Here is a 71473-nt window from a genome sequence, read left to right as displayed (position 1 = left end):
ATTTAGAATTAAGTTGAAAGGTCTGAAGTGAAACAAAGATAGAAAGGAAAAGAAGGAGGGAGAGATAGAGAGCGAGCGAGAGAGAGAGAGAGAGAGAGAGAGAGAGAGAGAGAGAGAGAGAAGAGGAAGCTGTCTTTTTAAGCGCTATGGTCTAAACGATTACATATTCAAATCAAATATCTCAATCAATGTTTTTTTTAAAAAGATAGAACAAATGTGAGAAAGCGCGATTTTAATCGGTAAAAGATTGATGTTATTTTTTTTTCTGATCCAATCGTGCCTCCTTTTTTGTTCCATTTAGATTTCTTACGTGGTATTCGATTCGTATATTTCAGATTTGATTTTAAATATCTTTAATTCTCGTTGAAACAATCGTCAAAATTCGAGGCACATGCTTTGATCTCAATTGTTCTCGCGAAAGGAACTTTTATTTGTGTTTTATTTCTATACCAAGGAAATTTAGTGGTCATGGAATCATGCAGCGAAATTCGATGCCATTTTCACTCGCTCTTCGATAATCGATTTATAATATTAATATAATAAGTGTCGCTTTGCGTTCGAATCGAATCGTTTCAAATTCGAGGCGACATTCTCTTCAAGATCACTGATAATAACGAAAATAAAAGAAGACCGAAAGTTTGTTTACTGCGTGGTTCTACGATGCACACATTTATATATCGAACGATAAAAAAAAGACATTTTCGAAGGGCTAGACCATTGTTAAGGAAAGTACGATTTTTACCTACGGTAGCAAGGAGAAGTTTCTCGTGATCTATTGATTGTTTACTTGTAAATTCCATAACGCATCTCTGACGAGCCTGTCGATGACAATATTTTTTATTCTTCTTCCTGCTGCTGCTCGTGAAAGTCCAGCCGTACACCAGCGCGATGCGCGACCATAAAAAATTTTTTTTTTTTTTGTTTTCTATTAAATGGGATTAATTTGACGGAAGATTAATCATAGAGCTCGTAAAAATATGGTATAAAAAAAGGAAACAGGGAGATCAAATGAATTGCACAAAAATTTTACACATTATAATAAAACAAGTATCCGTGTCAATCTGATGTGCGGCTAAATTATAAAATGTAGGGGAAATGGATTGACCGCGATTGCGGTACGTAAAAAAAAAAAAAAAAAACGCACTGACTATTTTAGCGAATCGAGATTCGACCATGTACCTTGATATATATCTTGAGAGTGTCTCCAGAAAGTATGTATGCATTGGTGATTGCGAAAGGAAGTAGAATGCGAATATGTATGTATGTATGTACGTATGTGAGTGTGCCAAAAGAAAAGTGTGAGTTAAGCGCTTGCGCGCGTATGTGTATGTGTGAGAGAGAGAGAGAGAGAGAGAGAGAATAAACATAAATATATATATATACATTAAATATATACGGTCGGAGGGAGAATCCAATTCCTTCGTTCTTGAAGAAGAAAGAAAATGGACACGTTTTATCCAGAAGATAATTAAAATGAAGATCGTTTATTTTTGCGATCGTTCGAACAAAATTCGTAAACCAAAAGCAAATTAAATGAAAGATGAATAAACTTGGAAAAAACGTGTCCGTTTGACTTCTCCATTTCTCGCATGTGCAGAGCGGTTTAAGCATCATTGCACGATCAATAATAAAAGAAAAGCAACACACGATCGATGGCGTTTAAAAATGTGTGCGTGCGTGTGTTACTTGGACAAAGAAATTATGAACGAAAAGAGATTGTGTCATCGCTCGCACGTGCGTGACAATAATTTTTCCTACGTGTAATCGTTGTGCGAAATAACTTTAGTTTTTTTTCTTTTCCTTTTTGTTTCAAGGCTCACCGCGGAGAGTAATGTTTGCGCGGTAAATTTGAAATTTTGCAAGATAGAAATTTTCTATTTTTCACGCAAAAATGTGAATGCACGACGCTTGTATTTTGAGTCAATTACTAAATTATCCGCGCTGCCAGATGTTCATTCCACTTTTAATCGGCCAGTAGTGAAAGACGCGGCGCTGCCATCTTGATCCGTAGACCTAGTTTCCATACTATACAGGTCAATAATATAATTAGCAGTAAATTTTAACTATGTAGAAACGAATTAAGTAAATGCGTATTATATATAATTTCATGCTGTTTGATCAATTGACTGTATATTTTTATTTTATAAATTTCATAATTTTATCTATGATAAATATAATTTTAGTATATCATAAAAATCAAATTTAAGTGCAAATTATAATTTAATATAATGAGAACTGCTTTTATATCTGAGTTTTACTCAGCTGTACATATCGTATAATTGTACAAATTATATATATTAGTCTCTCTATTACCTTCCAAATAAAATTTACAAGTGAATAAAAATTTTAAAGGAAGGATGATAGATTGACTATTTTAATTTTTATTTAAAAATTTTGGAGACTAGTACTTCGGATCGGAAAAAATTGTAAATTAGATATATATTTATATCAAAATGGTCTTAAGAAAATGACTTTCCTGTCACGCGCAGATGTTTCTCCTCCGTCTATCTGTTCTATAAACCACGTGGCATTTCTTCTTCGAATGGTTTCTCTTACTTTTATTATTTTTTTTTTTTTTTCATTTTATAAGCTTATATTTTTACATCAAGCATCGCTGTACAGAGCATTGTTCCGCGAAACTTTGGTCTGCTTTAAAACAAACGACGATTTAGAAATAAAAAGATACAAAAACGAATGAGGTAGACTTATAGTGCACCGAAGGGCACTATCCATTCGAAGAAGCTTATACTTCAGAATCAATAGGTCTTTCATTTTATGCATTTATTAAAACATAATTTTCGTATTGCTTTTACTAATATCATCTTCTTTAATAACAACATTGAAAGCTTGTTTCGACTGGATCCAAAAAAAAAAAAAAAAGAAAAAGATCAAGAACTATAAGTGAAGTAAATTATCACAATTCAAAACAATGAAAAAAAGGAAGAAAAAGAAAAATTTAAGACTATCGATAATCAACCTATTGTCTTCGAGAGTATAGGCTTCGCGAATCCGATAAAGTTATACAAAAAACAAAAAAAAATACAGAATGACAGAACTTTTGTTCTGTCCCAACGAAATAGAGGCGACGAGTTTACCGTTAGGCAGTAAATTATATAGATGTAATTAAGGTTTACTAAAACGCGATATTTGCAATGAAAACGGTGAGAGAAACGAGGAGAAAGATAAGAGCTGTGGAATGATTGAAGGATTAAATATTAAAGATGACGATGTGATCCCAGGAAACGATGCGATTATCGTTTTCCATTTTGCGTCTCTTTGATAAAACTCCGTCGCGGACATGATGCAATTTGCTGTCAAGTTTTAGGGTATATAAGAATAGAGTTATATAATGTATATCTATAATTGTACGTAAAAAAACGCAAAAGCAGTACGTTTAAGGTTCGACTCGAGCGCATACATAAGAAATAATGTATTATAAAATATCATATTAAGGGTGCCCGTTTTGAGTGCAACATTTTTTTTTTCTTGAGGAGGATCAATCGATAAAAAGCGGGTCTAAGCGAAAGAAAGAAAAAAAAAAAAAGAAACAAGAATGGATTCGCGAACAATTGTACATAATGCGTGAATCGAAATTCATTTGCACGAGCCCGTGGTGAGCTCGCGAAAGAGAAAAATATTTTGTTATGTAAAAAAAAAAAAAAAAAAAGAATCAATGGACTGATCGATGAGATGAAGAAAAAGAATTCCATTTTGGGATACAGTGTGTGGCTGCTATGCATTTTCAAACGCACGTTTTCGAGTTATCCTATGAAACTGTTCGATCGATATATGGATCTTTCTGCGGCTTCAAGTTTAGAAAGAGAAGTGAAGAAGAGGAAGAAGAATAAATAGGAATGAAGAAGAAGGGTGGCAATGAAAAACAAGATAATGAATGCTGTCGTTACGCGCAAGAACGAGATTTCTTTATCATTCCGAAGAGATAGACTTGGTCACTTTCATATTAAAAAAAAAAATAAAAAAAAAAAATAAAAAAATAAAAAAAAAGAAATATGTATACCGAGAAAACATAAGTATGTACATTCCGGTTCATAACAAAATGATCTTTCGAGATCATATTAAATTGTGCGTGCATTATTCACCAATAAATTATTTTTACTAAAGATATATGTACAGTACATATATCGAAGAGGAGAGAGAATTTCGACTGGACGCAATTCCCGTCGAATTTTAATTTCTTCGAATGGAATCAAAGTATAGAGGAAATGAAGAGAGGACCAAGAAGAAGCGAGGAAGAATAAGAAACCGAGTCAAGGGGATAACGGGAGAGCTAACGATGGCGCGATCGACGAGAATGGATTATGATTATCGATTGGCCACCTTTCAACGCGCATCCCGTTGTTTTCTTGGCGAAACAATCGTCTCGTGTTTGCGCGTTCGACGTGGACTTAGGACTGTGTGTGGGTTCGTAAAGAAAGACGAAATCAAATGGAAGTTATACATAGACGGGACATAATATGTTGTCTCGTGTAAATAAGGAAAAGACTCGAAATTTTTTCGATGATATAATAAATAATTTAATAATCGTCCACACAATACGAAGTTCGACAGAGGAACAATTATTTTTTGCCGTTTTTTCTTCTATTGAAAAAAAAAAAAAAAAGAAACTTCTCGAAGTTTCCATCGCTAGAGCGATGAACAACTGCGGCGTAGCGAGATGATTATCTTGAACGGCGATGATGATGATCCTCCGGAAAAGGAACGTAACTGAGAAAAAGAGCAAGTACTTGGAGAAATAATATGGCGAAGGATAATATATCCAAGTCGTACCTAAAGCGTAATTGTTTATATATCGTAATTTTGGTACTGTTATTCGAGTACATATACACGCGTTTTTTTTCGAAGAAATTATAATAAGCGCGTGACCAATAGAAGAGGAGAAGAGAATGAAGAAACACGAAAAAGATGCAAAGAAGCAATTGTCGGCGATAATAAAATTAAAAGATGAAACAGAGTAAAATGGCAGCACCGCGGAATGGAAGATTTAATACAAGTAAAGGAGGAAATATATAATATGTCTTTCAAAGTGAGAGTGATTGGTAATGAAGAAGTAAGAACCTCTGAGCGAGGTTGGAGCGGATGTGATGAGAGGATTTCTAAAAAACCATCAGAAAAAATGTCTTTTTGAGAACAAAAAGCACCAAAAAAAAATCAATATATAAAACCAGTGGAGTGTGTGTGAGAAAGCACGAGTGGGAAGGATGATTGAAAATAAAAATAAGAAAATATCAACAATGGAGAAGCTTAATAAAGGGATTTAGGAATAGTAAGGAAACATGGTATCGGGAGAGAAAGTAAATATGGCTTTAAAAAATATTGGTGTGCAATAATCGCCGAGGTAGCTCAAAGATGAATCGAGCAGAAAACTTAGATGAAAAGAAAAAGAGAAGATTCTTGGATCTTCTTTCATATATATAAAGACAAGGATTGCGAGGATCTTTTTTTGTAGCATGATAAAAATAAATTTTTGAGGCGATTCGTGAAATAAAAGTCAGACTTGACTTCATTGAAAAATATTTCAGTACAGCACAACTATTACACACGCGCATACACATACATACATACATACATAATTCATATATACACACGTATGTACATAAGGAAAAAAAAACGAAAGAAGCAGACTAAGAGATTTAATCTTAAAAAAAAAATTTGTGAGTCACGTGTGCAAAATTCAAATTGAATAAACACTGGACGCACATGTTTATTACTATCATCGTTGCTATCTGTATGTCACGGCATATATTAATGGAAGTAAACGCAGAAGTGCGAAAACCTTCAAGAAACTGAATGAAAAAGAAATAATATTCAGAAAGTGAAAAAGAAAATTGATGACCAAACGCCTGAAAATTTTTTCAATAATTGTACATCATTTACCATTTTTCAAAAGACATATACATACGTGTATATAAACACGTCATAATTAAAGTTTTTTTCATAATCATCTAGAGTGTAAATGAATCTGCTCCTTTCAAAGAAAAACTAAAAGAAGAAGAAGAAGAAGAAGAAGAAGAAGAAATAGAGCAACGAGAGAAAATTTTTAATGTTTTTTGGCATCCTGTCTTTTTTCTACTTATTCTTTTTTATTTCTTTTTCCTTAATATTACACTTTCACCATCCTTTCCTTTTCATAATAATGAAAACTACTGGCCGAAAATGTATGTCACAAAAAAGCATTCAGCTTTATTCGTAAACATTTTTTGATGATAATATTATCCCTGTTCCTGTCTTATACTATATTTTACATGTTGCTCATATCCCGTCCACATTTTCACTTTACTATCCTTTTTTTTTTCTTTAGGGCCCTTCTCAGGGCCCGCAAATGCCTCATGTATGGAGTAGCAATTTCTCGGATGGACTAAACATGCACAAGAAATCTGTCCTTTTCAGGACAAAAATTTAAAACCGTCCTTTTCAAGGCAAAAATACAAAATTATTCATTTTGGAATTAATTCTAAAAGTTGTTTTCAGGAAAAGATTCTACAAAGTATAATAATCCTTTTCAGGATTGTTATATATGTTGCTGAAATATTGAAAGTACCTGAATTATTAATGTACTGTTCTGCATTTTATTGTGATATTGTTGGATTCTTTTTTTCTGCTGTATTATAGGGTATGTATACTCAACTAGCATAATGTTTGAAGTTAATTGCCCATTTATTATAGTATTTGCTAAAGTATCATTTAACATATTTACAATATTTACAAGTATATCTATATGAAAAGGAAGTCATAAAAGTAAGAAAACATTATAGACGTTCAGAAAGTTTAAATGTGTTTTGTTTCATTAGAAAAGTAAATGAGTTTTACAATTTCTTTATATATTATATATTTTGTATATTTTATAAAATATAACTAAAAAAAAAAGATTATGATTTTTATGAAATTTGATTTTTATATGTATTTTATGAAAAATATTATTGAAATCATTTTTAAACATAATATAATGAAAAGTTTTCTAATTTTTTAAAATTTAAATATTTAATTATAAAATATATCAAATATGATTTTCGAAATGAAATGGTATAAATAAATTTAATAAAATTATAAAATGAATTTAATCAATTTGTTTCATATTATGAACTTACAGGATTAATTATGTATGAATATGATCTCTTTATTATACATAAAAAAAATAGAAATATTAATGAAAAATATTAAAAATGGTAACAATTCATGGTAAATTCAATATAACGATATTTAGATTATATTTGTTTTATTTTTCAGTATGACTTCAGTATGTTTTTTCCACTAAGATGGCGGAAGTATTGTGTTTTCAATGAAGTAAGAAGTTTATTATAAAATCGAAGAAGTATTTATTCAATCAGCTAATTTAATAGTTTTTTAAATACTTTTTAGTAATATATTTTTTTTATAATAAATAGTATTTTTTATATTTTCTTTTTTCTCTTCATATATTTTTACATATTTTGAATTTATATGTAAAAAATAAATCGTTAAATATTGAGAATCATATTTTTAAATAAAAGATGTAAATCATAAAATTTATATATATTTAATTATATGTACATATTGTATCTTATGTTAATTTGTTTTGAATTTTAATATTTGTATAATAGTGATGTCTATGAAATAGACGAATAATCAAAATATAACATTATCCCAAAAGGAAATATCATTATTATTTTAAAAACTTATGATGTTAATAAATTCAAATATATGTATTCAAATATAAATATATAAAATATTTATTTAATCCTTTTTCTATTTTCTATATTAAAATGATTTTTTATTTTTGCAAAATTGTATTATAAAAATATATATATATATATATATGTATACATTAACATTTTTAAAAATTATTTTTATATATAATAAATAAAAATAAAAGTTGATTAGATTAGATTCTTAATGTGATAAATTTAGTATTATATAATAAGTACAACTGAAAGTTGATTAGGTTAGGTTCTTGATGTGATAAATTTAGTATTTTAATTTTATTTTAAATGAATAATATTTTACATATGTCTGAACTATGTGCCAAAATGTGCCAGAATTACAAACAACTATTACTTTCATATATTTTCGCAATGAATTTATCAAGCTATTTTTATACAATGAAATTTATTTTGAAGCATGTTACAATATTTAAATAATGAAATATGATATAATAATCATATGTTAGCTAATATTATGTCTAATTTTGCAAATATTATTACATTTAATAAGAAAAATTAAAAGAATAATTAATATATTTTAAGATTTGTTTTATTTGTTTTATTATATAAAAGTAATATATTTTATTATATAATAAATACATATTTTGAAGCTGATTATAAGATAATAATATTAGTAATATAATATTTAAAAAATGAAAAAAGTTAATGTATACATTATATTTACAATAATTGTCTTGGGATTTTCCAGATCTCTATATTTCCTTGTGTATCTCCAACAGCCACTATATCTCTATGTATAATAAATAAGAGATTAATAAATCTGCTCAAATATATACATTATTAATATTTACTTATTATACTATTACTAATATTTACCTCTTTAAATTCACGCGTAAGCAACTAGTGTTTTCTCTATCAATTGTTTCTAAATTCACATTTGTTACGATTGTACCATCTGTAACATTGTATAATATAATTTTCGAACTAGCGCCATAAGTTGCCAATATATCTTGATTTCCAATCATCCAAGTTAAACCTATGATTGTATTTTCACAAGGAATTGACTGCAGACTTGTATGCTAGATATGCAAATTTTTGTTATAGCATTATATTATTATAGTATTATAGCATTTAATATATAAATAATTATATATATTTTTTATTTTAATTATTATATTATAAAAAAAATATATAAAAAAAAAATTATCACCTCTTCAAAATCATATATACGAATTTCTTTGTCTGTGCTAGCAGAAACGAAAAGATTACGTATTGGCGAACATTTAATACACGTAATGCTACCTTCATGCCTTTCGTATTCATCTATTACAGGATCTATTAAAGTTTCATCATCTAAAATAAAAAAATGATTGATTCCAATATGGATATAGTTTTTAATAATTCATTAAATTCATTTCAGAAAAATTCATACTTTCGATAGGAACGACACGATCTAAACTACATTTATAAATTCCACCACATAAGGTACCCACAATAAAAAATATTGGATCTCTGGATGAAAAATCAAAAGTGGTAATGCATAATCCAGATTCTATTGCGCGTTCGCGTGTTCCACCTGCGCTACGTGGTCTTGAGTTTTCTATTGGATTATGTTCTTTGGCTATTTTTAATCTAAAAAAATAATATCCTTATAAATGCTTTTAAGAATATATTAATACAGAAATTTTAAAGAAATTACCGTTTATAAATGCGAGCAATTGTAAAATTGGCCATCATTTTATGAATAAAAATATATCCATCTTTGCTGGAACTCACCAACAGTGATACATCATTTATAGTTCTTCCTTTCCAATATACTTGAGATACACAATCTCCATGAGTACAAATTGTTGTTGGTGCAATTGATGTATCATCCTTTAAATTCCATACAAGAACATCACCTTTGTATAAATAATATTGACAATAATTTTTTTACTTTATAAATGTATACATTTATTTATATATGAAAATTTTACAAATTACCATTGAATAAACCAATTGCTATAATAGATGGTTCAGTTGGATGATAAACCAATGTTGTTACACAGGCATTAGTTTCTAGTGTTTTATTTGGATTATTTGTGAAATGGCCCTCTTTCATTTGATTATATAATTGTATTTTGGATAAATGATCACACCATGCTTGGTGATAAGGAATACCATAAGATACAGCTAATGTTCCTCCTCCAATACTCCAACTCATATCACTTACTTTCATCTAAAAATATTTTGAAATAGTAACATCAGTATTTTAATGATAATAAGCAAAAATAATAATACTCTTAAAAAATAATGAATACCTGAGAATTTGCTTCAGTGCTATTAATTTTTTGTAAAAGTTGTGTACTTGTGAATGAATCTTCTGAAGTTTTTGGTTCATAATCTTCAAATGCATTGGTTCCATAAGATTCATCTAATGCTTCTAATATACTTGGTGTAACCCGATTTAAAAACTGGGCCAATCTTTCATAGTTTATTTCTGGCTTTTTTTTTTCTTCAGATATAGTTTGAGTCTAAAAAATATAAAATTAAAAAAGTTAAATTTTATTTTTATATACTTATAATTTATTTATAAATGTACCTCAACATTTCTTGTTTCGATTGTTTGTACAGAATTCTGATCATAAACAATTTCTGTTGTTTGAATATTTGTAGATTGTTGTGATCTAAAAGATATTAAATTATATATAATAATAATATTAATGAAAGAATTATGAATTTACTTAAAAATATAAATATATTTATACATACATACTTTGTAGTAGATAATTGTGAATTGAAACTCACGGCTTCAAGAGACCGATTAGTGAACATTATTATTCTCAAGTTTCAAATTTTTAATAAAATTGTTGATTAAAAAATATAAATAGTCGATCAAGTTTCAATAAAATTTCATTCGATGAATTTACATCTAAGAAACAAATTTACAAATATAAATTAGCTAATGGACATTATAGCGCCATCTAAATGTAACTATTGTTATTAAAAATTGATATGGCAAATAAATTTACAATGCAAAATATTAATAAAAATGTTTAAAGTTCATTTTAAATTATTATTGAAAAACTATGTTTTTTTATTGAAATTTATAAAAATTAAAAAATTTAATTTAATAGCGAGACTTTTGGATTTTATTTTGCTAATAGATAATTAATTTGATCTGTTCATCGCTAGATGGTGTTTCAATGTCTATAAATTGTATAATTTTCGAAAATTACTTATAATTAGTAAAACAGGAAATATTTAGTTTAAATTAGTTTTAAATTAGTTTCAAATTATTTTTAAGCCTAAATTTTATGCGTTAAAAATAATAAAAATTGGAAACTTATTCTAGAAATCGAAAAATATTGAATATATTATTGAAATATATGACATTTATTTGTACGTCCTGCTATATTTCAATAATTTTTAATAAATTTAGATTTAAAAAAATTTAAAAGTCTAAAAGTTTAAAAATATATATATANATTAAAATATATGAAAAATGGATATAATTGAAAATAATAAATTAAAAAAAACAGAAACATTAGATGATAATATTAATTATAATTATGCTTAAAATATTTGATATCAATAAAAGATAATTAAATAATTGACAGATTTTAGAAATATATTATAATTATTAAGTAAATTGTATATTTCAATTTCATACATTGCGCACGTACATTTCATGGCGGTGGTATCGTGTCGTAGTCCGTCAGTCAAAGTACTGTCCTCTGTGATTTTTCAAGAAAAATTCAACATTTAGTGATCAGTCGTGTTTTATTCTTTCGTTTTACGTTCGACTAACAAGTCGAAGTTAATTTTCGACAAACCTGTTCTATCAAATCGCCAAGACGAAGCTTAAAATGCCATTGGTAAGTTTATGCATCTTTTACCTCGGTTTTTCTTTCTTTCTTTTACTATTGGTCTATCTGCGGTATATTCTTGTTTCGTCATTTTTTTTGATATTCCATTTGTTTTGAATTCGAATATTGTCATTTCGAATTTTTTTATCATATGATTAATAACAGACGGATTCATGATAAACAATTTTGAATATAATAGTTGGGTGCGGTTTTGTGGTTATATACATGGACCATGTTCGAAATCAGATAAAATAAAAGAAAGAAATGTAAGACAAATAGTTACAATGTTAATTCTAAGTTGATTTGTAGAAAATTTAATAAAATATTTATTGGATTTGTTTTATAGGGCAATCACGCTGCCCTTACACCCCTGGAGGACATGTCAGCTGGTCGAGGACAAGCAGGTGGGGGGCCTCCTCCGAGTTGTCAGAAAATTTTTATACAACGTGACTATAGTGAAGGCACTGTTGTTAAGTTTCAAACGCAATTTCCTCCGGAATTGGAGAGCAGAGTATGTATTCAAAAAATCTATTTATCTTTTTTTTTATTTATAAAACAAATTATTGGAAAATATAAATATATATATATTTTTTGTTTAATTATAATTGTTAATGAAATATTTCTATTTCTAACATTATTTCTGTGGTTAAATATACAGAATTTTCTTATATATCTTATTCTTATTCTTTATTTACATATATTATAGGATCAAGAGTTGCAGAAATAATAATATATTTTATTGATTTAATTTTTTATGAGTGAATTAGGCAATGAATGAATTAATTTATCAATTTATATTTATTGGATATATTTTTGCTATCTTATTTTTCAATTTAGCTGGACAGACAGTCGTTCGAGTATACAATCAATCAGTTGAACAACTACTTCGCAGAAGCTGAACGTGCCAGTTGTTCTACATACTGCGAAGGTTGCCTGGCATGCCTCACTGGTTATCTAATTTATATATGCACAGAGACTCATTATGAAAAGTGTTTAAGAAAAGTGGCAAAGTTTGTTTGTGAACAAAATGACAGAGTCTATAAACCACGTGGTCTGTTATTAACAGATCCAGCAATGCGTGGTCTTAGGCTAATAGAAATTTCAATACTGGATAGACCTGCATCGTGACTGCACATTAGCCGATCCAGGGAATTCTTTATGTGATCCACGCACTTCTGCCACTTTGCTAGGATTGCAAAACCTATATGAGCTGATGAGTGTCTCTGGACATAAATTTTGTTCAATCTCTGATCCTATTTTACAATTTAGTTTGTGTAATATGAATTTTATAGAGATTCACAGAGTAAAACAAGAAAACGGTTTACAGTGAATAGCTGTGTAAACATACATGCAATGGTCTCTTTATTAAATATTAAGAATAAAAATTGACTTATTTGATATAATATATTTGGGAAAGGATCAGCGAATTTTCTTCTTAATAATCTTTTTTATTCCATATGGTGGAATCATAAGAAATTTCATTTACAATTTTTAATCGTGAAATAATGATATAAAAAAAAATGTACACTTTCACAAAATTTGCCTGCAAATAAGAACACGATTATTTTTTCTTTGCATGTATGTTTTTTGATCAATTAAAACTATATTGTATCTATATTGTCCACGTACTGAGTTCGGACAAATCGTGGACGCGTACCAACGCCATGTTTTATATAAGTTCAATTTTCTAATGCATATAAGTATACCAGTGTAAACGATCGATAAGAAGAATCTGAGCGCGTATTATTATCGAGAACAACTACACGTTTTATCCATTAAAAATGGAAATTAGAAACTTTATATATATATATATATAAATTTTATACAAACTCAGGTTCTTTTGTACATCGAGTAAACGTTTAAAAAAGTTTTTTACCGTTCGTTTAAAGACTTTATCGTCATCTGCATTTAATAGACGACATATGTGAGTCAAATTGGAGTTCCATTTCCGATTAAATATTATCGGAATTTTTAATTTGGTCTCGAATTTGATTCATCATCATCGTCAAGTACTGAAAAACATTTATTCGCGTCAATATAAGTTTCGAACGCTTCGTTGAACTTCGTTAAGCTTAAACTATTCTCCGCGTTGTATCTTCCACGATGCTTCTGTTCCACAACCATATCTCATGAATTTGATTCATATTATACCTATGAATACACATCGTCACGATCCCCAGGGAGATTTACTTGCCGTGTTGGAACACCTCATTGGAACAATTGATCAATCGAATTAATTAAATGGAAATTTACTGGCACAAAGTATTTACGTTGAGAAATCTCCGTTGGATTGGCTAAAGGAAAAAAATTATACAAAAAAAAAAAAACGGAAAGAAAAGGAAAAAAGAGGAAGAGAAAAAAAAAAGAAGAAGAGAATAAGGATTTAAAGAATTATTAAAGAGGTGATTATTAAAATGTAGATTATATTGTATTATGAATCAATGTGACGGTGCGAGAACATTGTGATCAAGGATGAAACGTGTGTGTTCATGCACCTTTTCGATGTATAGGTGCTAGTTTTGTACATAATTATATTACATCGTATGCGTGATCCTTTTTATTTTATATTTTTCTACGAACCGCGTGAGACTTAAAGAATTTTCTTCTCAAATATATTCTTTGCAACCGTGTGCTTGATTTTCTCATGGATCATTTTCCATTTGTATATTCGTTTTAAGGGAACGATATTGATCTCAATCGACAAGCCACGAAACTTTTCTTCTTTACGACGTTGATTACGAATGATATCTTTCTTTCTCTTTTCTTTTCTTTTCTTTTCTTTTTTTTTTTTTTTTTTTCACGTCAGATGTTTCAACAATTGTGTATGAATGCCAAGATATATTTATCTGCGTGACAAAGAGAGGAAAGATTCATTTTTTACTACGTCTAAGGTAATTCGGTTTTGTCCTTGATCACGATGATCATAAATGGAGCCTGCTCTACATTATTGTACGACAAAGTGAAAGAGTCTTGCCAAATAGCCGCGCCACTGCCTCGACATTTACTTTTGTTTGTGTTTTATTAAGTGAACGAATGGAGATTGAAAATTTCAATTTCAACACATTTTCCTCTCTTGAAAAAAAAAAAAAAATAAATAAAAAAGAAAAAGATAATTGTCGAACAGTGTCGTAGTGTTACGTGTGTCAGGCTCCTCTTTCTTTCTTTTTTCTTATGCAATCGAATATTGCATAATATTGTAAATAGAGAATTAATCGTCAACACACGGAATATCGAAAGAAGAACGATGAAGAGATAAAAGAAACCGTTTATTATACTTAATTTAATTGTAGGACCAAAAAACGTTTGATGATTCGTTACTGTGTAAAGGACACCGTCGTTCGAGTGTAATTTCTAAATGTTTTAATAATAAAAAGCTGCGTAAAAAATCACGGAGCTAAAGGACTACTCTTCGAAATTGAATAAAGGTGATTTTAATCTAATTTTATGTTGTTGTGGGTCATCAGTGAATCGAAATAATATAATTGAAAATAAAATTTTTCAACTACTGTTGGCCCACAATAATCGTTGATTCAAAGATGAAAATTCTTTTGTGAATCATTGATGATCTATTACAATTGCAGTCTTCGAAGATGAAATTTTCTTCATGGATCATTAGTGAACCATAATAGTGAACGAAAATGCAAATTATTTCATGGATTATCGGTAATCTATGATATGAAATTCATCAAAGGAAAATGAAAATTGGATCACTAGTGAATCGTTTATGAAAATGGACATTTTTTTGTGAGTGTTATTGACGATCTATGATAGTCACCGAAGATTAAAAATGCAAATTGAAATTGAAAAAAAAAAAAAAAAAAGTGAAATTTTTATTCATCAGAAAGTGTGAATGTTAAGTATGAATGTTATAAATTTAATAATACTCCTATTTTATTAGAATTTAATATATTTGTTTTGTAATTTAATTTTTTAATTTAATCCTTAAAATATTTAAAAAAATTTCTGTTTTTCTCAGGATATAGGAATATAGAAAAAAATAGAAAAAAAGGGAAAAGAGAAAAAGAAAAGAAGAAAAAAATAGTTCAATTATTTAACGTTTTGAGCACATTCAGATTTTATTTAGTCGTGTGCGATAGTCTTTGACAGGCATATTTTTCATACATAGTAGCTATATCAAAAGACTAGAAACCAGTTTCACTCTTGTTACAATGGATTCTCATGTTCTCATGTTTTTTTTTTTTAAACACAGCACTCTCGAATTATCTTGAATATTAATTGATTCTTGTACATACTATTTATTTATATCACGTATCTCGCTTGCGTCTTCTTGTTTCACCAAGAAAATACCTGTTTTTGTAAAATGCTATTCATGGCAAAATTTTATCTATTATTACTTCATCATGAATAAGTTAAAAATTAGTAATCAAACAGAAGATTCTTTGGATTTTTTAATGTATTTTTTTTTCTCATCTTTTCCTTCTATGGATATTAATCAAATAACAGAAAAATAGAAAAAAAAAAAAAAGAATACGTCAATTTCTGTAAAGATCCGTGTAAAGAAAGAAGAAGAGAAAAAGAGGAAAAAAAAAAAAAAAAAAGAAAAAAAAGATAGAGAAACAAAATAACATCTTTTAATTCCAAGAATGCGAGATCGCGTGATCATTTTCTGCGTCAGAGACGCAATTTTTGGATTGGCTTGAATGATGCAACGAAATCGTTAATTTAATAGGCATTGATTTACCTTGGTTATCATTCGTTAATGTCGTCGATTGATTCCACGCGTCATCTTGGAAACGAGTGGGATAGAAATACGATGTATCATCGAGAGTCCAAGAGTTTTATACTCTTTTTTTTTTTTTTTTCTTTTTTTTTTTTATAAATTTGCATCATATTTTTCTTTATTTTTCTTCTTCCTTTTTTCATTAATATATAAAAATGCCCATCTTTCGGCTGTATTTTTTTTTTCAAAAATTTCGATATCCATTTTATTTTATTTTTCACCAGTTTTATCCATCGGATTATCCTAATTAACGTATCGAGATGTAATACAAAAAAGATTGTCAAAATTGAATCCGTGCAACCATCGCTGACATTACTCTTTCAATTTCTCTTTCTTTTTTCTTCTCTTTCTCTCCTCCACGGTAAAATTCGACAAAGGTCGCCTAACTTATCGCCAGTCTAACTAACTAGCCATTGACTAATCGTCTAACGTGTTTTCTAAAGACTCGACGACAGTCTTGGGATTAAAATCTGCAAAATCTTTCAGCCTTCGATTCGATGACCCTTAAATGTATCTTCGTTTATTCGAACAAACGTTTGATTTCACTTTCTTGACTTTTGATTTTCTAGGCAGATGGACAGCAATCACAGTAGATAAATCACACCTTGTATCATTTCATTATCGACTCATTCCAAGCTGCAACTCGGATGCACTTTCCTCTTCACTGTACAGTCATTGTACTTCCCATGAATTTACATCCTTTGAAATCTTCCTGATGAATCTCACAGTACAGGTAATCCTTCTTTCCAATCCACTTTGATCTTTACTAGTTACAACCTTATAAAGTTAGCTAACCAGTAGGCAATAACATATTTGCATCAGATGCTAATCACACAAATTTCTCCATGAGATCTCTCATCTTCCTTTTCATCATTCAGGTATGCTCTCAAGAGTGGTGGACGTAAGCCGTCAAATGAGCAAACACAATTTATTTCTACTCTTCCTGTCAGGGATCAGGGCCTTGGATTTGGCAGCGTCCTCTGGAGCGTTTCTCGTGTAAAGTGGCCTGCTAAGTTTGTGTCTTACATCTTTGCCTAGAGTAGGACCACCTTTCCTTAGAGAGATAAGTCTGCTCAACGCGGATTTCTCAGGGACTTCTTTTTTGTCCATGCAGTTCAAGGTTGTGACCGTGAATTCGATGTCTTTGCGTTCATAGGAGATGAATTCTTCGACTGGTTCGTCGATGGTGTCACGATCTATCCAGGTCAGACCCATTTCGACTTTTTCAGCTAGATCTTGCCAGTGTTGTCTGTTCTCCATGGTGCCCTCGTAGAGTGGCATGATCCATGGGAAAGTGTCGGAGAGAACTTTGTAGAGAGGCAGACATATGACGTCGATGAAACCGACTTGCATTTGAGGAAGTTCGTCCTTCCTTTCGCGATCCATCATGGCCACTGGTTGTTGGTTCAGTTGGAGACGTTCCAGATCACCCTGATCGAAGAATTCGTCGGCGACTAGCTTGGCCACCCTGTGTTGTACCTCCCAGGGTTTTGCTATGGCGCTCACGTCGCAGGCCGTCATCATCATTCCGCATAATACTGGAAGAAAAGAACATTTTTGGAAAAGATTCGAATTTCTATTTAAGTTATTTTTAAAGGTAAAGTTAAATATTTTCTTAACATTAATGAGTCATTAATGTCTCAGAGACGGCCAATTATTTGATCAAGAATTGATTTTATTATTGGTATAGGAAAATGATTGTGGAAGTAAAATTTATTTAATATAAATTCAACAAACACAAGTGTTAGATTTATATTAATAGATAGATATATATATCAATTATTAGATTTAATAGTGAGATAAGTTATTTATTAGATTTAGTTTAACTGTGAGTGTAGAAAAATAATTAAATGTAGACTAATTAAATGTAGCTATTATATTTCATATGAAATAAAGACAGAATTAGGTTGAAATTTAATTAGATGTAAGATATAGAATAATATGAAAATTTCTTGTATTTATCTTATAGGTGATCATTTATCTTTTAAATTTATAGCTTTTTTTTATATTGACCAATATTAACATTTTAAATCTATTACAAACATAGATATTCCTTTTACTTTTTTCTAGCTTTTATAGTAATTATACATAATTATTTAATCTTACGTTCTTTCTTTTCTTCACTCTGCCAATCAAACTCGCCCTCATCAATCAGTTCCATGAACTTGTTCTTCTTTTTGAAATAAACCGCCAAATCTGTGGAAAGTATAGCACTCTCGACCACCTTCATCACTCTTCTATAGTCCTCCATAGACAAACTCTGGAAGATGTTATTACTATCCGAATTCAGGATCATGACACACTGATCAAAATGATGATGTTCCATAGTGCTGGTCGAATAAAGAATGGCCAATGGTGATTCTGTCTTCATTTGAAACGCGTTATTGGTTCCTCGATGATCTAAATCATGGCACAAACAGGCGACCAAGAGTCCAAGAATTTCAAGATCGGTCATGAACTGCTCCATCTTGCCGGTTTTAAGCATGGCGAACATGGTCTGGGCAACGTTCAGTGCGTGTCTCCAATTGTGGTACTTGACTGGCCTAAAAATAGTCAGGATAACATTTTCATGGTACAGGGCATTTTAAAATATAGACATATAAAATTTATTTTTTACTCTTTTCTAAATTTTTTATTAGGATAAACATAAAACAAATTTACTGTGACAATTAATTATTTTTTAAAAATTAGAAAAGAGACAAGAGAAGTAATTAAATTATTATATTTTTCAAATAAAACTTAAGATTTTTCTTCGCTATTATGAATTATTGTAATAAGAATTTGTTGACAATATTATTTAAAAAATAATTAATAAAAAGTTAACAGAGTAAAGATTTTGTTATGATATAAAACAAGTAGAATAGTACCAAATAGTAATAATTTTTAAACATGAATTCCATGGTTTCACAATTTTTCAAAGCACAACTTTTCTTTTATATCTTCATAAAACAAAATTTTTTTTTTTATCAAATATATATATTTCTATATTTTAAGTTACTTTTTGTATATTAATTTACTTTATTCTAATTTAAATTAATAATGCATTAGATTAATTGTTACATGGCTTTTTTTTACATACTATATAAGGAAAGCTAGATGTATCTGTTTTTGAAACATATCTATTTTCAGTGTATATTTCTCACCTATAATTCTTCTTTACACTGAGAATCCATCTGCATAGAACTTCGTAAGGGATATGAAATTTTTGTATCAGATCGCATTGTTTGAACATCCTAATGGTAGCTCTACAAGTGTCCTCATCGGTCAAATCGAAGTCGATAAATGTGAAACTGTACAGATTGTAGGATTCCGCGGACGGTATCGGTTCTGAGGTTAATTTTAACGTATCGTCGTTGCTTGCCGTCGCGTGATAACTCAGACATTCGAGAGCAACCTTTTGTTTGGCCATCAGCTTGCATGCTGACTCGTACATTTGGGTATTATGAATACCAAGGCCGCAAAAAATGGCGAAAGCTTCGAAAATCGATACGTCGGAATCCGTGAATGATGTTCCATTATCCTGTTGAATGATTCGCACGTGTTAGATGTGTATCAGTATATTAATAATTATTCTGTGAATTATCGAGTTTTGAAATATCAAAGGGCTCTGTTCTGGATAATCCAGTTTCTAATGTGTAATGAGAACATTTTTGAAATTTTTAATATTGTAGATAAGTTTCTTTTGATTCTTATATCATCTTATCTCATCAAAATTAATAAATTAATGTAATGTAGAGTTTTAAGATTTTGAATATTAAAATGATCTATTTTGGATTGCCTATTATATTCTTCAAATTATTGTGTATAATATTTGTGATTTTATATCATGAAAAATGAATTACTATGATGAATATCAAAATTTGATTGATAATATAGAATATAATTAATCTAAAAATCTTGAATTTTTGGAATATTGAACATGTTTTTATCATAAGAAGTAAATCTTAACCTTGTTGATTAATTGAGCAACACCGATCACGTTTCTCTGTCCATTAACTATAGGCATGCAGAGAATGCTCTTGATAGGGTCGCTTCCGGCCTGAACGACGTCCTTCTTCAGCCACGTGGTCACGTCACCGATGTTCAAAATTTGACCCGTAGCTGCGACGTACCTCGCAATTTGGCTCAATGGATTCGATAAATCACTTGCACTGGGTCTGTACACTTTGGCTTTCTGTGTTTCGTTGTCCATCTCGAAGATCGTGGTGAATTTATTTCCATCGTTCGTCGCCTGGGAAATATTCATACAAAATAGAGGGATTTCGATGTAAAATGAAAAAATTAAAAATCATACTATTATAGGAAATTAAAATTTAAGATGCCAATAAAATTCTTTTTTGTGGACTATCTAAATTCTACTTATATACAGTAGAACTCTGTTTATACAAATTCCATTTATATAGGGAGAAAAATTTTAATAATTAATATATAAGTATATAAAATAATCAATTAATTAATTCATTAATATTCTAAAATTAAATAAATTCATTATTAATACTTAAATTAAAAATTACTTTATTAAGCTACTAGTAAAATTATTTTTTGTAATATTGTTTTCAAAATTTGTAATGCTTGATTATAGGTTTAGACAAAATATTTCTTTCTCCACAGAATTCATAATGGAGAGAATTAAGTAAACTCAAATTATATAAATCTATTTATAACTTTATATAAACAGAATTCAATTTTCTATACTCATTTTTGTAGTTAAGATATTTCTAATTCAATATTGGCATGTAGGATTATGTATATGTATAGTAATCAATTTGATTTTTTCAGAAATGTACTTACATGCTGTTGGAAAATATCCTCCATCTCGATGTTGTTACTCTGAGCCGCCAGGAAAGAAGAAAAAGATCATCAGACTTACGAACTTGAGTAACACGTGCCGGTGTCACTCACCTCTCTCCTCGAAAGCGGTTTCCGGCTCTCTTGCATCGATTTTCCCGGCCGTTCGACGATTTTTTCGAGGTGTCCCTGAAATGAAACTTAGAATCTCTTATTACGTCCCTCGCCGACCCTTCAAAGGGCTCGAGAAATCCTCCACAGCTTTATTATTCTATTGCTATTTAACACCAGTTTAAGTACAGATCAAATTAGAAACACTGATAAATTTCTTCTTTAATTTTAGTTGTTATCTGAGGTTGTTGATCGAAATGAACTTACTGCCTCGCCGCAGTCAAGATCCAGAAGATACACGGCGCATCTTTCGCATTTTAGAAGTTCCTTCGCTTCAGTCATGATCTTCGTGACCAGACACTCGAGATTGTTCTGCTCTTCGAATATGTTTCTGGCTAAGTTTAGAAGAATCTGGTTCCTGCGATATTCTTGCACGGAGAGCTCGAATAATTGCGCATTTTGTATCCCAATCCCGCAAAATGTTAAGTACCTGGAATTAGTTTTACATATATATTTTTGATTTTTCCACTTCTAATTCCTAATTTACAATAGATTTCTTTAAGCTTATGATCTTCGATATATAGATTCTATTTATAAACTATGATAGAAAATGTTTACCGTTCTTCAAATGGTTAGTTGTCTACTAACCTCTGGAACACCTCGACGTCTCTATCAGTAAACTCATTGCTACCATTAGTCTTATTTATAATTTGAGCAACTCCAATCACGTCTCCTTCGTAATTACATATAGGCATGGATAAAATTAACGTAGTTTTATAGCCAGTTCTCATGTCAATAGAGCTATTGAACCTTGGATCCTAAAAAAAAAAAAAGAAACATTCAAATATCCACTTATTTCATCTCTTTCATAATTTTATCTATTTTTATATTTGGTCCAAAATTAATAAATTGAGCCAATCTAATAGTTTATATTTATTGGTTAACAAATCAATTAATTTTGTACAAATAAACCCAATGTCTTTTATTTTTTAATTTGTTTTTTCAAACCTTGTATGCATCTTTGATGTTGATAATTTCTTTAGTTTGAGCCACGTAGCCAGCTATTCCAACTCCAAAAGGAATCTTGATCTCTTCGTTCTTCGCTTTTTGAATGGCTTCCTCCAATTCAGTGTCTTGTGTAACATCGAACAGTTTTGCAACCAAATATCTATCTTCCAAAGGCCCTTTAGCCAAAAAAAGACTTCCACGATCGGCGTGTGTAAGCAGGCCGACGTTTACCAAAATTTTGTGACAGAGAACATTGATATCCAATTCATTTGCCACGTCTCTGATCAACTCCATGAACAAATCACTTTCATCCAACCTGTTGAGCTCTTCTCTTCGTCCTACCAACGAGGTATACATCCTAGAATATATAGAATGATCATTTTTTGAGATATATTCATATATAATTTTTCATTTCAAAATTTGTTATTCATTTTTATTCATTTTCCAGTTAATTTGATTTTAATTTTTTTTTTTTATAAATACTGACGTGATGTCGATATATGTATTTTAAATTTGAAAAATATATTCCATTTAATTATTTTTTGCTTATATTATATGATCATATATAAAATATAAACTAATTTATTGGAAATAAATTATTTTTTTATTTTTTTTAATGCTTAAAAAAAATATTATATCAGAACATATCATGTGTAATTATTTCAACAATTTATAGAAATATTAGTATACATAAATATTAGATTTTAATGAAAAATAAAAAAAATATTAAATAAAAAGAAAAATAATTCCTCAATATATAACAATATATATATATATGTATATATTGTAGATTTTCTTCAGCAACTTAGAAATTCATGCACGATAGAAGCAATAGCTTTATTCTTCTTAACAATGTTCACTCAAAATTAGAGAAAATATTTATCTTGATGTCACGTCATTAATTGAAAATTCATTTCTTGTCAATTAAATTATAATCAAATGAACAAAATATCGTTGTTTATCTTTATAAAATATTTATAGTCCATGTGAATACAATTTTACCAAGATTTTTAAAAGTAATTTACCTGCTGGGACTTTTACTGCGCTTGGCTGGTGAACTGGAAGCCAGCCAGCTTTGGAACAGATCAGATGTCACGCTGTTACGTTTGCTTCTGCTCAGGAGATTCTCCTCCTGATGTATATTTTTCAACGGTGATTTCGCTTGAACCACGGCCATACCTTGAAGCCTTTGACGAAGGTCGAGGCTCGCGTTTTCACGGAACCAGGCCTCTGCAGCGTCCGGATGCGCTTCGAGGTATCTTTTTCGAAAAATTGTGATTGATAGAGGATAACAATGTTGTTTATTAAGCAAGGAATTGAAATTGTTTCATATGTCTGATCATTGTTCAAGCCTGTTCTTTTTTTTCATGTGGAAAATTGCACATATCAAAATAAGGGGATCTTGTTTAATATAATTTTAATTTTGGAACGTGTTTATTGATATTTCTTTTGTCCGGGATTATATAATGTTATTTTTTAAGTAACTTTTTCTTTTTGAGAATATTTCTATACTGCTCGACATTTTTATAGCCAATATATTTCTATTTGTATATAAATTGAAAAAAAAGGAACTATTTTTTTATACTAAAAAGATTTGAATATGTTTTCCAACTTTTAAAATATTACAGCTTGTAGTGGCTGCAAACTTGTTTCATGTTACATCCTTAAAATATTTAATATATTTAAAATATTTCTAACTTTTAAAATAATCTTTATCAAAGATTATGTAACAAGGATTATGTAGACACTGTTACAATTACAAAAACTGTTACAATTACTATTTTTTACATAACGTGATTATATTGAAAAATTATATTTCAAACAATTATTCAAGGCATGTACAATAAAAGGCCAAATAACGGTACAATGATGATTGATTTAATTTTAATATTAGTAGTAACAAGAAATTACAGAAGAAGAATAAAATATTTTTATTTACCTTCCAACTTTTTCCATAGTGAGTCCATCATCCTCGTCGTACTCGTGTATGGTATCCTGACAAGTGATCCTCTTGCTTCTACATAACTTCACTATTTCACTGTCCTTCGTGTCAGTCTTGATGCTGATGCTTAAAGGTAATTTTGATTCTTCTTGCGTTTTCGTTTTGCCAGGATTCGTGTACGGAACGACGAGTTCCGGTTCCTCTGGATTCGGTGAGCGCACCAGCTGGCACTCACTTCGCTCTACCGTCTTCGAGGACATTGGTTTCGTTGAAATTTTCATCGTCTCGAGCCTCTTTATATTATCGTTCCGGTTCACCTGTGTTTTTATAATTTTTTTATCTTTCAATTTATTCACTGCTAATCAATTAATATTATTATTATGCTTTATATGTCTATCCTCATTTTGATTCCTTTATTTTTTGTCATTGTTTTAGATACAAAACTGATGTTTGGTAATCGAGTTAAAAAATGTAAATATATATTTTTTCATTATTAATTAATATAATTAAGTTATTAATTAAATAATAAATTAAATAATATAATTAAGTTAAGTATGTTAGTTATTATATCGTATGAGAAGAAATTGTTTTCAAAGATTTTTTTAAATATTTTTTTTTTCAATCATAATTTCTTCTACCCAGATCTTTTTCATGTCCCTGATACAATACAGTAATGAAATGAAAGTCAAAAGTGAGCATATATCTTGAAGGCAATTAATTTAATTTTGATAAATCTTATATTTGTACATTGATGTTAATATATTATATTATAAGAGGGTTGATTATAAAGATCAAAACAAAAAAAGTTGATATACAAAAATCTTATTTGAGAAATGAAATAAGATAGAATGGGATCTTCCTCTGTCACATTCTCTCATTTCATTTCAAATTTAAATTACGTTTTTTAATTTAATAATCCTCGTCTGACATTTTAATCTTATCTTTTGCATTTTGTTTCGACAACAATCCACAATTCTCTAACTGTATCTCACTAACCTTCCACATGAATATAGATTAACATCGAGAAAAAAAAAATCATTATTATTATTTCTTTATTCAATATAAAAACTTAAAAAGTTCACTTTCCATATTTCTCATTAATAAATTATTTTATATTTTATATTCAACAATCAATATCTCGCTTCTTAACGAATTACTAACAGATTGATCTCCAATAATTAAAAAAATATCTCCTTCGTCCCTCGTATTTATTTCCCTTTCTTTCCGTTTCTTTTCTTTTCTTCTTTTTTTTTTTTTTTTAGAGGGATTATCGTACCTCCGTGCGTTTCACCCCCGGCAGCTCTTCGTCCACTTCGTCTTCAGTCTCCATATCATCTTACGTCTGAATTAATTAACATTGAGCACGACGGTGTGCAAGTTGCTCTAACACGCGGTGCCCTCGGGAGAACGAGGTGAGAGGACACTTCGCATTGTGACCCCTTCGCTTTTGTTAAAACTTTACGGCCTCTCGAGTCCAAAATACACGGAGAGCCTTTCTCGCCGATTCTCTGCGCACACTGACAACAGAAATCAACCTTTCACCGTTTCTGTATTTCGTGAAATTCGCTTGTGAAATTCACGTAGAGAAGGGGAGGGGGAGAGAGAGAGAGAGAGAGAGAGAGAGAGAGAGAGAGAGAGAGAGAGAGAGAGAGAGAGAGAGAGAGGAAAGGCGATTGTAAACGGTGATCAACCATTTTTTTTTTTTTTGCTAGAGAGAAGTTTATTTAGAAAGACTTGTTGCTGTTTGAAAGAATTTCTTTCTCTTGTTAATCTCTTTAACGTGTGAATTTTAATTCATTTCAAGAAGAAGAATTTCGTCGGGGAGAGAAAAAAATAGTCGTGATTTTGCAAAGTATCTTTTTAATAGACTTGTTGTCATCCAAAAGAGAAATATTTCTTTTTTTTATTATCAAGCATATGCAACTCTTCAATAAGTTTTTTCTTTCAATTTCAATGGAACTCACTGAAATTTATGGAGAGAGGGAAAGTGATTGTAAATTAACTGTATAATTATTGTATCTCTTTGAAACGAGGGTGAAGAGAATACTACTATGGTAAACATGAAATATTCTTTTTTGTACACAATTTTATCGACAGAGTATCTTTCCATGTGTTATAATTAGATGGATGTAAATCATGTTAATCGTTCAATTTAGATTTAAAATAATTTAATTAAAAAATCAGCTCACTGTCAGGAAAGATTCATTCGCGCGTTTACACATTACAATCAATGTAATAAGATCAATTTATCCAACTGCACGACTATTAATATTATATATTAATTCGACGAGTAAAATGTGAATCATTACAATTTCATTTAATTTAAAATTTTCCAAGAAACAAAATTATTTATCATTTATTTTTTTCTTTCCAAAGGGTTTCATTCCTTTCGACGAAAAGTTAAATGTTCACCTCCTCCCTCCTCCCTCCTCTTACTTACTGCAAGAATATTTCATCTCGCGTCTTGTGTAACTCCCAACCCCCTCCCTCCATTCTCTTCTCTCCAGGGATCGAAGAGAAGTACTCCCACGGGAAATCCATCCGTCTAAAATCGTTGAATTATGAAATTGCGCGATCTCGATATTCAACAACGTTTGTTTTACCCGAAAATAACCGGGTTGCAACGAAGCGGCGATCCGTTAAATCGACGTCCACTTTGGTCCACTACCCTTTTCCAATTAATCCCCCCGATCAACCGTGAAAGCAACACGGTTGCCCCACCAGAATAGAATCCCTTTCATTTTTTAACTTTCCAATTCCAATACGCCCTACCGATACCCAACGATACCCTCGAAGAAACTTAATTTTTTTTTCTTTCTCAGTCAAACGATTCGATTTCAAATTTTTTTGCCTTCTCTCTCTCTCTCTCTCTCTCTGATTCTCGCGTATTATAGATAGATTGGTGCGTGTGAAATTTTCTTATCTTTTTACTTCGATTGTTTTGTCGTTCGGAAATCAATTCTCTGGCCAGAGTAAAAAGGGGATTTTTTTTTTAATTATTAAAAAAAATCACATTTTGAATGAAAATTTTGACGAAAATTTCTTTCGTTGGAAGAAGGGCCACGTGCGCGTTTGGGGAGGGGGAGGAAACGATACATTTCGCATGCACCAAGCTAATGTTGTATTATGGAAGAGGGCACGCTGACTCGCTCTTCGACCGAGTTCGTCCTCTTCAATGGCGTCCTTTAAATGCGCACCGTAGCTTTTGCTGCATCCCTGGATCTCCACTCGACCGAGAGTTAATCGTTTGTGCATCCACCCATCCACTATCCTTAATAATAACTTGTCGAAGAATCAGCCGCAACGCATCTTCCAAAGTCTCTCAAAGTTATTCGGTTCTCGCGATATTCACGGGATATCGATATGTCCAACAAACAATGGAGAACAGTGGATTTTTTTATTTTTGATTCGAGGGAAGGGGGAAAAAAACTCCCTCCTTTTATTTATTTATTTATCTCTTTTAGCTCCGTTTATTTATTTATCTCTTTTATCTCATCATTAGAAAGGGGAAAATTTTCAAAATTTCATTAATTTTTATCTTTTAATCTTTTCCAGGTGGAGGGTACCGTTTTTGGATTTAGACCAATGGAAATATTTTCGGCAAATGAACGATCAAATTACAAGAAAACTCTCTACTTTAATCTCTGAGTTTCGTAACTTCGTAATTTCCCCAACACGTCCTCCTCCCCCCCACGCGAATATTCAAATTAAAATTTTCTTTCTAACGTTTCCCAGATCGTCTCGTTGTAATATCTACCTCCCGTATAGTTTTGCCTTCGAATATATAGCTCGAACCTCGTGGTCGGTGAAACGCTAGCCAACCTTCCCCTCGAACGTATTGAAACTTAAGTAGAGAGTATCGTGTTTGGTCAGACTTTGATCGACCGCCGTCTCAATAAAAGTGGTCGGGTCGTGGCTCGATAAAATCTTGGTCTCTTGGTCTTTAATGGATTACACGTCTCTAAAAACGCGTCTTAAAAACGGTCAAACATCTTCCTTTTCCAAATTGATGGAAAGTTGGACAACGAGATAGGAAAAGTCGTTTCTCAATCGGGACAGTTGCTTTTAAAACTCGATGAAACTCGAGGAAACCCGAGTTCGAATCATTTATTATTTTTAATCTCAATTTAAATTCGTCCTCTTCCCTAATTCTTTAACACGTTCTTAAATACTTCTCGATCATTCCTCTTCTTTCTCTCTCGCAACACCACTTTCCCTTTCACTTCAAAAATTTCACTGAGAACACATCCACGTCCCCCTTCAAAATCAATCTTATCTCTCCTCCTTACAACTCTACCTAATTTTCGTTAATCTTTCTTCCGAATCACGATCGATCGATTCGCAAAACGATTCGAGATCGAGAAAAAAAAAAAGAAGAAGAAAAAAAAAGAAATGGAAATCAAGCTCGATCAGACCTCCGCTTGGCTATCCTTCCGTTATAAGAATCGAGCTGATCGCACAGCCTTCGAATCGATCTCGAGGCGGTCCTCGTTCCACCGTGCACGCTGCTCGTCCTGCTGCTCCTCATGATCCCGCCGCCGGTGCTCCCGGAACAGTGCCACCAGCCCGACACTAAGCTCGTCCAATGCGACAATCTATCCAAGCCACGCTCCCTCTCACCGTCCTCCCTTTCATCCAACTAAACTTCACCAATTAACTTTTCACCCGATTTAAAAACATCGCTCCACGCGATAATTTATTTATCCATTCATATATATGTATATATACATATGTATCGAATCCTGGATATAAAAAAGCCGCGCACAAGTCGCGTCCGTCTATTTATATTGCTTGGCAAGCACGGTTAAAATCGAACCAAGAAATCGACCTCCTCCTCTTTCCTCAATTCTCGATAATCGAAATAGCCGAGTCGGTTAACGCATAGGTTAAAAGAGGTTACACGGGAAGAGGTTGCACGGTCGTCGGTCAACCTGATCCATCCGTTCCCGATCTTATCCATTGGCGATAACTCGATAAAAACTCCAAGTTTTTCACTCGAATGTTTAAAAATTATATTATTTTATGCCAATATATTAGGATACGTCCCGATCTTCCGCGAGAACGCGTGCTACAACGCGAATACAGCGAGCGAACGACGAATCGGGATTGGCTGGATGTTCGTCACGCACATGTCGATAGTACGTACGTACGTACGTACGATTGGATGACAAAAGGAGGCGAGGAGGTACGGAGCGCGGGGAAGGCGACTGGACCGTTCGAAAGCTCCGAGCTTACTGAAGCCAGCCTGGTGAGACACGGGTCTCGCTCGTGTTCGTGGTTACGTGCGCGTATGTGTGTGTGTATGTATGTGTGTGCGAGCCGTGGCGCGCTTGTGCGCCGCTGGAACGCGGAAACTGGTGCGCCAGGCCCTCCTCCCTCTCCCCTCCCTCCGATCTTCTTCCATCGTGTGCAAGTCTCTGTCTCTCCGTGACGAGTCGGCATTTCTCTCGCCCCTTTGCTCTGCCAACGTACACGTGCAACGCTTGTGTGTGCGCGTATACGTGTACGTGCCGTACATACACGCTTGTTCGTGGATCGTCTTTTCACTGGCTTCCGAGTGTAATCGTGTAGGGGAGGGGGAACCGTTAGCTCGTGTCCCCGTGTTGGTATTATGTAGGTCTCGTGGAAGGATATTGTCTCGTGTTGTTCTGGCCTACACGATTTTTACGTGTGGATGAAAATTATTATATGTGTGTGTGTGTGTGTGTGTGTGTGTATGAGGGAGGGAGGAAAGGGGGGAGGATAGTTGATACTTTTTTTTTTTTTTTGGATGGATTTGAGGGAAAGGATTATTACGGGTAAAGGTATTATCGTGGAGGGATAATGGGATGTATGTAGCTGGTATGACTTTTTCTCGTTTTTTGGAAATCGGTATGATCGTGGGATGATGATTATCGTTGGTAGATATGGTGTTATGTTATTTGAAATTGATTTTGCGTTTTTAAGGAAAAATTTTTTCTAAACAATTAATATTTGATTTTTTGGTTATTTGTTCATTCGAATGGAATAAGGGAGGAATGAATTTTTGATATTTGATTCGATAAAAATTTAAGAATTCAGAAATTTCGATTTCGATCTTTTCTTCGTAAAAGAGCAACAAATGTACAAGTGAAGCGCCCCAGGAAATCTGTGGATGCTCTCGTAAACGATACCGAATGGTACAGCACGTCACTGTAACTGCATTGGTTAAGTAGAATATACTGTGCTTAGGTCGGACAAAACACAATACCGTTTGGTTTTATCAACGACTTATCAACTTATCAATGCAATATTGTTCACACAACACTTTGAACAAAAATATTTTATAAAATAATATTATTCTGAAGGAAATATTCTTTTTCATCAATGATAAACGAAATAACTGGCGGATTCCAATTCTTGGAATTAATTCCCGATAAATGAAATATTTATTTATGAAAATAAATAAAAAGAATATTTTTTCAAAAGAATTCTTTCTTTTTACAAATTTAAATGAAAAAAATTACACAATAATATTTAGGATAGTGATTATTGAAGCATGCTTTTATAAATTTAAAATATTAACAAAAGAGATTAAATATAATTCCTTTGATATATACGTAATTGTAAATATTTACTGATTTAATTCAGTTTCGTTTTATAATCGTGTAAAATATATTCTTTTATGTTTTAACAAATTGATTCGATAAAAAATATGGAAAGAATTATATAACGAAATAAACGAACGACTTCGAATAAAATATATTTGCCAAATCCACACGTACTTTCCAATCATCGAGATTGCAATTTTTATATATTTTACGTTGTCGTCGCGTTCTATTTTTCAATAAAAGTTCGCTCTCCCTCGTAATCCCTAAATTTAATCCCTATTACTGCAATGTTATCAACATAAAACACGTTTCTCGATAAAAATAAATCGCGACGCCTCTTTCCTTCATCTAATTCCACTACCAGCACGAAAGGAACAAATATCAACGACACTTAACTCAGCCGTTTTCATCCCTCGAACTTCTAATCCCTTAACCCAAACACCCCCATTCAATCGAAGCCAAACACAAATCATCCCCCCATAAACGCCATCCTCGTGTCTCTCTTCCACGTGTGAACGCCCACACGGTCATGGTCGGTCCCCTATACGTGACGAAATTCGCGTACAGTTAGTGGAATAGTGAACAATAGTGCATCGATTCGAGCCTTTGTTTTGTTAATTACGATGCAGCAGATCGTTTATGCAGAATCAAATTTATGAACAAACTTTCTTTGATTCGAAGATTCTCGTTCGCGATCATTTAAATGTTAATTATTCGTTATGTAGTGTTTAAATAATCATAGTTGGATAACATGATAGTATTATATCGAGAAAAAGTCTTACTGGTCACTAGAAATTGAAAAATCTGTATTTCTGTACGTAATTAAAGAAAGGTGCAAGATTCTTTGCTCATCAATCAAATTGTATGGCATGATAAAGAAAAGAAAGGGCCGATGTATCATCAATAACATTTCCATATCAGCTTGACTGAGATATATGCACGAAGTCATTGATGTATCTTAGCCTGACAAATGTATAAGCTGTCCACTTTTCACTAACGCTTGATGTTAAATCCAACACCTAAAAGTTCTCTATTATTTATATATGTTTTTGTGCAACTCTGCATATAACTCCAACGTGACATCTCGTGATTCAAAACAATCTTAAATAAGAGTAAAAATCAAATTTCACATAATACATTACAGGAGAACAATCTTTCTCTTATGGACAATACAAAAATTCTTCGATTCTACTATTCTACTAAGTTTAAATCCCAAATCTACTTTTCAATCGTTGTTTTAAACTAGCATCATCTTCATCTTACTGCAAAGTATAATATTCCAAAATTATTATACAAATTTACAAAACTTTTATATGTCAATTTAATCGACTAGAAGGTAGAATTAAAACGTGCATAACTCCAACGCGACATCTGGCGGTCGATCCGAAAAACACGAAAAAAAGTATATGATCATTTGATAAATCTAATCTAATACAACAGAACCGAAGAGTGCATAACTCCAACGCGACATCTGGCGGTCGATCCGAAAAATATGAAAAAAGATACTCGACGCAAATCTAATCTAATACAATAGAACCGAAGAGTGCATAACTCCAATGCGACATCTGGCGGTTGATCCGAAAAACACGAAAAAAGTATGTGACCACTCGACAAATCTAATCTAATACAACAGAACCGAAAAGTGCATAACTCCAACGCGACATCTGGCGGTCGATCCGAAAAATATGAAAAAAGGTACTCGACGCAAATCTAATACAATTCGCGAAACAATAAATCCATTCGACATAAAACCAAAGAATGCATAACTACAATGCGACATCTAGCGGTCGATCTGAAAAACACGAAAAAAGGTACATGACCACTCGGTGGAAGTCTAATACGACAGAATCGAAGAATGCATAACTCCAATGCGACATCTGGTAGTTGATTTATTACGATTCGAAAAATATGAAAAATACGCACACGATCTCAACCGCTGCCAAGCAATATAACCATTCGACGCAAATCTAATACAACTCGTGAAACAAGAAATCCATTTGACATAGAATCGAAGAGTGCATAACTCCAAGGCGACATCTGGCGATCGATCTATTACGATTCGAAAAATACAAAAAGAGGATACACGATCTCAACCGCTGCCAAGTAACATGACCATTCGACGCAAATCTAATACAACTCGTGAAACAAGAAATCCATTTGACACAGAACCGAAGAGTGCATAACTCCAAGGCGACATCTGGCGGTCGATTTATTACGACTGGGAAAAATGGGAAAAGAGGTTCAACGACACGATACACCTTCGCGATCGCTACCAGTGCATCGTTCCCACCGACTGTACACACATCGCCCTATCGCCAACCAACGTGGTCGTCGCGAGTACACAAGCAGCCGCGTACTTTCCACGGGGGTTGGAGTTGTGCGTGCGCCCGTGGCCGAGGCACACGGACGTCGGGCGCGTCTGTGTGGCCGCCTCGGGAACGGGTGGAAGATCGATAACGGAGTACCGGGTCCCGGACGCAGCATCCCCCGTGTCTGCTCGCGCGATTTTCCACCGAAAATTTCTCAGAGCGCCGATAGCCGGCGTGCTCCATCGATTCGGCGCCGTTCTCAGCCGGCCAACCAGACGCTTTGTTTCCTTCGATGACATTTATCGCTGGTTAATGTTTTTCTTCTTTCTTTTTTCTCTCCTTTCCCTGTCTGTCTTTGCTTCCTCTCAGCTTGCCGATTTTTAAATGGCGGTATCGAGGAGGTTTGGAGAGGGATTTGAAAAATTGAGATTCTTAGGAAAGTTTGGAAAAAGGTGTGTCTTTATGGAAAAAGTTGTTTTAACATTAAGGTAAATGTATTTTTTTGAAAAGGTTTGTTCATTCCGCTCGTTTGAAATTATACTTTGATATTTCGTGTTATAAAATAAATATATAATAAATATAATATAATATAATAATATAATATATTATATAATAAATATAATATAATATAATAAATAAATATATAATAAATATAATAAATATTTCGGTGCGACGGTATGTATCGATGGAGGACAAATCTTGAGCAAATATTAACTGGTTTCATTTCTGGGATCATAGTTGGGATCTAAATATAGAAACTGTTCAAATGGCACGGTACTTGTGCGTTACACGAAGATTCGTACGAGATAATCTAAATCTTGTATACTACAGAATTTCTCCTGTATACAGTTTGTAGAAACAATAATACGATCAGTATAAACTGGGGCACAATCACATTTGTATGAATTCTGAGTAAAGCCCTCCCTCCTTCCGTACCACGATTTCGTATAAAGCGGAATACTAATTAAACTGCATTATACTGTTTATGAAAGACACGTGACAGAGATATTCCTTCGTGACCTTCTTTCTTTTAATAAGGATTTTACGACGCACGTGAAAAATAGAATAGATTTTTTTTTTTTTTTCTTAAGATTATTTCCTTCCTTCACACACGTTCTTCTTTCGGATGTATGTTTACAGAGATATGATTAAGCACCACTTTATATGTATGACACGTTTCTCGAATCGAAGGTTTATAGTCGAACTTGATCGATCAAAGTTTCGAAATTTATCATTGTTAGAACGTGCAAATGTGTCCAACTTTCCTCTTCTTTATCCATCTATCTATCCAGAGTGAGATGAGTTTTAAAATTTTTGTCGAACTTTTGTTTATTGATGGAGATAGATTTGCATAAACGACTTTCACGAGTCTTTCCAGTTTCCAACAGTTTTATATTGTAAAAAAATTATTTCTACGTTAAAAGTTCACTATTTAAAAGTATTATTTTCGGTTACTTGAAATCGATTATTGAAATATTGTCGTTTCGTTCAAAATTCATTGTTCAAATTTTTAGAATCATCTTTTTTTAAACGGCTACGATATTAAGAAAAATATACAATTTAATTACGCAAATTCCGGGAAAAAGTATCGCGGAGTCGAATATTCCATAGACGCAAAAAATTAAATTAATTTAATAAAAAAGAATTGCCAAAGAGCCTCGATCAATCTCCCACGTTTCATATTACACGTTTCATACAGCTTTATATTAAAAAAAGGATAACTAAAAATTTTAATAAAGGAGGAGAAATAAAAAGAAACAACCCCTAATATCATAATCCCAATCTCTCTCTCTCTCTCTCTTCAATCAAAAATTCACCACTCATATCATTCAATTTACCAAGAAATAAATAAATAATTCTAACAAACAAAACAAAAAGAAAAAAAAAATTTTCAAACAAATCAATCCATTTATTAACCGTGACTAAAAGTTCCAAAAAAAAAAAAAAAAAAACAAAATCAAAATAGGAGAGATCGATTTTGGATAACGGAGGATGAGCAGCATAATAGAGACGGTGTATCGTTTTTCAATAAATTATTCGCCCGCATGCGTGTCTGGCTCACGCTGCGCCGTTTAAGGGGTGTTTCGTATCTCGCCCCATAAGGCGAGCTACAAATTATATCTCGAGGACACACACACACACGCACAGGTGAGCCATCGATTCTGGCCACTCACGGCATCGTCCTTCCTCCTCCTCCTCCTCCTCCTCCTCCTCCTCCTCCTCGTTTGTCTTGCCGAGAGTTTACGTACGTGCTGAACGTGCTCGTGAATTAAAAATCGATGCCGCCTCGTAAATCCTGATCCTGACTTGATTGTCACTCTTCGCCTTTCGATCGGAGAGAAAAAGTGGGAATCATAGTCGGATATCGATCGGTGAACAATTTTGGCCAGTTTCCATCTCCATCACGGTGAAATCTGAAATTCCTCTCGTAATTGTTTTATTTCCAAAGAAACTGAAAACTAGTTAAAAGTAAATGAAATCGAGAGTTGTATTTAAATTCTTATCCGGCTGGCAATAATAAAGGTGTAAGCCTTTCTCTGGTTTGAAAGAGGGCTATGGGCGTTTTGAGCATCCTTTGAGAGGATAGTTTAGAAATTATATATATATATATTAAATTAAATTTTAATTTTTAGATTAAAATTATTGAGTTAATTTTTATTAATATTTATTTATAAGTGTAGCTTATTATTCATTTAAATAATTATAAAATTTAAAAAATTAGTATAAATATGAGTATATATAGATTTTAATTTTATAAAATGATCAATTAATGTTAAAAAATGATAAATAATTTTAAAATTATAATAAAAAATTTTATTATTTTTAATTTATATAAATATTTATATATTAATAAATAATTATATTATATATATATATTTAAATATATATATATATATAATATCCTCCCTTCTAGGGGATTTTTTAAGGGGTTTTATACGCGATTTGGTTTGATATATCACGTGAAATCGTGTAAGGTTTGAAAGGTTTTGGATATTGTTGTATCGTTTCATTCTTCTTGCTTCTTTTTCTTTTTTTTTTTTTTTCTTAGTTTGGAATATATTGAAAAATTGTATCGAGGAATTGCAAAGGTTTTTCTATACAGTAGGTAGGTTGGATATGTATTCTTCGAGTTGGCCTTTTTAGAAATGCATAAAACCGATGCGAGATTCGAATTCTAATTATTTCTTTCCGGTTTTTCATTCGCAAGAAGCAAGAAGGATATTCTTGAAAAGTTCTCCAATTGGATTTTTCTCCAATTTGCCATTAATTGTACATTAATTTTTCCATTGCGCGTTTCGTAAGACGATATTCATCGATCCTTGAATTAAATCATTATTATAATTAAATTCTGTGTTGTATTCGTAATCGTGAGATAAAAGGGAAGAACGAAGAGACGAGGTAATTTTTTTTTTTTTCAATTTAAAATCGTTTCTTTTTTCTTTTTTCTTTTTTTTTTTTCAGAGACGAAATAAGAAATATTCCTCTTCTATTATTATATCAGAACAAGGAATACCCAGCTGTTTTATTAATATACCTCGGTCACTTGTTATGCACGAGCCTTTTTTATTACTCTTGACGTGATGCAAAATTTACAGGCAAACAACGAATACAATGGAATGTAAATAAGAATGGGATAAACTGGTTTTCAATATTCAATAATTCAATTCAAATTTCAATACAAAACCAAAACTTATCTTAACTTATCTTAAAATGGTAATTTTGTAATTATATTTACGATTTCACATCCAGTCAATGAAATTAAAAATTCCCTATATATGTAACTGAAAAATCACTAGGAACGAATACTCCATATTTCCTTCAAACAATATACAACAAAGTATTTTATATTTTCATTTTACAACAAATACAATTTAGGAAATGACTCTGAGGCAAATGAAAAATATTTTCGAGAATATCCATCTGCACCCCTATCAATAAATATTACTTTTAAGATAAAATTTCTCATTCGAGCCTCGTCTCCCTGTATGAAATGTGTAACGAGATAAAAATTTCGGTGGTGGCGCGCGAAAACTGGATTCTCTCGTAAATATTTAACGAGCAGGATGTCCCTCTTAGAGTGGATAGATAGATACTCTTCAACCCTCTGTTTAAAGGGGAATAAGTTATTCGTCGCGAGATGTACGAACCTTTCTTTTCTCTTCTTTTCTTTTTCTTTAAATTCAACAATTTTTCAAACGACGAATCTCTCTTGAAAGAAGAGATTCGCAGAGAAAGGAATGGTTGTTTTCAATTGGCGAGTTGCAAAATTAAATTTTTCCTTTTTTATTATAGAAGGGTCTCGATTAGCAATCTCGTTTTAAATAGCATACCGTAAATATATATATATATATATATATATAAAATACGCGAACCGAATTAACCATGGTCGGGGAATTAACATAAATAGGCGATCTCCACTTGGTTTATATCAAAAGGTCATCCTCGACGAGGATGGAATTAAAGGATATTTGGATATACCGATAGGATCGATTATATCTATACTCTCTCTCTCTCTCTCATTTTGCCTCTTAATCGTAAACAAAGTTGTTGAGAGTACGAGTGGAAAATTTGTTGAATTGGACATTATCGAAACGAATTTTTTTTTAAAATAAAAAAATTCCTTCGAAGATTGACATTAATTGATCATTTTGAGTCATGCTTTCAAGGTCGTTAAAGGAATATTTTTTTTTTTTTTTTTTAGAGATCGAGTGTTAAGATTGTTACGCATTTGGAAGTTATCTCAGGATCGTTTGTAGGCGTTTCCTAGAGATGGCCTCAAGCTCGTTTAAAGGTACTTTAGATCTTATCGCATTCTCTTAATCGCTTGTAGATCATTCGAGAACGTTTAGAACATTCGTTTCAAGGCAACTTGGATAATATTTTAAAGTTGTCTGAAAATATTTATATAGATGTTATTTAAAGATCATAGTTATTTCCTTTACAGAGATTTGGATCAAATTTCTCCGATATTTTTCTTAAACGATCATCGAAATTATTATTTTGTATTTATTAAAATTATTATTTTAAAATTATTATTATAAAATTATTATTTTATATTTATAAAAATCAAGATTGTTCGAAAGAATTTCACTTCGGTATAGGATATATAAACGCATCTTCGCTCCATCATTTTTCATCTTATTTAAACCCTTACCAGCGAAGGGCCGTGTTCCAAGGGGATGATCTCGGACACTAGAGGAGAAGAAGCGTTAAGCAAGGGCGTAAAGTGACTCGTTAACCGATCGAACAAGGGAAAAGAAGAAGAAGAAGAAGAAGAAGAAGAAGAAGAAAAGAGGGTCCCTCGAATTATGATCGAAATCCTGAATACCCGCTGATTTTATCCGATCTTCCAGATCTTCCCTCTCCCTCACGTTCACCAGCGTAATACGTAGTTCTTTCAGCTGTGTCTTTCTCGAATCTTTCCAACGTACGACAAGGAAACCGAATCAACTCGTAATACGAATCGTAACGAAGGTCTCCTGCGGTATATTTCCATTTTTCATTTAATTCTCCCCCTGATGATATAGAAGAGGAGGAGAGAACCCAGCGGAATACACGATGAACCAACCCTTTAACCGAATTTTCTTCGAAGAAATTTCTTTCCTTTTTTTTTTCTTTCATCATCATATATTACAACGTGTAATTTGAACGCAAAGTTGTTCACATTTTAATAAAAATCTAGTCAGATCATTCCCAAAAATTCACAAACTGAACTTTATCATCAAAAACTTCATTCGAATTAATCTTTTTTATCGGATTACACCACGATTTACACAATCTTGATTTTTATAACGATATCCTTGGCAAAATAATAATAATTTCGATGATTGTTTAAAAAAGAACGTTTCATTTTTTTTTTTTAAATAAAATTGCGAACCCATCAATTAAACAAGAGGGACGAATATCCGTACGACGATTGTTTCCCCAGGGATGGATTAACAGGGTGAGGGGTTGGAAGGGGTTGGAAGGAAAAACAAGGGTTTCTCTAGAATATCTCCAGAAGGAATTCGAAATCGTCGAAATTTCTGCTGAAAATTCGCACCCACACGCCACTTCTCCATCCCCCTATCCATCCCCCTATCCTGAGTTTTCCATCCATTGAGTTTATTTCGAGCGGGATTGGGCCGGTGCGAACATCGATTTTCTATTTATGGAATATAATTTAACCAACATTATTGCGGTATTACGACGACGTTAACGTCATCCAACCACACGAGCCACCCCTCTCCAGGGAGGATTTAATATTTCTTAAGGGTGGTTAGGATGATCGTTCTCTGTTCGAGTTGGTGGCCGCGTTTAATTGGCTTGCACGCGATTCGTTTGCTAATTCACGAGGATTTAATCTCTCTTCCGTGGGCCGGAAGCGGTATGATAATTAATTTATGGATCTTTGTGAGTTGAAGCGAGTTTTAAAATTTTTTTTTAAAAATCTGTTCGACGAAGAACGAGTGAAATAAAATTGTAAACGAGTATTTTCGAGCAAATTTTGAATTGTTTTTCTCTATTTGATCGATATTGTGACGTTTCTTTCTCTTTTTCACAAAGGTAAAAAAAATGTAATAGGTACTCAAAATTATTTAATTATCACCAATTCGTATAAGAGATAAGTTGAAGGAACAATTGAGATTAATATTTGTCTAGGGAATAATTTAGGGAATTTTAATAAATATCCCACGAACGTACACATATTCATTGGAAATATCATTATTCAACTTTTCATCATTTGAATAAAATCTTGGCTAAGGGTGGTAAAAGTAAAGATAATTGATGGGATAGATCTTGAAGTTAATGGAGTCTCTCTTTTTTTTTTTTTTAATCCCAGTGAACTTAAAACGATGTGATCATAGAAATTGTACATCTCTCTTCTCTTTGAATTCTCTCTTATATCTAAACTTAATTAATAATTGTTTATCATCGGATAGAAAATTTTTTAATTTTTCACAACACTCGTTCTGCTTCGAGAACATGTAATTATTATTCATTTAATGGTATCTTAACGAGATAATTATAAATTGAATTAATTATAGAAAGATCAATTTTTGTATTGTTAATGAATTTTCTATTTTTTCCCTCCCACTTTTATACATCCCGGTATAATACACTTTCTTTTCAATTATTGATTAGCTTTCGCGTTAGTTATATAGGCAACAATGTTATAATTTTAAAAATACTAATTATTATTGACGTCGCTATCATATTCAACGCATTTGACGTCAAAAGGTTGCAATTAAATTTCCACGAAATTGGACTTTTATTTTTTAACCGATAAATTCAATTTTAAATTTCCCTTTGACATTAACTGCGAATTAATTATATATATATATCAGAAATGATAATTATCGCCACTATATATTCGTTACATAAATCGTTCGAAACGATTTTTATTCTCTTGCCTCCATTTTTCTCCCTATGTTCAACTGTCACTTTTGGTTCAGACTAGAGAACGCACGATTACGGTTTATTAAATATCGGTGCTTTGACGTTATTACCATCCACGTAATTGCATCGTTAATTTACTTGTGAGCAATTTAAGGGATAATTAGTCGTTCGATTAGCGCCAAGCACGAGTTCCGTTTATCGAGAGAACCGCGGATGAACCGCGTGCACCCAACGACTTCCGGTTGCGATGCGGTGAAAATAAAAAAAATTTTGGACGAGGACGAAATTTTTATTTTATAAATAGGCTTTTTTTTTTCTAATAAGAAAAAAAAATTATATTTTCTTGAAGGATTGTTTATATCAAAATTATATTAATTGTTTGAAGGTATTCTTCTGTGTGAAGATAATTTTTTTTTTAAGAAATTGATTCTGAGAATTAGTATGAAAGTTGATTAAAAATTTAAAAGATAATTCATCTTTTTCTTAATAAATTAATAATTTCCAATAATTTAATTATTCATCCAGTATTTTAAATTATACAAAATACAATTTTTTGATTGTTGAAAAATTTTACTTAACAAGCCGCAAATATTACGATCACTCGAAATCAGTTTAAAATTCTAGGGAGGAAATTAATAAGCCGGCAGATTCGTTCGAATTTTCGAAATTTCAAAATTAGCTTTCGTTTAGATTGAGAAAGCTGGCCCCTTAGAACGCTGTTGAGCAACATCGCCGGGACGTTACTTAGCAATTTCTGGTAATTTACTTCGTTATAACTTACGATGCCGAGTTTAGTCTCCGTGGTTCCAGTTCAGTGGAAGTACAATGATGGAAGTTAATGTTGTTTCCCAACGTTCCACGGGATGAATTCGGGACAAGGTGTCCATGAAAATCATCGATACAGAGACGAATTAATGGCAAACTTATTATATTCGAATTCGTTGTCGAAGGAAGCCTTTTCAAGGGAATAAAAATTGAAGAGATCGCACCCTTTTCTTTCTTTCTTTTTTCTTTCTTTTTTTTCTTATCAATTTTATAAAATTAGATTATATTATATATATAATAATTATAATTTTTCTTGTGTAACTTGTCAAATTTATTACTCAAAATTATTTAATTATCACCAATTCGTATAAGAGATAAGTTGAAGGAACAATTGAGATTAATATTTGTCTAGGGAATAATTTAGGGAATTTTAATAAATATCCCACGAACATACACATATTTATTGGAAATATCATTATTCAACTTTTCATCATTTGATACTGAAAAATATAATTAAATCTTGATATTACAAAAAAAGAAACTAAAAGATATCTTAAATTCCTAAATATCTCTTGAACACAAACACACACACACACACACACACACATATATATATATACAAGAATTCAACATTTATTTATCGACAAAAACCATTATTTCATTCGTCATATCGATTCTAAAATTCGATTAATTTAGCAAAGAAAAGATAAATCGTGGATTTATTTTCGAATTATATAAAATAAATAAATTATATAAAATCTTGGTAATATTTAAGAGATCGTCGAGTAGGGCGTCAGAGATCGTCGTCAGAATCCTGGAATCGTTCGTATTTCGCCACTGATTTCTGGAACGTCTCGTAATCCCTCTTTTCATCCTGCTGGGTTAACAATTTCCTCCTCTCCAGCGTTAGGTATATGAGCAGAGGGCAATAGGCAACGTTCATTAACCCGATCACTCGCATAACCCATTGGAAACCGATCGTCTTCGCCATCTCTCCACCCACTATGGGCCCTTAAACACGAATACAAATTATCCCTTACTTAAAATATTAATTAATATTTCAATATTTTAAAATTATATAATTATTTATAAAAAAAGAAATTATATATTTTGACACGCGAAAGTGTAATATTTAAACAACGAACTTGTAGAATAGATTGATAGCAATGAATGAAAACTCGGTGTCTCTTTTTTCTTCTTTTTTTTCCTTACTTAAAATATTAATTAATATTTTAACATTTTAAGTAATAAATTACTTTCATAATTATTTATAAAAAAAAAAGTTATATATTTTGATACGCGAAAGTGTAATATTTAAACAACTTGTAGAATAGAAATATTGGTAGCAATGAATGAAAACTCGGTGTCTCTTTTCTTCTTCTTTTTTTGACGAAAAAAAGTCGAATGATTTACCAAGAGAGTAGGCCAGGCTGACAGCCACTTGTTGAATCGAGTACACGGGCCCGTAATTGCCATTTTGGTCCACGAGGCTGGCCAACAGTGGAACCAGTGCGGCGTCCGCCACTCCGATACCCAAACCCATCCCCATATGGGGGACTATCAGTTGCGACATCGTCCGGGAGGATGGTATCAAAATGGCGCTGATCCCGACCAACAGCATAGCCAGAACGGCGATTTTGCTACGCCCGTAGCGATAAGCTATCACGCCGAAGAAATTCGTTCCAACCAGGTAGCCTATGCTGTCCGGGATGAACACCGTTCCCAGTTGCCATTTCTGGAAAAGGGGGAAGAAATTTTTTTCGAAACGGAAGGGATTATTGAAAATTTCATTTCCAATCGGATTAAAAATCGGAAAATGTAAATATACCTTGGGTTTTATGTGAGCTCGTAGCCAGATCGGTAGGCAGGGCTCCAGGATGGCCATCGGCGACGTTGAACACCATATCGCCCCAAAGATGATTAGTATGTACGGGTCGGATAACAGGTGCGTCCAAGAGGTTTCTCGATCCAAGGACTGAAAATTATTATTGTATTATTCGGAGAAGGAAATTTTTATCGAGCAATTGGCGCCTTACCTCGGCACTCGTTTCTACGTCCAACGTGAAAATCTGCAGACCTGGAAGGGGGAAGAAAAAAATGGAAAATAAAATCTAACCTCTCGAAAAATTCTAACGTCTCGAATTACTTGTGAAGAAAAAAGAAAAACTTAGGTCAGGTTAAAAAGATTAAGAAAATGGAGAGATAAGAAGAAAAAGAAGAAGTTCGTACATATGGTGAGGACGATGAAGAAAGAGACGAGGAGGAAGGGGGCCATTTTCCCCTCGAGGTCGTAGAGAACGGAGCCAATCGGATATCCGACAAGTACCCCCAGCGCGATGCTTCCAAGGACGAAGCCCATGATCCTCGACCTCTTGTCCTCTTCCGGGTATTGGGAGGCGACCAGCGACATACCGGAAACGCCGATACAAGCCGAGGAAATGCCCTGGACGCTTCGTGCCAGGAACAGTACTTCGTAAGTTTGGCCGAACGCGAACACTGCAAAGATAGAAGGCTATGCTCTCCCTCCCTCTTTCGCTCTCCTTTTTTAACGCGCCTCTTCGAACGAAGAGGAAGAGTGTTGGAAGAGGGAGAAACTTGTTGCATTTGAATAGTTTCTAAGCTTTTGAAAAATCTATTGCAAAAGATTGTATAAATTATTTTTTCATATAGATCTCGTTTTCCCTTTGGAAATGAAATAATTTTGGCGGAGAATCTTTCGAGATGGAAAGTAAGTGGGATATAAAAGAAAAAAAGCTTACGCGTTGCCGCCAATAAAAGGCTCAGATTTCCAAGGAACAATGGTTTTGTGTAACCGAGAGTGCCTGTAAAAGTGCCCACCGCTGGATTCAATATTAATTGAACCAGCGCCTTCGAGCTTAATAATAAACCCACTCGGCCATTCTCGTCGTCTTCACCGTTCCCCGTCGAATTTCCATCCAGCGTGCAAAGGTAATCGGGTATGATAGGCACTGAAATATTTTTTTTTTTTTTTTTATTTATTCAAACGATTAAATTGTTCCAACTAATTACAACACGTTCCATATCGTTCGAGGAAAAGATCCTCGACAACAAATTTTTGTTTGAATAATTTACCAACAACGGTGAGCAACACGTTGTCCAGGAAAAGGCTGAGATACACGACAGCGACGAGGATCACCCTCGACCTCCCCCCGTTCTCCATCATCTTCCTCACTGTAACGATCCTCACTGCTCGATCCCTTCTCGAAGGACATAGTATCCCTCTCCCTCACCCCCCACTCTTTTCACGCCCCCTCTCACATCGCGAGGCAGGACCCAAGGGTTCTTAGATTTCTCTTGTTTCTCTTCTCTCTTTCTTTTCTTCTTCTTTCTTCGCGCAGAAAGGATTCTTCTTCGATGAGAATCCACCCTTCCTCTCGACACGAGAAACAGGGTTGTGTACGTGACTGGAAACCGTGCCAGTCCCGATCCCGCTTTTATAGCTATCCATCCTCTGCTCCGCTCCTCGCGCCATCCTTGCGCAGAAGCTGCCTTTTCTGGAAAAAACGCGAACGTGGCCGGGGCCCCTCCACGACTTTCACGAGCCGATGCACTTTTCGATTTATTTATCGTTGCGGGACGGCTTATCGAGCCGGGCCAGCCCCAACGGTTTTTCATTATTTTTCACGTGTGCGGTTGGCCACATGATGCGGAATTAATAAAGGGAGAATCGTTCCATCTTTTCGCGCGCGCGTGTGTTTTTCTTTGAGATACGTTTGGAATTTCTTTTTCTTTTTTTTTTTTTTTTTTGATAGAAGCTTGATAATTCGATAATTCTTTAAGAGATTTAAAAATTTGTAAATTTTAAAAGGATACGATGTTTTTCTTGTTGAGGATTCGATTGTCGAAAATTTGCGTCGAAAAGTGATCCTTTTTTCCAGATTTGGGTTCAGGAATTTTTTTATCGTTATATATTTTTTTTTCAATTTAGAAAATTTTAGAAAAGTTTTTCGTTTCTACAATTTTTTTGTGTTTCGAGATTTAATTTTTGTCGATTGGTTAAATTTATTTTTTTTCAGATTTGGATTTAGAAATACTCCATTGAAATTTCTCTTCCAAAAATTTTAGAAAAATTTTTCGTCTCTACAATTTTTTCGAGATTTAATTTTTATCGATTGATTAAATTTATTTTTTTTTAGATTTAGAAATTTCAGATTTTGGAATTTGAAAATTTTCTATTTTTGAAACTCCATTGAAATTTTTCTTTCAAAAATTTTAGAAAAATTTTTCGTCTCTACAATTTTTTCGAAATTTAATTTTTGTCGATTGGTTAAATTTATTTTTTTTTTAGATTTGGATTTAGAAATACTCCATTGAAATTTCTCTTCCAAAAATTTTAGAAAAATTTTTCGTTTCTGTAATTTTTTCGTGTTTTGAGATTTAATTTTTGTCGATTGGTTAAATTTATTTTTTTTCAGATTTGAATTTAGAAATTTCAGATCTTGGAATTTGAAAATTTTCTATTTTTGAAACTCCATTGAGATTTCTCTTCCAAAAATTTCTCGTTTCTACAATTTTTTCATATTCTGAAATTTTAAACGACTGATTAAATTTAGATTCTACAATTTTTTCATATTCTGAAATTTTAAACGACTGATTAAATTTAGAAATTCGTATCGATCCTTTTTCCAAATTTGAAATTCTGTTTTTAATTTAGAAACCCTGAAATCTAGAGATTTGACAATTTTCCATTTTTGAAACTCCATTGAGATTTCGTTTAAATTTTAAAAAAATTTCTCGCTCTCTGAATATCGAGAATAAAATGATAAAGAATGTAAAAAGAAAAAATTAATTTTCTCGGTTTCGAGCAGTTTCTCAATTTTCCATGGGTTGCGTTTCCATCGTCCGCGACCCGCGTTTCCGGTTACAGCATCGATATTCCTGCACCTGTGCCCCCGATTGCGGAATTACGATCGACCATAATGCAATTTCGGCGGGGAACACGCGAAATTGCTTCCCTCGCACGCGCTGATCCTTTCCACGCGCAAAAGGGACTCTGGCTCGCCCTCACCTCGTTTTGTACTTTAATTACGCCCGATAATGGCCGACAGACAGGATTTCCGTTTTATCACGAAAGTCGATTTGAAACGCTTTGAAACGTTTCGTAACGATTTGTATCGTTTTATTCGAGAAAACGAGAGTGAGAGAATATTTATTAAAAAAAAAAAAAAATAAATAAAAATTTCATTTTCATTTACACGTATTACGATATATTTTTTTGGAGAACGGATTTAGAGAGGAAAGAATATTTTCTTTCATCTTATACACTTTATGTATCTTTGTTAATTATAAACGTATTGCTAAATACGCAATAAATATTATAATACTTTTCGTTTAATTATGATATAATTAAAAACCTCGTGGTCCCTTCCTCCATTCCTCGATTCTTTATATATTTTTCATTTTTATACTCACTCACGATTTGTCACTTTTATATAACGTTATCTTATTGACAGTTGAAAAAAACTTTCACACTATTCATTGACTAGATTCACTTAGACGACGGATTTAAAGGCGAAGATCTATCGGCTACGACAATTGTTTCTTACAATTCCTAATAATAAGTACAAACGTGCGTGCAATTAAAAAAAGAAAAAAAATCTCTAATCGATCAGGATCAGTTTCGAAAGACAAGACGCGAGAAAAATTTAAAAAAATTTAAAATCCTTCTCGTCGAGGAAAATAGATATAATAATAAATCACGTTCGATGAGTCTCTCCTCGAAACGTTCAAAATCGCGTGATCCTGCTCGTCTCCTCGTTCCCCTCCTCCTCCTCGCGGATAGTCGCCTCGACTTGGGCCAACCTGGGGCTGTTCGATCTGCTTGGATACGGAGATTCGTTGTTCGATCTGCGGCACGTCGACACGTTGCTCTCCACGTAAACGTCCGTCTCGATGCAATCCTTCTCCCCTTTGCCCCTCCTCTTCCGGTTGCTCTTAGGCCGCGCGTAAGTCGCGCTTTCGTCGATTCTTGACTGGAAAGTGCGATTCCCTTTATTCTTAAATGAATTTGTGAGAGTAAGAAAGAAAAAAAAAACTGGCCAATCTTATTGGACCATCTTTTTGAAAAATCACCCCCCTCCTCTATCATCGTATAATTTACGAGTGATTTGAAAAATTATTCGTTAAAATAACTACAATTTCTCTACAATAATAATAAAGTATTATCGTATTTTAAATTGTTAACTAATTCGATAGGCTAGATAAAAAATATTGTTAAAAAAAAAAAAAATCTCACGTCCGCATCCTCGATGCAGACTTGCGGTATCGAGTAAGAGTTATTCACTTCCCGCATCTCCGAATGGTATCCGTAATTGTTGTATCCGGGAATTCTTCTGCTCGCTGTTCCTAGATACTTTTGGCCTGGACTCGAGCTTCCGTAATAGTTTGGATACATGGTGGGTGTCACGTGCAAATTGGTCGTACTTCCCCCACGCGAGTGCACGTAATCGTAAAACGGGCGACTCTGCTCGAACAAAGTTTTCTTTTCATCCTTCGTACGATAAGGGAAACGATTTTTATCAGAAATTGAAATTAGAAATTATTTTTGATCCTCCAATACTGTATTCACCAGCAGAAAGATTATAATAATTATTAAAAATATTAAAAATATTATCAATATTATAATATTAATATTAAAAATAATAAAGATCATTCTAAAGATTCACTGAAGTTATAACTGAAATATTTTCGAAATATTACAATTATTATCTTATATTACATGAATTATATTATATGTGAATGTGAATTACATTATGAACGAATAAGGTAACAAAATTTTTATATTTATAATGGAAAGTACGGGTGAAGGTATCTTTCCTTGTTTCCATTTAGTTGGAACGAGATAGAGAGAGAGAGAGAGAGAGAGAAAAGCGATACCGACCTGCCTGCCAATTATGTCGATCCTCGAGTCGGGCGCGAGATCGGTCGACTCGAATCTCTGCCCGAACTTCTTCCCCCTTGCAAGATGCGTTACCATGTAATACGTCCTCGGTATCAGTATCCCTATAATGATGAGATAAGCGGTGGATATGATGCCGAGGGACACCACCGTGTCGCGATATTCCGGCTCCACGAGAATGAAGCAGGTGAGCCATACGGCCCATGCGATTAATAGGCCGATAGATGTGCCGAAGAAACACTTGCCCTCCCGATAATTGCGCGGCAATTGGAAGATGAAGAAGCACACGACGAACAGTGTGATCAGTAGGAATATATCGTATCCTGGAAATACGACAAATAATTCTATCTTATTTGTAAAAGTTGTATCGAATATTTTTATTTTCTTGCTTCTCTTTGGATGAAGAAACAAAAATGAAACGATTCTAATATATATATATATATAGAATAGAAGAGTGTTTGGAAGAAATTTTGCTGGTTAAAATTTACCCAGAAGAGCGATGAATATCAGGCTTCTCATAATTACAGCCGAGTCGTGGTTGCTGAGGGCGAAGAACATGACGGATATGGCGACCTGGACGAAGAACATGAAGAACACCATGAGCCCTTGAAGGTGGCCGTTTATGTGGGCGGTGAAGACGCCTCCCTTGGAGAAGACGAGGAAGAAGGCCCTCGTCAACATGAGGGAGAAGTCCAATCCGAAGGCGAGGGTCGTCGCGAGTATCTTCCTCGAGTTCAACCGTTCGCCCCCCAAGTAGTCGTCGTTGATGCAGAACGGAAGCACGGTTTGGAGAGTGAACACGTTGGCGAGTATCAGGACGATCGTCAACACTGGATTCCCGTCGAGGACGTCCTCGACCATGAAACGGTAGATGATGAAGACGGCGATCGCGCCGCAGGCGAACGTGCCGCACACGACCACCGTGAGGAAGATTGGCACCCAGTTGCCCGCCTTTAACACACCCCTGTCGAGCGTGTCTGGGATAAAGAGAGAGGGAGCTGCGTTAGCATCGAGACGCCATTTTGAAAAGGATGATGTCAATTGGAACTTTTTTCGAGATTATACTTATTTTGAAGATGTTTAGAATTATTATAAATTCGAATCTTTTCGTATATATTTTTCTTTTTTTTTTTTNTTTTTTTTTTTTTGAAGTTTCTTTGGTTGATTAAAATACTTCAAAATGTATTATTTTGATTGGAATTTTTGTTGAGAAGAGTCTTTTTTTTGCAGCTATTTCTAGAATCTTTTCAAATATCACATTTTTTTTTGCTTTAAAAGTTTCCTTGATTGATTAGAAGCTTCCAATGTATTATTTTGATTGGAATTTTTGTTGAAGAAAAGAATCCTTTTTTTTTGCTATTTCTAGAATCACATTTTTTTTTATTTTAAAAGTTTCTTTGGCTGATTAAAAACTTTCAATGTATTATTTTTTTTGTTGAACAGAAGAGTTCCTTCATTTTGCAATTATTTCTAGAATCTTCTCAAACATCACATTTTTTTTTTTTACTTTAAAAGTTTCTTTGGTCGATTAAAATACTTCCAATTTATTATTTTAATTAGAATTTTTATTAAGAAGAGTCTTTTTTTTGCAGCTATTTCTAGAATCTTCTCAAACATCATATTTTCTTTTGCTTTAAAAGTTTTTCTTTAGCCGATTAAAATACTTCCAATGTATTATTTTGATTGGAATTTTTGTTAGAGAGAAGAGTTCCTTCATTTTGCAATTATTTATAGAATCTTCTCAAATATCACATTTTTTTTTTTTTTTGTTTTGTAAAAGTTTCTTTGGCTGATTAAAAACTTTCAATGTATTATTTTTTTTTGGTGAAGAGAAGAGTCTCTTCATTTTGCAACTATTTCTAGAATCTTCTCAAACATTACATTTTTTTTTTTTACTTTAAAAATTTCTTTGGTTGATTAGAAACTTCCAATGTATTATTTGTTGAAAAGAAGAATTTCATTTCTGGAATATCTGAATTTTTTATATAATTGGAATTTTTCAAGATCCTAATGAATTTTTGTATATCCCAGTGATTGGAAATCCGTGCATGAGTATTAATATAATTAAAAATATTGAGTATTAATATAATATAAATTGAAATATTTTCATATATATTTTTTCTTAAGTTTCTTTGGCCAATTAAAAATTTCTAATGTATTATTTTGATTGGAATTTTTGTTGAAGAGAAGAGTCCTTTTCTTTTGCAACAATTTCTAGAATTTTTCAATGTATTATTTTTTTTTTTGGTGAAGAGAACAGTCTCTTTATTTTGCAACTATTTCTAGAATCTTCTCAAACATCACATTTTTTTTTTGCTTTAAAAGTTTCTTTAGCTGATTAAAATACTTCCAATGTATTATTTTGATTAGAATTTTTATTCAAAACAAGAGTCTCTTCTCTTTACAACTATTTCTGAATTTTTTATATAATTGAAATTTTTTCAAGATTATATCCTGGAAATCCATGCATGAGTATTAATATAATTAAAAATATTGTAAATTGGAATATTTTCATACATATTTTTTTTTTTTTTAAGTTTTTTAGCTAATTAAAAACTTCCAATGTATTATTTTGATTGAAATTTTTGTTGAAAAGAAGAATCTCTTCTTTTTGCAACTATTTTTGGAATATCTGAATTTTTTATATAATATCTATATTTTTTATATATTTTATATCTATATTTTTTATATATTTTTATATAATTGCAATTTTTACAAGATTATATCCCAGTGATTGGGAATCCATGCATGAGTATTAATATAATTAAAAATATTGTAAATTGGAATATTTTCATACACATTTTTTTTTTTTTAAGTTTTTTGGCCAATTAAAAACTTCCAATGTATTATTTTGATTGAAATTTTTCTTGAAAAGAAGAATCTCTTCTTTTTGCAACTATTTTTGGAATATCTGAATTTTTTATATAATTTCAATTTTTACAAGATTATATCCCAGTGATTGAGAATCCATGCATGAGTATTAATATAATTGAAAATATTGTAAATTGCTATCCTTTCAAACGTCACATTTTTTTTTTTCTTTTTTTTTTGCTTTAAAAGTTTCTCTCTTTCCTAAACGATCAAAAACTTCCAATATATTATCTTGATTGGAATTTTTGTCGAAACTCTCTCCAACAGAGAGTTTCCTTTTCATCTGAATTGAATTCGTTCATAAAAAAGAGAAAAGAAAATACATCATATACATCCTCCCCTCAACCATAGAAACGAAGGTTACCTTTGCTCGCGCCGCGAGGTCCGAATCTTTTCTTGAAATTGGCGCATCCGTCGCAGTTCCTCGCGTACTTCTTCAAGCACAGCCTCGGCATCCTGGGCATCCTCGACTCGGGCGACACTCTGAACTTCATATTAACCGGCTCCACGTTGTACGCTGCCATGTCGACCACGTCTCGTTGACTCTTCATCGCCACCGAGTACCTGATCGAGTGCGATCTCGCACTTATTCGTAGCGTGCTGTACACGTCTGCGTTCCTCATTTCCTGCCTCGAGGCCGGGTTGAAGCGTTGCATCGCGCACAACGCGGCCGTCGCCCGTGGACAGTTCCGCTTACGAATATCTTGCAACAATTGGGCGAGCTCGAGCACCGCTTTACCGACACCCAGCAAATGCGGGGAACGTGTTACGTGATTGGCGGCCGCCTCGAGGAACGCGCTCGGCGACGAGACGTCTTGGAGGAGGTCCGGGTCGAGCGGCGATGTCCTTACCGCGTACGAACCCGAGGGAACCAGATCTGCAAGGATTTTTTTCTTCAGAAATGAAGAATTTAGAAAAGAAAAAGAAATATCGAAAAGCTTTTTCCCTATATATATATATATTTTATATATATTTTTTATATATATATATATATATATATATATATATATAAAGCAAAAAAAAAAAAAAATGTAATGTTTGAGAAGATTCTAGAAATAGATTCATTGCAGAACGAAGGGACTCTTCTCTTGAACAAAAATTCTAATATATATATATTTTCGATCATTCACCGTCCACGTTCGATCCATCGAGGGCCAGTGCTATCCAAGTTTTCCTCGATTCTTCCAGCCTCTCCCCCCTCTCTATCCACTGTCGAATGTCGCTCCTCCGCCCGATCACGGCGATCACCGGCTCGGTCTCATCCCCCTCCAGCTCCAAACTGTCCCCGTAATTTTTCACGCAGATCCCCGCCTCCCTTGCCGTGTCCAGGAATATGTTCAACGCCGAGTCGTGGCCGGCCAATAGCAGATCGATCGTCTCGAACCTGGTGCTCACATAATGGACCATCAGACTGATCAACGGCCTCGTCAAGTTTTCCCCGTCGTACGTGGCGATCGGCGAAACGCTGTAATTGCGCAACGGTTCCATTATCGTTGCGTACTCGGACGGTAATAATATTCCCATGTCGTAGCGGTCCGTCCGGCAATCGGCGTCCACGGTTGTTTGCAACGCTTGTTTGTACACGGTCGTCTCGTCGAAACAAGTGTCCAAGATCTTCAAACCTTTTCGATTAAACGCGGTCCTTTAATTAATCGTAATTTGATGGATATATATATATATATATATATATATATATGTGTGTGTGTGTGTGTGTATTGGCTCACCCAATGAGAATCCAGGAATGAATTCGTACTTGTTCAATAGATGGACCACGTATGAGGCGGTGACCACTTCTTGCAGCCCGGTATCGCTCGTCACGTTGCAATAGGGACCGTGATTGATATTTAAGAACACTGAAAGTGTGTATGATATATGTATAGGAAAAAGTGGATTGGTTGTTTAAAAATGCTTTTTTTAACACGTTGACTGCCTCGTCGTGTTCCCAACGAAATCTTGTTCAGAGAAATTGTTGTTCGTTAATATTCAATATTTATTGTTATATTATGATATTATTCGAGAAAGAAGTTTCCAAGGATTACATACTCTATATGTTATTAATTTTTTAAAATTCAGAATAATTTTATTTATTATTTGAGAGTTAATATTTTTTGTGTCTTTCTTTTGAATATTTTTTCGTTCATCAATTTCATGTAATATTGAAATTGATATATTATGACCACCAAAAGATATTAAATTTTTTTTAATCTTTTAGAAATTTCATTATTAAATTCTTTTATTCTTGTAACTTTAGGTTTTGCAGGTTTCACTTTAGGTTTAATTATTATTTTATTAAAAATAATTATAATTTAAGAAAATTATATTTAATTTCTCTAGGAATTTATTTTACTATTCTTTAATCAATTGAATATTTAAATTCATTTTTTTGTTTTAATGATAGAGTTTATTTTTTTATTTGTATCATTATATCGAATAATAAAAATTCAATTTTCAAATATACGTAAGATTTGAATTAACAATTTGACATTTTGTTGATGTAATTTGATTATTTTTATATACATTTATTTATTTATTAATTTAATTTTAAATTATTGAAATAATATTTCTTAATTAATAAATAAGTAAAATATCCCACCGATATTTTAATAAGAATAATCTCCCGCATCTGTTTCCATCGTTGGAATTTTGTTGCAAATTTCTAGAACTAATTTCAATGTCGAAAAGAAAAATCGAAAAGAAAAAAGAATTAATTAGTTTTAGCGAATAAACAACAATTTTTCCAAATTGTCCTGATTTATTTGCATTCTAAATAATTTTTCAAACAATTTTAAATATTCAATTGATTAAAGAATAGTAAAATAAATTCCTAGAGAAATTAAATATAATTTTCTTAAATTATAATTATTTTTAATTAAATAATAATTAAACCTAAAGTTAAACCTGTAAAACCTGAAGTTACAAGAATAAAAGAATTTTTCAATCGCTTTTATTAATAAATTCATTTCATTACAGTTTCATCCTGTGGAATATCTTTTAGGGATGACGAATCAACGTGTTAAAGAGTAGATTTTTTCCAACAGTTTTACCGGATAGAACAGCGTCACCAGGGATCTCGAACAAACTTTTGTTCCTCGAGCACGTATTCGGATCGTCGAGATCGTCTTTTGTCCCTAGAACGGTGCGCAGCGCGGCAAGAAAAATCACTAGAAACTCGGACGACACCATCCTTCCTCCAAACAATTTCCTTTCCTTTCCCTCTTCGAAATGATTCGAATTTCTCGTCCTCCGACCAGTGTTTAATCGATAACGTTCGTTCAAAGGGGGAAAGTTCTTCTCCAAGCTCGAAGAAGGGATCGAAACGCCATTGTCGACCAGAAATCGTTTCGACCGATCTATATTGTTCTATATTCTATATTCTCTCTTCCGTTATTCCGTTATTCATGGTTTCGCCTCTCCCCCTCTCTCTTAAGAGGAGTCTTGAGAAATCCTAGGGGAATATTCTAGAAGAATATCCTAGGAAAATCCCAGGGAATATCCTAGGAATATCCTAGGGAAAATGGCGGTAAGGGTTCGGATCCAACACGATAAGGATCGAACTGTAACAACGATCGTCGTGGAACCGTTTAGAGATTATCACGAGCATTTTATTGATCCAATATATATCCCGCGCGATTTATTCAGATCGATACTTTTCCATCTTTCGATTCATCGATTTCTTATCGTTCGATCTGGGGACGAGTGAGTCGTAAGATAAATCGATCATGTTTCTTGATCTTTCGTTAAAATGTTATTTATTTATTTTTTTAAAAGTTTAGAATTTTGAGAGGAGTTTTTTGGAATTTTTACTGATCACCGTGAATTCATTATCAGTTGGATAATACTGGTATCGATCAGGTTTCTTGTTGTTGAATTTCGTCGTAAATGTTTGTTCTCCTTGCTTTCGACCTTTGAAGTTTGATAATCTCTTTTTCTTAATTATAATCCGATTCGGTGTTTGGATTCATCAAATCCTTATTTTTTTTTTCGAACGAGTGGATTTTTTGTTTTGTTTTTGAGACTCGATTTTAGAGAGAGAGAACGAATTGTTTATCTTTCGGAGTTTTACGGTGGAAGATTTATTGATCTCTGGGGGAAGGATGATACAACTTTGATTAACTTCTCTCTGAGGAAACTTTCGTTTTCCTTTTTGGAACATTGGAATTCAATCAAATAAATTTATTTCTTTTTCCATTTCTTTTTTTTTTTTTATCACTAAAAATCACTAAAATCATTGATATCAAGTTTTTCTGTGAACTTAAGCATAAACATTCTTTTTTCTTTGTAATATCCAATTAATATAGTCTTTCTTTTATTTTAGTATTTGACATAAAAAAATTGAAAGTTCTGATCCCATGAATCAAGATAATTTAATTATAGCTTTCCTCCTTTCTCCCTTATTTTTTCATGTTTGAAGATTTATTGATCTCTGGAAAAAGGAATGATGTGTCGCAACACTACTAATCTTTAACGTTGACTTGTAAAGTAATTATTCAATGATTTTTTCATCATATAAAAACGTTCTCTTTTGAAAAAATTTATCTCAAAAATTAATATTTCTTCGACAATCGATAAATTTGATTCGTATTGGATTAATATAAATAGGTTAGTTCAGTTTACGTCTTACAATAAGAATGACTCACTATTGATTAACTTTCTCATTAAAAATTTATTCCACCTGCTTACGTACCCTGTTACACCGCAATTCATAAACTGCATAAGAACACTGAACTATATTATCACAAGAGAACTAAACTAAATATCAAACAAGATATTATTCAAACCTTTAACGAGATCCTTATTATAATTAATTAATTTCCGTCTAAAATAAACTCACCCAAATTTGCAACTAATAAAATCTTCTTCAAAATATCAAATCCAACGGATCCTCCATCAATCCAAATAAATCAATCCAAATAAATCATTTCCACCAATTATGTATTTATACACAAGATATATACATAAGATATTATTCAAAGCTTTAACGAGTTCCTTATTATAATTAATTATAATTAACTTCCATTTAAAATAAACTCAAATTTGCAACTAATAGAATCTTCCTCTTTTACCAAAAATCACCAAAATATCAAATCCAACAGATCCTCCACCATCAATCCAAATAAATCATTTCCACCAATTATATATTTATACATAAGATATATCCATAAGATATTAACCTTCAACGAGTTCCTTATTATAATTAATTATAATTAACTTCCATTTAAAATAAACTCAAATTTGCAACTAATAGAATCTTCCTCTTTTACCAAAAATCACCAAAATATCAAATCCAACAGATCCTCCACCATCAATCCAAGTAAATCATTTCCATCAATTATATGTATATATACATACATACATACATATCTACCATCTATCAGATTATACTAAAACCACTCCAAAAACCTTCCTCTCCAATTCTTTATCCAACATCACGAAAAATCAAGATCTGTCCACCATCGATCGATCTAATCACGAGATCACTTCAGGTCGCTTCTCTCATCCTTCACTCAAAATCCTCTCCTCTCCTCCGTTATCACTCTTCCTCCTGCGAGGCGAGGCAAAGCTCTCAGGCGAAGTCCAGGGGAACGACTAAGCCGGTTATTTTCGGGTAAAATTTAAAAGAGTATATAAAAGTGAGACCGGTGCGCTTTGGGGAGCAGCTGGCGCGCACTGCACACGACAGTGACCACCACGGAAGCCATACCGCGGGCCCTCCCCCCCTTCTAAACGTATTACAACGTTCAGTCACGTTGAGGTCTGCAGCCATTTAAGCGGCGCGCGTATGGCCTAATTGACAGCCGAGGCCTCTTGCTTCTTGACAGTGGCGAGGGACAGAGACGAAGGGAGTAGCAGCCCTCTTTCCTCTTCTGCCCCTCGATGATCGAAAGCGACAGCGGATTCCTCGGGAAAGGATAACCCAGTTCCTGGACAACCTCCTCCTGCCTGATGTTATTAATTAGATTAGATTTGAACTGAGTTGAGATTTATCGAAACTCGATGAATCGATGATCGAGTTGTGTTTAAATCTTTCTTTGAAAATTTGAAAATTTTGTGTTCGAGTCGAAGGGAATGTTTGTTATAAGTATTGTGATCTGTGAGAATGTTTCGTTTAAATTTTCTATAAATGTGTGTGTTTGGGAAAACGAGATAAAAGTTGAACAAGTCAGTTTTATAAATTATGAATATTGTAGTGGAGTTGGAACGAAACACAGTGTGATATGTGAAAGTTTTGAGATTCTTCTCGAGAGTTTCTTAATATTTTTTGAAAAGTATTTTTATTTTTGGAGCAAGAAAGGAACAGGAATTTCTTCGATGGAAATGGAAATTTGATATTGGGGAGAAAAGTGAAATTCATGTAATAAAAATGCAAATTTTTTTATTTGTCTTTTTTACAATAATTGAAATTTGGAAAGAAGAAAAGGAAAATTCATAAAATTTGATTTCTCTTCTTAGAATTTAAAACGAAGAAAGAAAGACAATTTTAGACAATGTGTCTAAAATTTCTAAATAAACGAGTGGCTCAATCGACAAGCAAGATCCCTGTTTCACGCGAGGCGAAAACTAAGGTGAAACGAACACGTTGCTAATTATCAAATTATGAGCAATCGAAGGTGACAAGATGCAAGGTTCCTCGTTTAAAAAAAGAACTATGACCTACTTTCAAAGGCTGTACAACCCCTTGTTCCCCCTCTCAACGCCATTTTTTTCTACTTCAAATCTAATCCTTCGAGCGACGACACAAAAACCGTGCTATTATCAAACGGAATTTTTAATACATCTAAAAAGCATTCTTTGTTCGTGTTCCCTTTAAAAAAATCTTCCTTGTTATTTATTCCTTCGAAAAAAAAAAAAAAAAAAAAAAGGATGAAAAAATATATCATAGTCGATTCCCTGACACGTAATAAAAATTCCAAGATCATTATCCCTCCAATTATTATACTGAAATTATTCCCTTAATTATAATATATTAATTATTCCCTTAATATAATATATTAAGATACGATAATTTAAAATTTAAATTAATGAAAGAATTCATTCGAAAATTTAAAAATTTTCACTCAACTCTTTCACAAGTTTGCTATGCTTTTTAACCTGCTTGACTGGTCGCGCGATCTGGACGTCGATTTGTGTACAATGATAATGAAGTTTCGCGCGAATTACCCTCCAGTCGAATTTATACTTACGTTTCATTGTCGCGAAAATAAACTCGTTCCAATTTTAATAAACAAATCCCACACATCTTCTTATTCCTCCAATTTCAACATTCATCCTTGAAATTCAAAATTGGTTAGAATATCCCAAGTCTGCATCCTCTCCGTTTGCAGCTTCCAAGCACGAAATTCTTCTTCTCTCTCTCTCTCTCTCGAATACCAATATGCTCGAATAAGCATACGATTCCACTTGATCCATTTCCTTCCACGATACTCGTAACAAGGATCCGTGCAATTAAGAAATGATTATATTAAAGAACAAGAAGAAAAACCTTATCAATGAAGATGGAATTATTATCAGGCTATCGATTGATATTTCAATAAAATATATAAATAAACTACAATTTATTAAAATACAATATTCTTTTTGTTTCTTTCTTTAAATCGTCTCCGAAATAATTATTATGAAATTAATGAATTTAATCAATTCAGATCGAGATTATTGGAAATCGTATCGAGAGTTTGTCACTCTTTCAAAATGGCGTCGCTTATATACGATGACCTGACGTAACGAGGGGATGTCAAGGACGACCCATGACGCAACTGTGCACAGTGGCGAACGATTCGGTGTAGAGAAGGCGGCAAATTGCCGCGTTATTGTCGAACGACATCTCGCCCACTTTGAGCTCAGGATTCACCCCGACCTGAAAAATATCGATCTCGATCACGCTCGATCTTGCGTCTTCGTAAGGACATCGCTATCCACCAGATTCTCTCTCATTTCGTGGAAACGAGAAAGAAGAGACGACGATAGCAACGATCGAGAGAGAGAGAGAGAGAGAATAATGGAGTAATTATTTAGAAGTTTGGAAGTCTGGAAGAAATATATAAGGAAGCTTCTTAATGGATCTCTCTTGTCTCTTTCTTGGCCGTCGATCAAAAACAAAGGTTATTCGAAAAGGGAGGGAGGGGAATTTTTCGAGCCACTCTACCTTGAAAATGTATTCCCCAGGGCGAAGCTCCGATATGTCCACCCACTGGCAATCGATGTTGTGCCTGTATATATCGCTACAATTCACGGAAATCCCTTGGTCACCGTAATTGGCGCATTTGTACCTGAAATCATGCACGCCCGTTGCACGACCGTTCGAGTTTAATTGGCTCCCCAATTACACGCGTCGTGTCGAGAGAATGATCTTTGCTTTCGCTATACACAGGGTGTTGTATGTGTAACCAGAGAACTTTCTTAGAGAGGGAGAATCTAAGATCGAGGAAGAAATGTAATTTACGTTTCCATGCTTTGTTCGTAATTAGAGGAAGATAAAGAATATATAATAAGATAGAATAAGAATAATAAGATATAAGAATAATATAAAGAATAATAAGATATAAGAATAATAAGATAATAATATAATGAAGAATTCTGGAAATTTCTCAAGGAATTTTCTAAGGAATGGAGAAAGAATAGTTTTCTTTTATATTTTTTGATGGATGAGCGTTGGAAGATTAGAAGAATTTTGGAAGTTTGAATTTAATTTTTTGTTTAGAACAAAGTTGATTGAAATATATGTAATATATATTTGTCTGGAGATGGAAAGGTGAGCGAATATATCAACACCCTGTACGCAGACACGCGTAGGAACGGATCACTTTCACCCTTAACGAGTCCGCTAATTGCATTTACCTCGCCTCCACACCCGGCAGGCATTGATTGTCCTCCAGGCAAAAGGACGCTTTGTGCCCCTCCGCGAGCCTCGTCCCGTTCAGGTCCAACACGTCGAACGTAGCGAACACCTCCATCGAGTGGTAATGCCTGTCGTTAACAACCATGGAATTAATGATCGAGGGAGAGACCTGTAGAGAGATGTATAAGACATAGGAAAATGGTGGTTGAAAATCAACCTCGAGGGTCGAGTGGGGGATCGAATCGATTTTGGATAAGTTTGGAGGATGGGTGGATAAAAATTAAGAATTCTGGAAGAAGGAATTATTAAGGAATTCTTAAGAAATGGAGATTCACAGGAATAATGATATGTTAGTGATTGCACGAATGTACAGGTTATATTTGAGGAATTTACAATTATTAATATTTTGGGGGAAGCATAATTTTCTATGTATTTTTATATCAGTATGATTCTCTATTTTTTCTTATTTAAATATCTTAATTCTAATATTCTAGAAATTTCTTAAGGAATGGAAAAGAAATAGTTTTCTTTTTTTAATATATTTTTTGATGGATGAGTGTTGGAAGATTAAAAGAATTTTGGAAGTTTTTTGAGAGTGAGAAAAGAATAGTTTTCTATGTATTTTTATATCAGTATGATTCTCTATTCTCTCTTATTTAAATATCTTAATTCTGAAATTCTGGAAATTTCTTAAGAAATTTCTTAAGGAATGGAGAAGAAATAGTTTTCTTTTTTTAATATATTTTTTGATGGATGAGTGTTGGAAGATTAAAAGAATTTTGGAAGTTTTTTGAGAGTGAGAAAAGAATAGTTTTCTATGTATTTTTATATCAGTATGATTCTCTATTCTCTCTTATTTAAATATCTTAATTCTGAAATTCTGGAAATTTCTTAAGAAATTTCTTAAGGAATGGAGAAGAAATAGTTTTCTTTTTTTAATATATTTTTTGATGGATGAGTGTTGGAAGATTAAAAGAATTTTGGAAGTTTTTTGAGAGTGAGAAATTCACATTTATAAATTGATTATTCGAGAAAAGAATAGTTTTCTAATTTTTATATCAGTATAATTCTCTAATCTTCATTTAAATACTCTTAATTTACTGAAGAAATTTTAATGGTTTGTTAATGATATGTGTCTTTTTATCGAATTCAATACCAACTTTCTATTATGAATTTTGATTGAATAAAAATCAGAATTCTGGAAATTTCTTAAGGAATTTTAAGAAGTGGAGAAAGAACAATTTTCTTTTTTAGTATATTTTTTGATGGATTAGTATTAGAAGATTAAAAGAATTTTGAAAGTTTTTCTATTTTTTATCTCAATATATTTTAATTTAAATTAATTCTCTAATCTCCATATTGGATCTGAGTGTATCTTAATTTATCGAAGAGTTTGTTAATGATATAACGTTTTAGAAATTTTTCATACCAACTTTCGAGTATGATTTTTGATTAATTACTGAGAAGATCTTTCGATGAACTTTAATTTTCTGTAATTTATCCCACGTCAAATTATTATTATTTAACTCACTGAATGTTTGATGATGAATATTCGAGAGGATGCTAATAGATTTTAATTGTCTGCAAGAAATTGTCTGCGTGGGAGGGAATTAAAGATACGATGAATTATAATTAGATATTAAAATATTTAGAAATATAATATACGCAAAAGCTCATAAATATTCAATATTATTTAATATTATCATACATAAATTTCTTCTTATTATTATATTATATAAATTATATTATATTATTATTATTTATCTTCTTATTTAATTATAATATATTACCAAATCGATTTTAATTTGCTCAAAAGAATTTTTGCAAAGATACGCATCTTGTTCGAATGTTACACATCGATTTGAAAGAATTTTTGCGTGGGAGGGTGTTAAAGATACGAGTTTCGTAGATTCCTTGATCTAAAATGGCTCATAACGTATCATAAGGATTTATTTTAGCTGTAGAAATTCTCTGAGGCGGAAAAAATTGTAAATCGAAATGGGTCATAAGTTCTTATTTCGCTATTGAAGCGTCACAGATCGATCGATTTGAAGAAAAATTTAATAGTCGATAAAAGAAATTTGTTGGATTTTAGTTAGATTTTGAAATTTTTTTTTTTTTTTACACGAATCCAAATATTTGTTAAATTAGTTAAAACGAAACGAGAAAGATTGATCATAGGATAAAAAAGAATTTTGATAATCCAAGATTTTATTAGGCTTTTAGCTACAGTTATGATTGAGAATATTATATTGAAAATAATTGATGATTTCGATGCTTTTTAAATGAATTTGAAAATAATAATTTATAAAGTGGTGTTTATTTAATTTAATATTCGAATATTGATTTTACTCGATTGGAAAATCTCGTTTTTACCGAGACTTCTTTATTAATCCAGGATGAATCATAAGTTTTTATCGAGCTTCTCAATATATTATTCGTGTGCTTGGAATCGATTTCAATGGAAATAAAGCGGAATTTATTGGAAGTAAATTGGTTCGAAGGTTTTTTTCGAACGTTTTTCTGAATATTAACTTTAAATCAATTTTAATAGTCTTTCATAAAATTGATAAAAAAGAAATTATTAAATTAAATATTTCGAATTTTATATACATATATATATATATATATATATATAATTTAAATATAAAATAAATTTAACAAGGAATGAAGTCAAGAGAGAAAAAGATCGTAAAAGATTGTACACAATTGATGTCAAATATTTTCATTTTGAAAGGAACAAACTCGAAAAAATTGAAAATCACGATAAAAAAGAGAGCAATATAAGAAAGAAATATCAAAGATTTTCTTCACAGTTGGACCGTTATTACTTACCTCTCTTCCCATTTGATAATATTACAAAACTGCTTGTAATAACTTAATGAAACGATATCAAATTTTTAACTTTGGAAATCCCACTTAAAGGGCTTCATAGTTGAAACTTTGTTTTATAAAATTGAATAATTTTTATCTATCTATACAAATTTTATATACCACCCGAATAACAGTAAAAAAATAATTTCGAAAATTTTGTTCAAATTTAAAATGTCTGAAATTTAACAAAAAGAGAAAAAAAAAACGCAAAAATTTGCATTAAAAAAAAAAAACCTGTCGCTCTTCTTCCATTCCGCTAAACAAAATTGCTATTTAACTTTTAATTTTCTTAAAAAAAAAAAAAAAGAAAAAAATAATAACAACTTTCATTGATCACTCACATATGGCACATGTGCCATTCCCAAAGGTGTTTTGGCACCGACGGCCGGAAGTCTGCGGTTCCTGCGTTCAAGATCCTCGCAGTGAATCGTAGAAGCCTCCTGGTCTCCAAGTGCCAATTTTCCGATTCCTTTTGAATTTTATACGCCTGCGAGGCGACGCAGTTCTCCTCCATGGCGCATTGTAACCAGTATAGCTGTCTGTCCTCGAGATGGGCCGTTCGCATAAGTTCTATGTGGTCGAACACCAGATCCGGCATGTCTCGAAGACACACTACGCTGCCCACGTTTTCTACAGGACCTAAATCGTGAGGATTTTTAGTTGGAATGAATTTTGAATTTTTTTTATACACTCGTTGCACTTGTCCTTTCCTTTTTTCGTTTTAATTATATGCATATACTGATATAAAATTTATGTAAGTAGGAAAATAATTCTACATTCTCAATAAATCTTTGATTGAATATTTTTTTTTTTTCAAAATTTAAAAATTGGAATTATTTCGTTTTTTTTATCGATATTCAAAAAAGAAAAGAATAAAATTGATGTATAAATAGAAGAATTAATTACATTCTTGTAATTAAATATGTTTCACAATTTAGAATTGAAAAAAATTCCCTAACAAACAAAATTTATATTCCTGTAATTAAATATGGTTCATAATTTAGAATTGAAAAAAATTCCTAGCAAATAAAATTTATATTCCATTAAATATGTTTTATGATTTAGAATTGAAAAGAAATTCCCTAGCAAACAAATTCTTCATTTTTATTATTTGGTGCAAAGCAAAAGGACAAAATTTATATATTTATATTTCTGTAATTAAATATATTTCACGATTTAGAAATGAAAAAAAAATTCCCTAGCAAACAAATTCTTCGTTCTCATTATTTGATCCAAAGCAAAAGGACAAAATTTATATATTTATATTTCTGTAATTAAATTTCACGATTTAGAAATGAAAAAAAAATTCCCTAGCAAACAAATTCTTCATTCCCATTATTTGATGCAAAACAAAAGGACAAAATTTATATATTTATATTCCCGTAATTAAATATATTTTACAATTTAAAATTGAAAAAAAAATTCCCTAGCAAACGAATTCTTCGTTCCCTTTATTCGATCCAAAGAAAAGATAAAAATCTCAACGATATATATATATATATATATATACAACAAAGCTCGTTAGTCAATCGACATTCCTTCTTCCTTTTCATCGAAACCAAGAATTCGACGCATCCTCCACCCGACCGCATTTCTCATTAGTAGAACAAGCGTGTCGGTTCGTTCCAAGAGCGTTCTCTCTCTCTCTCTCTCTCTCTCTCTCTCTCTCTCTCTCTCTCTCTCTCTCTTACCTGGACAATCGAGGAGCTTGTCGTGCAAACAATCGGTCAGACTGCTCTCGTTCCCGCGACACTGTACGCCACTGATGGCCATGGGCGTCTTCTCGCCGCCGAAAAAGTTGGTCTGGACGGCGTCGGAGGCGTAACCAAGGCCCAATTGCCGGCAAACAACCGCGGCCTCGAACAGGGACCAACCATCGCCGCAGATGACACCCCAATCTTAAATAAAATTATCTCGTCCTTTTTTTCTCTCTCTCTTCTTCTAAGATTTTTTTTTTTTCTTTCTCTTTCGAGAACTTTGAATCGTATATGCAACGAAGAGAAAATTTGGAAATGAGATTTTATAAAAAGGATTTATGTTTCTTTTTTATTAGACGATTAACACGATGATTGTATTTTTACTCGGCTGTTGTTTAATTTCCAATTGATTTTTTTAAATTTTGATATTCACGTCTGTTACATACTTATCATTTACAGAATTTATAGAATTTTTTTTTTTAATTAAAGAGCATAGGGATAAGATAGAATCTAGTTAATATTAGATATCAAGTAATGTAGCTTAAACCTGATTCGAACAATCAAAACTATCCAAGAATTAATTTCACCCTTTTCTCTAAGATGCAAGAAAAATTTATCATAAAAAGAAAAATGATCAAAAATCTTCAAAAAAAGCGAAAGATCACTGGTGAAAAATCTCGAATTCCGCCCAATATCATACCTGAATGCCCCAGCTTAACCTCCACTCTCCCTTCGCTGTGGACACGTCCCCCCGCCAGCCTTATCGCCACTCCCTGCTGATGTATATCCTTGATCCTCCGTTTCTCCGGCTTCCTCCTCGCCTTCGACCGCTCCCTCGCCCCATCCTCCGCTTCCTGTTGTTGGTCGCGGGCGCAAATTACGCCTGCCGCCTCGCCGCCCTCGCAGTCGGAAGCGCCCCATCCGTCGAACCGGCACTTCGAGAGCTCGTCCTCGCTCCCGTCGCAGTACACGTTGTCCATCCAATATCTTCCTGCAACCGTTTCCCACTTCGCAACCCTTTGAGAAACTAGTACCTCCTAGGGAGGGAGGAAGAGAGGGGAGGAGGGAGGGGATCTCTTTCTTGGTAATTTTTCAATTTTATACAAGTTCAATGATTTTTTTTATTATCTTAAATTACTCGTCGCAGGAGAATTGGAAATTGAGAGGGTTTTTTGAGATTTATATTAGAATATTGTAATCTAAATATGTATAATATAGGTGTGTATGTGTAATCTGTATAATGGGATTTGTTGTTAGAAGAGGGGGATTGCAAGAGGAGGTACGAGACAATTGTAAAAAGATATGTTTAATAATTGATTTTATAATATATTCATCGATTTAATAATTTAGAAATTTAGAAAATTTTGGAAAATAAATGATGAGTGTTTTAAAAATATTATAACGAGAATAAATTTTAAGAGTTAATAGTTTCAAATCTATATGGATTATAAAAATTAAAGTGTCGTTTATTATATCGATATTCTTTGGATGGGCGAAAGTGGGAAAAAGGTTTTAACACCCCCCCAATCAATAGGGTGGAATGGTTTTCACGTGACCATTAAGGCAGGGCAGTTTCGACCTCGATTAAAAGGAACAGGTGAAAGATGCTTCTTATCTGGTTGGATACGTACGTGCTCACTCACATTTACACTAGATTAGCTTATTGGATTATTTCGATGTCTTTCGATACGCAACGTTCCATAATACACGCCGTTGTAAGATAAAATATAATCGAGAGAAATAAATTTTAATTCCTTCTTAATTGATGCAGCAAAATTAAAGAAATGGAAATGTGTGAATTTGCTACGTGGAATTGCAAAAAAAATTTTTTTTTTTTATTTTTTTCATTGGAAACAGGAAGAGGACAGAGGGATGAACGATTCACATTTAATTGACGCTTTTTCCCACTTTTTACCACAAGCTTCGAAATAATCTTAGTCCGTATTATTTCTATTTTATTTACCAGATTGTTGCAGATGGAATGATTGAATTTTTTGATAATATTTTCAGTGTGTGTAATTTTATCGGGAATGATATTTTTTTTTTTTTAAATGAAATTATTCACTATTATTTGAGAAAAGTCTTTCATATTTTTTATTAATTCTTGATTGAATATTTATATATTTGTTAAAATATATAAAAGGGGAAGGATCATTTAAAAAATTTTTTTAAATTGTAAATTTTGCAATTTTCTAGAATTTTAATTTGCAAAGTTTTTTAAATTTTTAAATTTCCAATTCGAAATTTTTCGAATGTTCAAAATCAATAAAAAATTTTTCAATTTATAAAGTTTCAACTTTTAAATTTTCAAATTACTTATTTTTTTTTTTTAAATTAAATTTTTAACTTTGCAATTTCCAATTTCCTTCCAAGTTGAAAGCTTTTTAAGTTCCAAAGAATAATGTTCCTACTTCAATTTAACAATGAAAAAAAGAAAAATCATTTCTTTACAGAAGTAAAATACATGGCAAATGATTCCACATACAATGGACTGTATTTGAAAGGGAAATTAGAAGATATCTATAAAATCTATAATAATAATAAAATCCAAATTACAAAGCAAATTTAGGAAATTTAAGATAAAATCTAGGGTATTCCAGATATCCATAGTTATCTACAATATTCTAGAAATCTACAATTCAATTACTCATGAAAAAATTCTTCGAATCTATTTGAAAATTAACAAATTTAAAGAATTCAGAGAAATAAGAAAATTTATAAAATCTAGGGTATTTAAAAAATGTACAATAATAATTACAAATTAAAAACTAAAAGAATGTATAAAATCTAGGGTATTCCAGAAATGTACTATAACTAAGTTCGAATTACAATAACGATTAGAATTCATTTAAAAACTAGTCAATTTAAAAAAAATTTATAGAAGAATCTATAAAATCCAGAATATTCTATCCACAGTAATAAGAATCATTTCGTATACAACTTAATAATATTTAAAAATGAGAAGATTTAAAAAAATCTAGGGAGGTAGAGAAGAGTCTATAGAGTATTCGAGAAATGTACAATAACAGTTGAACTTCGATATAATTGAATTCGATTAAAAGTGAGAAAATTTAAAAAAAAAATCTAGGGAAATAAAAGAGCCTATAAAATCTAGGATATTCCAGAAATGTACTATAACGAAGTTCGAATTACAATAACGATTAGAATTCACTTAAAAACTAGTCAATTTCAAATCAAAAAAAAATTTATAGAAGAATCTATAAAATCCAGAATATTCTATCCACAGTAATAAGAATCATTTCGTATACAACATAATAATATTTAAAAATGAGAAGATTTAAAAAAATGTAGGGAGATAGAGAAGAGTCTATAGAGTATTCGAGAAATGTACAATAACAGTTGGGCTTCGATATAATTGAATTCGATTAAAAGTGAGAAAATTTAAAAAAAAAATCTAGGGAAATAAAAGAGCGTATAAAATCTAAGGTAATTTCATTCACGATAATCAAGTTTTAAAACGGTAATACCGATGGTAAATTTAACGCGTTAACAGGGATCGCAATCATTTCATACGCAACAAAACGTTAATATTTCACGTTTCTTTATTTTCTTCGAGAAAGAATATTGGTTGAAATGAATAGGCAATATCTCACTTCTTGCCTGGCCAAAGTGACCGTTCGCTGTCGGTTTAATTGCACCGTTGAAGCCTAATTGCCTGCAAACCACATTGGCCTCCAAGTAATCCCATTCGTCGTCGCACACGCTGCCCCATTTCCCGTCGTGAAGTATTTCCACGTTTCCTGCGTAACCAATCGAATTATGAGTTTGCACAAGCTGATTTTCCGGTTCCAACCGCGTGTCTGGCTAATGGCGGTATTTATGGGGTTGCCGTGATAATTGGCCATTTAAACGGTTGATCTTTCCTCGAGTGTCAATTACCTATTTAGATTTGTACCGTTATTTTCCTTCATTTTGAAATTCTTTTACGACCGCTAAAAGATATTCTTCGATTTTTATGTTTTTTTTTCTCGAGTTTCTAATTTTTTTTTTTTACATTCGATGTTTATTTATTTTTGCCAAAATTACTTAACACACTTAAAATATAAAATTTCCAATAAAGATAAATTTATGAATAAAATTAAACGAGAAGATGTAACTCTTCTTGTAACTCTTTTACATTGAAAATTCTTCCAAATTATGATCATTATTCTTTCCCCCTCCCCCTTTCCTTTACGAAAAATCATTTATTCGAAATTTAACGCTGTTTCATAGTAATGATAGTAATATAAAAATTAAATCTATATACATGTATATAATAATTCCGAAGAATCGGTGACTGAGTAGAATAAAAAAAAAAGGGAGGAATCAAAGACGTGAAGCGAAAAATGGGTTCATCAGTTCGGAAGGAGGACGGGAATTGGCGGAGAGATTAACCGTTTTCCGTTTTCTACGAATAGAAAAAGAGAGAGAAAGAGAGAGAGAGAGAGAAACGTTGGAAGAGGGAGGGAAAATGGACGAAACAGAATAAGGGATGTTAGGTTGGAATGTAATATCGAATGGAGGGTAATAAAAATTGACATGCGAACGTCCCTGGGATGGGTTCCATCCTGTTTTATGGCCCAATTTGACGTTGGCCGTCCCATCTCTCGTGTCTCGCGGTGCCTACGTGACGTTTTACTTACGATGACACATAGTCGTCGTTGACATAAATCATCCTCGAGTTGACCCCTTTTTAATCGTCATTGCACTACTTATGCAAGAATACATACGGCTGATAAAATCGCGCAGTTTCACGTAAGACGTCTATTTAACGCGCAACGTTTACGTCAACCCTCCACGGTGGATGGGCGACCATTTTATTTTAATCGCGCGATATTATTGGCCGATCCGTCGGGGATCGCTTAGCGGGGCGCGAAATTTAAAATTTTTATCGCGAATTTTCCCATTTTCACGACGGTTCAACGAATAAATTTTGAATTTATGACGGAATATCTTTGAATTGCCAATTTTTCGATGATTTTCAACTCTCGTAAAAATTATCGAACTCTTTAAAGTTGCTAAAAAATTGTTTTCAAGAAGATCAATTTTAAATCTTTCGAGAATTAAAAGATTTCTTGGACAAAAAAAAAAAAAATGTTTCGATTTCAAAGCTTCGGAAGAAGAATTGTTACCTTCGTGTCCACCGTTCTCGCTGCCCACCAACTTCACGGCTCCTTCCTGCTTCTTCAACTTCCGGAAGTCCTTCTTCAATTTCTTCACTAACCTCGCCTTTTTCTCGTGAATCTTGTCCCAAGTATCGTTATTCGCCGTACAAATATCCACCATCATCGCCACCATCATCGAAAATCCAACGACTAAAATCCTCCAATTCATCCTCGATCTCGTTTCGAAAACGTTCCCTTCCCTAAAATTGCTAACTAACCATTAAAATAACGAATCCTTCATTTCTTCCTTTGCATTCCTCTCACTTTTCCTTTTCCATTTTTTAAAAATGCATATTTTCAAATTTAAGAAAGAGACGACGAGATTTTTTCCTTGAAAAAACGCGGCCAGAGAGAACGATCTGTCCCGATCCGCAACGACTGACGTCGTTCGTGATTAAAATCGAACCGCACGTGTATTTCGTTTACCGTACCGCAAGCTACTGATGCATGCCTCTGATCACGCGATGTAATATATTTGCTCCAGTTGTAAGACGAGCACAGCGTTCTCGAGTGTTACGCGGTCGCCGCACATGGCGGATCGCTTTTTCCACCCTCCCCTTCCTTATTTTTCTTCCTTTCTCTCTTTCTTTCTTTCTTTCTTTTTTTTTTTTTCGCTTCGTAAAATCCGTGGTCGGATAATCCGATAACTCGTTCAGCCCAGCCCATGCGATGGGATTACCAGATTTCCTCCATTCAATCGACAGGCCACCCCGTCGTCGATCGAAAGAGGGAACGTTCTTCGAGGTTTCGAGCGACGGGTGATGTAAAATATTTCGAACGTTTCGTTGAAAATAAAACGTGATTCTGTTCGATTCGATTTTCACGATCGATGATTATACGTTCGAGTCGATTCCTCGACGATGGATTACATCATGGATGGAATATATTAATCCTTCGATACTTTGGATTTTGAAATCGATCGATCTTGAAAGTTTCGAGACGATTGAGTTTTTTAAATTTTTAAATTTGCCGCTATGAAAACGATGAGGACGAGTGGGAACAAGTTATTTTCTCGTCGAATAGGAACAAGTTACGAGTTAAATTGCACTGTTTTATCTGAATAAATTTTCACGAAAGGTGTTGTTCAACGATGTTTGAAACAAAATTAGAATTCATCCACGTCCAATAATCGTGTTAAATTCTATCCCAACTGCTGGTTACGGTTAAGAAAATGGAAAAAGTTTTCCGCGAAGAAACTTTACAATTTCTATCAATTTGAACAATTAACGTGGAACTCGAGATACGCTGTTTTAAAATTCGCAAAAAAAAAAAAAAAATTATAAAATTAATTAAGAGAATCCTCCTAAAATTTTGTGTAAACGTATCTAAACTTACTTTAAATTCTCTCTTAAAAAAAAGAAATATATAAATAATTTTGAACATCGCTTCTTAGAATATCCTAGAATATTCGAGGCGTCGAATGACAAATTTTGAAAGGAAAAAATACAATATTCGAAATACGCCGTTTTAAAATTCGCAAAAAAAAAAAAAAATTATAAAATTAATTAACAAAATCCTCCTAAAATTTTGTGCAAACGTATCTAAACTTACTTTAAATTCTCTCCTAAAAAAAAGAAATATATAAATAATTTTGAACATCGCCCCTTAGAATAGGCGTCGAATGACAAATTTTGAAAAAAAAAAAAATACAATGTTCGAGGTGCGCCGTTTTAAAATTCGCAAAAAAAAAAAAAAATTATCCTACGTAAAATTTTGTGCAAACGTATCTAAACTTACTTTAAATTCTCTCCTAAAAAAAAGAAATATATAAATAATTATAAATATATAAAATACAATATTCGAGAATCGATCCGTGTTGTCCAACTAATGAGCAATGTTTTCGAGATGATTTTTCGAATTCCATTTTGGACAGGACGTGGCATCGCAGGTTGATCGGTTATCGAAGGATGAGCAGAAGCGCGTGCACGCACATTTTTTTTTCCAACTGTGAATCCGTGGGGAGGCTCGTGTGTCCCGGCCAGAGGCAATTCGATC

General features: G+C 32.5%; 6 protein-coding genes across 8 annotated transcripts; 1 reads left to right on the top strand and 5 right to left on the bottom strand.

Annotated features, from left to right (window-relative positions):
• Positions 1 to 8293: 8293 nt before the first annotated feature.
• On the bottom strand, positions 8294 to 10575 carry LOC122713859 (cytoplasmic dynein 2 intermediate chain 2-like). Its single transcript, XM_043934666.1, has 9 exons — positions 10414 to 10575; positions 10240 to 10324; positions 9959 to 10171; positions 9642 to 9876; positions 9358 to 9559; positions 9091 to 9290; positions 8869 to 9011; positions 8535 to 8737; positions 8294 to 8448 (listed from the first exon to the last, which is right to left on the bottom strand). Exons 1-9 carry the CDS (start codon positions 10470 to 10472, stop codon positions 8379 to 8381), a joined length of 1410 nt encoding a protein of 469 aa, XP_043790601.1. The 5' UTR covers positions 10473 to 10575; the 3' UTR covers positions 8294 to 8378.
• Positions 10576 to 11353: 778 nt separating this feature from the next.
• Positions 11354 to 15438, top strand: LOC122713716 (golgin subfamily A member 7). Its single transcript, XM_043934440.1, has 3 exons — positions 11354 to 11515; positions 11853 to 12017; positions 12344 to 15438. The coding sequence occupies exons 1-3, from the start codon at positions 11507 to 11509 to the stop codon at positions 12632 to 12634; spliced, it is 465 nt and encodes a 154-aa protein (XP_043790375.1). The 5' UTR covers positions 11354 to 11506; the 3' UTR covers positions 12635 to 15438.
• A 118-nt stretch (positions 15439 to 15556) lies between these two features.
• On the bottom strand, positions 15557 to 29518 carry LOC122713715 (cGMP-specific 3',5'-cyclic phosphodiesterase). Of its 2 annotated transcripts, XM_043934438.1 has the most exons (13): positions 28512 to 29518; positions 25373 to 25613; positions 24094 to 24413; positions 23180 to 23413; positions 22155 to 22512; positions 21795 to 21964; positions 21414 to 21636; positions 21150 to 21224; positions 21039 to 21077; positions 20197 to 20478; positions 19391 to 19767; positions 18354 to 18790; positions 15557 to 17785 (listed from the first exon to the last, which is right to left on the bottom strand). In XM_043934438.1, the coding sequence occupies exons 2-13, from the start codon at positions 25424 to 25426 to the stop codon at positions 17157 to 17159; spliced, it is 3198 nt and encodes a 1065-aa protein (XP_043790373.1). In that variant the 5' UTR covers positions 25427 to 25613; positions 28512 to 29518; the 3' UTR covers positions 15557 to 17156. The 2 variants fall into 2 exon arrangements, with proteins under 2 accessions (XP_043790373.1, XP_043790374.1); XM_043934439.1 differs by lacking the exon at positions 25373 to 25613.
• A 12178-nt stretch (positions 29519 to 41696) lies between these two features.
• Positions 41697 to 44303, bottom strand: LOC122714006 (synaptic vesicular amine transporter). The gene is made up of 7 exons (XM_043934960.1): positions 44213 to 44303; positions 43879 to 44088; positions 43349 to 43615; positions 43156 to 43196; positions 42948 to 43094; positions 42533 to 42854; positions 41697 to 42130 (listed from the first exon to the last, which is right to left on the bottom strand). Exons 1-7 carry the CDS (start codon positions 44301 to 44303, stop codon positions 41913 to 41915), a joined length of 1296 nt encoding a protein of 431 aa, XP_043790895.1. The 3' UTR covers positions 41697 to 41912.
• A 2088-nt stretch (positions 44304 to 46391) lies between these two features.
• Positions 46392 to 56544, bottom strand: LOC122714005 (protein bride of sevenless). Its single transcript, XM_043934959.1, has 9 exons — positions 56361 to 56544; positions 53954 to 54354; positions 52634 to 52762; positions 52040 to 52531; positions 51274 to 51786; positions 48527 to 49015; positions 48021 to 48361; positions 47376 to 47603; positions 46392 to 47112 (listed from the first exon to the last, which is right to left on the bottom strand). Exons 2-9 carry the CDS (start codon positions 54090 to 54092, stop codon positions 46867 to 46869), a joined length of 2577 nt encoding a protein of 858 aa, XP_043790894.1. The 5' UTR covers positions 54093 to 54354; positions 56361 to 56544; the 3' UTR covers positions 46392 to 46866.
• A 1899-nt stretch (positions 56545 to 58443) lies between these two features.
• LOC122713777 (lysyl oxidase homolog 3-like) lies at positions 58444 to 69916 on the bottom strand. Of its 2 annotated transcripts, XM_043934537.1 has the most exons (8): positions 69446 to 69916; positions 67928 to 68074; positions 65014 to 65304; positions 64308 to 64514; positions 62958 to 63255; positions 59742 to 59870; positions 59050 to 59173; positions 58444 to 58761 (listed from the first exon to the last, which is right to left on the bottom strand). In XM_043934537.1, the coding sequence occupies exons 1-8, from the start codon at positions 69645 to 69647 to the stop codon at positions 58639 to 58641; spliced, it is 1521 nt and encodes a 506-aa protein (XP_043790472.1). In that variant the 5' UTR covers positions 69648 to 69916; the 3' UTR covers positions 58444 to 58638. The 2 variants fall into 2 exon arrangements, with proteins under 2 accessions (XP_043790472.1, XP_043790473.1); XM_043934538.1 differs by lacking the exon at positions 67928 to 68074.
• Between the last annotated feature and the right edge of the window lie 1557 nt (positions 69917 to 71473).

The sequence above is a fragment of the Apis laboriosa genome, unplaced genomic scaffold, assembly GCF_014066325.1.
Source record: "Apis laboriosa isolate Shangri-la unplaced genomic scaffold, ASM1406632v1 scaffold26_cov146, whole genome shotgun sequence".
Lineage (NCBI taxonomy): Eukaryota > Metazoa > Arthropoda > Insecta > Hymenoptera > Apidae > Apis > Apis laboriosa.
This window is presented reverse-complemented; position numbering and strand designations above follow the sequence as displayed.

Coding starts and splice junctions, on each gene's coding strand:
- LOC122713859 (XM_043934666.1), bottom strand. CDS start 10,472: ATGTTCACTAATCGGTCTCTTGAAGCCGTGAGTTTCAATTCACAATTA. Junction 9,560..9,641: donor AGCAATTGGTTTATTCAATG/GTAATTTGTAAA, acceptor ATTTATACAAAG/GTGATGTTCTTGTATGGAAT. Junction 8,449..8,534: donor TTACGCGTGAATTTAAAGAG/GTAAATATTAGT, acceptor TATTATACATAG/AGATATAGTGGCTGTTGGAG.
- LOC122714006 (XM_043934960.1), bottom strand. CDS start 44,303: ATGATGGAGAACGGGGGGAGGTCGAGGGTGATCCTCGTCGCTGTCGTG. Junction 43,616..43,878: donor CCTTTTATTGGCGGCAACGC/GTAAGCTTTTTT, acceptor CTATCTTTGCAG/TGTTCGCGTTCGGCCAAACT. Junction 42,131..42,532: donor CAGCCTGGCCTACTCTCTTG/GTAAATCATTCG, acceptor TTCGTGTTTAAG/GGCCCATAGTGGGTGGAGAG.
- LOC122713716 (XM_043934440.1), top strand. Junction 12,018..12,343: donor CTCCGGAATTGGAGAGCAGA/GTATGTATTCAA, acceptor TTTTCAATTTAG/CTGGACAGACAGTCGTTCGA.
- LOC122713715 (XM_043934438.1), bottom strand. CDS start 25,426: ATGGAGACTGAAGACGAAGTGGACGAAGAGCTGCCGGGGGTGAAACGC. Junction 19,768..20,196: donor TTGCTCAATTAATCAACAAG/GTTAAGATTTAC, acceptor ATCATTCAACAG/GATAATGGAACATCATTCAC. Junction 18,791..19,390: donor AGTGTAAAGAAGAATTATAG/GTGAGAAATATA, acceptor GACTATTTTTAG/GCCAGTCAAGTACCACAATT.
- LOC122714005 (XM_043934959.1), bottom strand. CDS start 54,092: ATGGTGTCGTCCGAGTTTCTAGTGATTTTTCTTGCCGCGCTGCGCACC. Junction 52,763..53,953: donor TGGTGACGCTGTTCTATCCG/GTAAAACTGTTG, acceptor ACACACTTTCAG/TGTTCTTAAATATCAATCAC. Junction 47,604..48,020: donor TCGACATAATTGGCAGGCAG/GTCGGTATCGCT, acceptor TTGTTCGAGCAG/AGTCGCCCGTTTTACGATTA.
- LOC122713777 (XM_043934537.1), bottom strand. CDS start 69,647: ATGAATTGGAGGATTTTAGTCGTTGGATTTTCGATGATGGTGGCGATG. Junction 65,305..67,927: donor TCACTTTGGCCAGGCAAGAA/GTGAGATATTGC, acceptor AAACGGTTGCAG/GAAGATATTGGATGGACAAC. Junction 64,515..65,013: donor GGTTAAGCTGGGGCATTCAG/GTATGATATTGG, acceptor ATTTTATTTAAG/ATTGGGGTGTCATCTGCGGC.